This window comes from Engystomops pustulosus, chromosome 8 (assembly GCF_040894005.1).
Source record: "Engystomops pustulosus chromosome 8, aEngPut4.maternal, whole genome shotgun sequence".
NCBI lineage: Eukaryota > Metazoa > Chordata > Amphibia > Anura > Leptodactylidae > Engystomops > Engystomops pustulosus.
Genome location: NC_092418.1, coordinates 16,693,226 through 16,765,314, shown reverse-complemented (window position 1 = coordinate 16,765,314; position 72,089 = coordinate 16,693,226). Strand labels below are relative to the sequence as shown.

Below are 72,089 nucleotides of genomic sequence, written 5' to 3'. Positions count from 1 at the left end.
ATATGCAAATTAGCTTCTTGGTGCACAAGGGGTGGGGTCATGTCTGCTGCTGCAGAGAATTTCGATCATCCTTCCGCAAACCTCTATTTCTTTTCTGTGAAAAGGAAGTGCTGTAAAGCGATGGATGCTGTAAAAAGAAAGTAGCAGTGTCCCAGCAGACGTGGCTCCGCCCTGTTGACGCCACAGACAACGTATAAGCAACGACTTCTCTCCTTTGTATCTTTGCAGTTACCAGGGTCCGATCACAAGGATCCCTCACCCTCTCCTTCAGTGTCGTGACCAAGGACCTCAAGAAACTCGGCTACGCCACCAGTTCCAACGAGACTCCAAACTCTGCGGTAACATCGAACCCATAATGCACCACTGCGCCAAGTCCGACCCCCAACCTGATGACCGCCACGTGCTCGGCGCAGACCGATATGGGTGTAGGGTGTTAGTATTCGGATGTGAGGTGTTACAGGATTAGCCAAGTTGCCGAATTTTTGACACCTTGACTTCCCAGTATAGCGCAGAAATCCCGCCCCTTTAAGAGGTGCTTTTTATAAGATTTGCAAGTTGAGTTTATTAGTTACTTTTATATTCACTGTATTAATTTTTGGGTAATAACATGCACAACCCTTCTCTTTATAACTCAAAATTCTTGAATTTCATGTTACATTATTTCTTATACTACCGTCCTAGTTAAAGTTATCTGGAAGATCACATGACCAGGATGCTATTAGGTCATGTGACTGACCTCTGAGTGTAGTGAAACCTCATTGGCTCTTATAGTAACCATTAGGGTTTATGATACGGATAGAAATATGGGATAGGACTGTAAATCGGTGTAAGATGATAGATTCTCCCCGATCCGATGCTGGGAATACGGCCCTGAAGGCATCAATCACAACCCCTGTGACTCGATTGTGGTCAGCGGATTTGGCAGTGATGCAGGAGCTGCTGTGCCACTTTTACCTGCGCTGGGTACATCTGGGGGCCAACGCTGACATGTAATTGGTATCTTCCTCCCACACGTTGAGTGGCCGCAGGACATGAATTAATTGGCGGCTAATTAGCCGCAATCATCAGATTGTTTTTTTGCCTTGTAATCCCCCCTATGGCTCCCGGCCACTTTGCTCCGCTATTCCCAGCTCTCAGCATGAACATCAAGTCATTGGCAGCATTGGTGTCTTTATTGATTTACTACAACACCAAGTCCTCTAGATATCCCGGCTGGCTGGCAAACGGACACTCACGTTGGGCTTTTACGAGAAAATCCAGGTGGGTCGGATCAGATGGGCCGTGGATAATGTCTATTCATTTCCAGCTTCAAGGAATTGTCCAAACCCTCCATTATTATGTAGTAAAAAGTTCGACAATATTTTAATTTCCAAAACCACTTGCTGTCAATGAATGAAGGTCTCCATGTTACGCAGACGTTTCATAGATTGTCCTCCAGAATACGGAATGGCAGTCTATTATTTCCATGTATGGTATTTAATTTTATGACATTATTGTGCATTTTGTGATTTTTATTACATTTTGATTGTACATTTTATACATATTTTTATTCTATTGTCTTAAGAATATTTTGTAATTCGAAAATAAATGTTTTTTCTTTTAACGAGTCTTGTCTTGTTCTTTGCATTTCCAACTTATAACTTTCATACTAATCAATTGTTACTTAAGCTAATGACTATAAAACCTCCCGCCTGCTGGTAAAGATCACTGATCACCTGACTTGTTACCAGTGACGGCCATCTTCCTTTCCGTGATTGTCGAAATAATCATAAAACCCCATCTGTGGCTCATGAAATCAAGGTCATCGGCTTAAGAATCCCAGCGCATATAAACAGCGGCCAGTCCAGACATGGCGGCGGAGAATTACATTTTAATGGTTGTTCAATTGTTTGAAAAATGTGCCCCTGGGCGGTGCTCTCCCCCTGGGCGCGGGCCAGGCGGTGCTTCCCTGCTGGCCGGGGGCCGAACCTCGCTCTTCCTGCCCCCCCATTCCCCATGAGTGCGGGTCGGACATCACTCGCCCAACCCCCCACAGCCTAACCTTCGAGCGTGGGCTGGACATCGCTCGCCCAACCCCCCACACCCTAACCTTCTATCGAGAGGATGGACATCTATCTCTCTCCCACTGGTCGCGGGTCGGACCTTGCTCTCCCCCTGGTAGCGGGTCGGACCTTGCTCTCCCCCTGGTCGCGGGTCGGACCTTGATCTTCCCGTGGTCGCGGGTCGGACCTTGATCTTCCCGTGGTCGCGGGTCAGACCTTGCTCACCCCGTGGTCGCGGGTCGGACGTTGCTCTCCCCGTGGTCGCGGGTCGGACGTTGCTCTCCCCGTGGTCGCGGGTCGGACGTTGCTCTCCCCGTGGTCGCGGGTCGGACGTTGCTCTCCCCGTGGTCGCGGGTCGGACGTTGCTCTCCCCGTGGTCGCGGGTCGGACGTTGCTCTCCCCGTGGTCGCGGGTCGGACCTTGCTCTCCCCGTGGTCGCGGGTCGGACCTTGCTCTCCCCGTGGTCGCGGGTCGGACCTTGCTCTCCCCGTGGTCGCGGGTCGGACCTTGCTCTCCCCGTGGTCGCGGGTCGGACCTTGCTCTCCCCGTGGTCGCGGGTCGGACCTTGCTCTCCCCGTGGTCGCGGGTCGGACCTTGCTCTCCCCGTGGTCGCGGGTCGGACCTTGCTCTCCCCGTGGTCGCGGGTCGGACCTTGCTCTCCCCGTGGTCGCGGGTCGGACCTTGCTCTCCCCGTGGTCGCGGGTCGGACCTTGCTCTCCCCCTGGTCGCGGGTCGGACCTTGCTCTCCCCCTGGTCGCGGGTCGGACCTTGCTCTCCCCGTGGTCGCGGGTCGGACCTTGCTCTCCCCGTGGTCGCGGGTCGGACCTTGTTCTCCCCCTGGTAGCGGGTCGGACCTTGCTCTCCCCGTGGTCACGGGTCGGACCTTGCTCTCCCCCTGGTCGCGGGTCGGACCTTGCTCTCCCCCTGGTCACGGGCCGGATATTTTTTTTTACGCCTGTTTGATTAAAAAAAAAAAAATAGAAGCGCTCATACCCGATTATCCACCCCATAAAATTTCAAACTCCCGGCCACAGCTCGATCCCTCTCACTGCGCCAGTTTGAACCCCTACAAGCCCCTCTGCTTCTCCCTGCACCATCTGCACATCCACTTGCACTAATAGTCGCCAATCATATCTCTCTCCTCTCAGCCGCCAAGTATTACATTTTTTCCTTTTCATTACTGGAAAAAAATCATCTAATTTTCCTCATGTTTGTTCAAAAAGAAAGACCGACCCTGATTATCCTCCCCATAAAATCAAAGAAAAAAAATAGCGGATGGCTAAAATACAAATGTCCCTATTATTCTGTAGTACAGGATGTTTCGGGACATCGCCAGCCGCGCTCTTTGTGATTGCCGCTCCTTTATTCTGCCACTTTCTTAAAAGATCCGTGTTCCAGCCGCATCTCATTACACGCTTTTATATAAAGAGAACTTTTCTTAGACTATTATATCGATATAATGTCCCAACAAAGCTCATCCAGCGGCCACCAATGCGTCCACTTACTCCTGCCCAATGTGGCATTTAGGGGACTTCTGTACCACGTCTGTGACCTTTCATGTTTTACTTTTTAAAGGGATTTTCTGGTTTGGTTCCTATCCAAATTGTATCTCTAGGTGTTGTAAAGGTTGCGTTGTGACTTATCGGGAGCTCCATTTTGTAAGGTGTCCTGCTCTGCGCTGATGAGTGTCAACAACCACCCAAAAAATAGGTCACTGCAGATCAGAATCTGGTATTTTCGGGAGGAACTTTGCATGTGTCACAAGGTTATCAGTGACTTCTAGGGAGCTATCTTACTAAATATGGCTGGTCTACACAGATGAAGGTTTAAAACCCCCGATATGGCTTTCGGAAAATTCAGAGTCTCTTATGTTTGGAAGGAACTGTGCAATTTAACTGTATTGCAAGGTTTCTAATAGGTTGGACATAGATTTATAAGGCGCTAACTATCAATATATTGCCTGGTCTGCACTGATGAGGGTCAAGGGCCACAGTCTACTCATAGAGGTCTGTTCCATTATTTTTATAGGGAGCTGCCTTCCTAAGATGAATGGTTCTCCTCTTCCTACTGAGTAAAATTAGCATATTATTCCCTGAAATGTATGCACGGGTCTCCATAGAAGTCCAACTTCCGTATCTTCATCTGATAAAGTTATGAGTATATCACTTGTAGGGTCTCTGGGACCATCAATGATCCTTAGAATGAAGAGGCTGTAGCAATTAAAGGGGTTTTGCCACTAATTACAATATCCCTTATTGTAACCTCACCAACTTAGTGGTTGAGAATCGGGGGGCTGGGGGGTCCATATGTGTCCTGTGGGAAGAGACCGATGACCCGAAGCGTCATGGCATAGTCAACTATACACTACAGATGGGGAGTGTCATTCATCATTGAAAAGTGTGAAGGTACGGATAGCATATCCTAGGCTTATACCATAACACTATGAGATTGGGAGACCCCAAATCATGTCAGCCCCACCTCCATGACCCTTTAGAAACAAAGGGGCACCTTTACTTACTCGTCCCATCGCAATCCCGCGGTGCGTTGTCCGACGAAGATTCGGGTCTTCCTTGATTCACTAAGATCGTGTGTCCGATATCCTGCATGTGTCACTTCCCCGCTCAGGTCCCCGGAGTTCACCTTCTTCTTCCTGGTGCATGTAAGTGCATTGTCCGTGTATAAAGCGCTGTGCAGGAGTCACTAAGATCGTATGTCCGATATCCTGCATGTGTCGCTTCCCCGCTCAGGTCCCCGGAGTTCACCTTCTTCTTCCTGGTGCATGTAAGTGCATTGTCCGTGTATAATGCGCTGTGCGGGGAGTCACTAAGATCGTGCGCCCGATATCCTGCGTGTGTGGCTTCCCCGCTCAGGTCCCCGGAGTTCACCTTCTTCTTCCCAGTGCAATTTACTTTGTTTACCTTGTCGGGGTTGTCTGGGTTGTCACTGTTTCTACAGGGTTAAAACTTGATTCCCTTTATTCCTCTAATTTGTATAGACCATTTAATGGATGTCATTGTTCCCACTCATATTTTACATTAAAATTTGTAAACAAAGAACATAATAAAACCCATTAATCCGGAGAAAAGTCATTGAGTGCAGAGAACAAAGCAGGCAGATGGAGACCTTCAAGACGACAGCCAAGTAGTGACACGTCGGCCCTGAAATAAGGCAGAGGCGGGTGTCAACGGTGCTGCCGGAGAAGACCTAAAACCTAAGAACCCAAAACTATTTCAGGGGTGAAGTCACCTAAAATGGATGGGGGGGGGGGGGGGGGGGGTAGTTGTCTGGGACAAAGGGGTCTATAGGAAATCGAGAAGATACCAGCTAGGAGTGATGTTTTTGAGTTGGTGGGCTTACGCCATTGTGACCCAACACGGGCATTTTTGTGACGTTTTCTAGCTGTTCCTGAGTGTATTGAGCCCAAAAATGCCCAACAAGTTATCAGGAGGATAATGAAACAGGATTTCGGGTCTGAGCGTGAGACGTAGCAATGACCCTGGACTGGCAAGAAGACGATAAAACAAACATCCAAAGTGGCAGGACCTTCCCATTGTACTGTGTGTAATAGGACTGGGTCTGACACAGGATTTATGCATCTGTAGACAAGGTAACAGATTTATGATTTCGGGAGCCCACCAATGAAGACAATGCAGCATCAGTAGACCTTCAATTGGGTTTCGGAAAGGTCCCCATAGACCTTAGATCCACCTGATATCAGCAAGTTCAGCAACAATCTAACGTGTCTGTTCCCGTAAGCAGCTGCCCAATTCTTTTGTTTTTGTGAGATAACCTACAGTGGGTACGGAAAGTATTCAGACCCCTTCAAATCTTTGTTTCATTTCCAATTGGCAAGATCAAAAAAGTTCTTTTTTTTTGCTCATTAACCTGCACAGTATTCATCCTCTGCCTCCTCCTTGCAGATCCTCTCCAGTTCCCTCAGGTTGGATGGTGAATGTTGGTGGAGGCCATTTTCCAGTCTCTCCAGAGATGCTCCATTGGGTTTAGGTCCGGGCTCTGGCTGGAATGTTCTGAGTCTCTGCTGTGGTATTTTAGCTTGTGCTTCGGGTCATTGTCTTGTTGGAAGGTTCGGCCCAGTCTGAGGTCCAGAACATCTGGAAGAGGTTCTCATCCAGGATATCTCTGTACTTAGCGGATTCATCTTTCCTTCCATTACCCCCAGTGGTCCTGTCCCCCCATAGCCTGATGCTGCCCCCACCATGTGTCACTGCTTGGATTGGATTTGGCAGGTGATGAGCGGCGCCTGGTTTTCTCCACCGCTTAGAATTAACACCAAAAAGTTGAATCTTTGTCTCATCAGAGCAGAGAATCTTATTCCTCATAGTCCGGGTCCTTCATGTGTTCTGCACACTGTGTGCGGCTTTCATATGTCTTGTACTGAGGAGAAGCTTCCAGACTCTGCCATAAAGCGCCAACTGCTGGAGGTGCAGTGATACGGACTCCCATCTCCCTCCTGCATCTCTGGAGCTCAGTCACTGGGATCTTGGGGTTCTTTACCTCTCTCACAAAGGCTCTTCTCCCACAAATACTTAGTTTGGCTGCACGGCAGGTTGTGGGAGAGTTGTGGTCATCTCAAACTTCTTCCTGTCATAAATTATGGGTTATGAGTTCCCTTCTTATGATAGGAGAGTCACCTTTGCCCTATAAGATAACGTAATTAAGGACATGTACCATAGGGCAACAGATCCCACCCCCCTCTGTGATTCTCTTTGTTCTCTCCCCCACCCTTATCAAAAGAATTGGTAACTGGTTTCCTCTGTCCCTTAGAGGTGCTAATTGGTTTCCTGTGAAATGGTAGACTGGGTGTCTCCAAGGGCCTCATGGTTTTTCATGTGTCTTAAAATGACTCCTTAAGAACATGAAAAATTATACATCAAAGAAAACTTAGTCATAAAGCAAATATTTTTATTTCTGGTCAACGGATCTGGACCAGTATCCCCTTATAGTCCTGGGGTGTCAAGCCCAAAGGATTTGAGAGGAAGGAAGCCAAGAAAACGCCTATTAGACAATTGGGCCAACATTTAATAATGGTGTTTGGTACTGTTAGATTTGTTAATTCATGCTGGTGACTGTGGTGGGCATGTCTTCTTATCAGGGGACTCTTGGGAAAAGATATAACATATTTTGGAAAAAATGTCCCTGATTTTCCATCTTGATTAAGGTGTAGCCACACCCCTCTCACATGACCGAGGGGGCGGATCGATTATGTAGTTAAAAGTAACATGCCAGCATTGAATCCTTGTTGTCCATGGGGAATGCCTTCAAGCTGGCAGGGCTTCCAAAATTTTCATCGGTTTTCCCCACCGCGGATCTTTATGCCAATCCAATTAGTAAGAGGTCTGTCTTTTCTTTTATTTTATCCCTTTTTATTTTACTGTTTGCTGTTATGTATGTCTGTTATTTTAACCTTTTTGTAACCATTAAGCATTGTGCCTATTTTGCATATTAAATAGTCCTTTAATAAGTTTTTCCTTGTGCTCTATACGTTCCCATACCTCTGGAGAGGGGAATTACCGCTAAGCCGTGTTACCGTGTGAATGTCTGTACTAGCAGTAGCTAAAGGCAGAGCGTGTCTGTAGACGAGTAGTAGCTATAGACCGTGTGGGTCCAGGTACTCTGTACTGCATCTAGAAGAGTGTGTATCTGGGTGTATGTGTGCGGACCTGGTGTGGGCTTCTCGTAAGCCATAATTACGAGTGGTGGCAGCCGTTGTATGGAACGGGTGACTTTCGGGGTGCAGCGTGGCCCTGTGCAGTAGCGTTCCATAGGCACGTAAGTGGTAGGGGGGTACATAGTGTGGTTGTGCGCCCCCTGGGCTGTGCGTGTGTAGTGTCTGGGATCCGGATGCGTTTGGTTTCCCTGACATGAGAATTCAGACTGAGTGGGTTTGCCGTGTGCTAGGGGAGTAAGAATTAGCGTAAGGACGCCATTTTGTGTGAGTGGGCGGAGCTTAGGGCTAATTTGCGTGGTCCCCTGGCGTACGCGAACACCGTGTTTAGAACCCGGCGACTCGGGTTCGTGACAAATTGGTTAGCAGCGGTGGGATACATTTTTTTTTTGTAATAGAGCGTTAAGTGCTTGGTTTAAGTAATTAACCCTTGCACTTAAGGACTGGTGGAATCCTTGCGAGGAGTACCCCAGTCTACAAGGAAAAACTCAGTGCTTATTGTAGTAAGACATACTTGCAAAACAGTCCCCTCCCCTCTTGTTTTTCTTTTCTATCTTTTATTTGGCAAGTAACTGCTAAGATGGCGGCTACTTATAAGAAGGCGAATGGAAGAGACGCCAGCTGGGCACTGCTTCTCCAACTGCTGGGAGAGTGTGACCCAGAAACGCATTTACGGTGTATTTTACAAGAATGTCAAGCTGAGCAAAAGTTTGAGGAGTGGAAAGCGCAGATGGATCAAAAGTCGGCTGAGCTTGAAATACGAAGGGAGCAAGAGGAAGCAAGGCTACGAGGCCAGAGTGAGCAGGAGATTGCAAAGCGTCAAGCCCAGATGGAACGAGAGTCTGCAGAGCTTCAAGCCCAGAGGGAGAAAGAGTTTGCGGATCGTAAAGCCGAGTTGGAGTTTCGAATGGAGTTAGCACGTCTCCGGTTGTGCAATTCTTCAGCCCAGAGCAATGGGCAGCAAGTTGTAATGGCCCGAGAGCCTAAGGATGACAACAAGGCCGCATGGATAGCGGATACTAATTTTTCCAAGCCAGTAGCAGCCCTGCAGAGGCCTACTAAGGATGACTGGACGGAGGGTAAGCCTACCACCTGTGCCCCCTCTACTCCCACCCAGTCTGTGTTTAATATTGGTAGGTGTGGTGTATGTGACCAAATGGGACACCACAGCCCTAAATGTTTTGGGGGATTGAGGGACACCCCCACAACTAAGCTCCCTGTTTCTTCTGTCTTTGGAAGAGTCAACCCTGATGGAAATATGGCATCTGGATGTCGATTGAAGAAAGTCCAGGAGTCTGAGATGATTCCTACTAATGTTTTACTGGGGACTAATCCAGGGCAGTTAGTCTCCCAGTCTGTGGTGGATGTTTTTCCCACCACAGTTGAAATGCCTAATAATGTGAATGTCACATGTACTACACTGGGTGGTACGGAGCCTAGCCTGTGTGATGATGAGGACATTGTGCTATGTCCAAAGAGTCTTGATGTGGAACCGGATCTGGGGCGAATAGTATCCAAGGATGTTGCAGATATTCCCCCAAGTGCAGCAGAAATGTTTTATCACGTCCAAGTCTTGGGTTCTATGGATTATACTGTTTCTAACACAGGACTGGACAGTGATTATGTGATAGGTTCAAACGAGCTTGAGGTGAAGCCTGACCTGGGGCAATTAGCATCCAAGGATTCTGCAGATATTTCCCCAAGTGCAGAGGAGATATCAAACCCTGCCCCATGTACTCTGAATTATAATGTTTCTTCCACCCATTCAGGAATGGACAGTGATAATGTGATAGGTTCAAATGAGCCTGAGGTGATGCCTGACCTGGGGCCAATTGCGTCCAAGGATTCTGCAAATGTTTCCCCAAGTACAGTTGAACTGTCCTATAATGTCAACGTGATATGTGCTCATATTGATTGTACTGTACCTTGCATTGACCAAACAATGTGTGATGACAATAATGTGTTATGTCCTAACAAGGATGAGGTAGTGTGCAGTGAGGGTGAGCCAGGACTCTTTGCCGACCTGCTGACACCTGTTGTATCTGAGGTCACTAACAGTCCGAGTGTCCATGATTCAGACATCAGTCTGAGTTCTGAACATTTAGTAACCCCTGCAGAGGGGATGGGGCTATCTTACAGCCCAGAGATTGTTACAGGAAAGTCCAGTGAGACGGTCTCTGTAACATGTGTATGGGCCACAAAGGACCAGAGGTGTGAGGCTGCTTCACATGTGGATAGCAGCTTGGCAGAGCCACGGAAACCGTTACTGCAGGTCTCACAGGATATTCCATTAGCTGGATTTTTGGGTATTCCTGAGACTAAAGTCCAGCTAATTTTGAACCTCTATTTGTTTAAAATGGGAATAGGTGTCGTGGAAACGGCTGTATATTTGTATTGTCTTACCAGTGGGGAGCCATGGAGATGGGCTTGTGAGATGATCTGTGGATCGATCTCCCATGCCATCTCTAAAAAGGGGAGGTGTCATAAATTATGGGTTATGAGTTCCCTTCTTATGATAGGAGAGTCACCTTTGCCCTATAAGATAACGTAATTAAGGACATGTACCATAGGGCAACAGATCCCACCCCCCTCTGTGATTCCCTTTGTTCTCTCCCCCACCCTTATCAAAAGAATTGGTAACTGTTTCCTCTGTCCCTTAGAGGTGCTAATTGGTTTCCTGTGAAATGGTAGACTGGGTGTCTCCAAGGGCCTCATGGTTTTTCATGTGTCTTAAAATGACTCCTTAAGAACATGAAAAATTATACATCAAAGAAAACTTAGTCATAAAGCAAATATTTTTATTTCTGGTCAACGGATCTGGACCAGTATCCCCTTATAGTCCTGGGGTGTCAAGCCCAAAGGATTTGAGAGGAAGGAAGCCAAGAAAACGCCTATTAGACAATTGGGCCAACATTTAATAATGGTGTTTGGTACTGTTAGATTTGTTAATTCATGCTGGTGACTGTGGTGGGCATGTCTTCTTATCAGGGGACTCTTGGGAAAAGATATAACATATTTTGGAAAAAATGTCCCTGATTTTCCATCTTGATTAAGGTGTAGCCACACCCCTCTCACATGACCGAGGGGGCGGATCGATTATGTAGTTAAAAGTAACATGCCAGCATTGAATCCTTGTTGTCCATGGGGAATGCCTTCAAGCTGGCAGGGCTTCCAAAATTTTCATCGGTTTTCCCCACCGCGGATCTTTATGCCAATCCAATTAGTAAGAGGTCTGTCTTTTCTTTTATTTTATCCCTTTTTATTTTACTGTTTGCTGTTATGTATGTCTGTTATTTTAACCTTTTTGTAACCATTAAGCATTGTGCCTATTTTGCATATTAAATAGTCCTTTAATAAGTTTTTCCTTGTGCTCTATACGTTCCCATACCTCTGGAGAGGGGAATTACCGCTAAGCCGTGTTACCGTGTGAATGTCTGTACTAGCAGTAGCTAAAGGCAGAGCGTGTCTGTAGACGAGTAGTAGCTATAGACCGTGTGGGTCCAGGTACTCTGTACTGCATCTAGAAGAGTGTGTATCTGGGTGTATGTGTGCGGACCTGGTGTGGGCTTCTCGTAAGCCATAATTACGAGTGGTGGCAGCCGTTGTATGGAACGGGTGACTTTCGGGGTGCAGCGTGGCCCTGTGCAGTAGCGTTCCATAGGCACGTAAGTGGTAGGGGGGTACATAGTGTGGTTGTGCGCCCCCTGGGCTGTGCGTGTGTAGTGTCTGGGATCCGGATGCGTTTGGTTTCCCTGACATGAGAATTCAGACTGAGTGGGTTTGCCGTGTGCTAGGGGAGTAAGAATTAGCGTAAGGACGCCATTTTGTGTGAGTGGGCGGAGCTTAGGGCTAATTTGCGTGGTCCCCTGGCGTACGCGAACACCGTGTTTAGAACCCGGCGACTCGGGTTCGTGACACTTCCATTTAAGGATTATGAGGCCACTGTGCTCTTAGGAACCTTGAGTGCTGCAGAAATTCTTTTGTAACCTTGGCCAGATCTGTGCCTTGCCACAATTCTGTCTCTGAGCTCCTTGGGCAGTTTCTTAGACCTCATGATTCTTATGTCTTCTGACCTACACTGTGAGCTGTGAGGTCTTATATAGACAGGTGTGGCCTTTCATAATCAAGTCCAATCAGTTTATTTAAATGCTGGTGGACTCCAATGAAGGATTAGAACCATCACAAGGAGGATCAGAAGGAAAGTTCAATATGTGAGTTCAATATGAGTGTCACAGCAAAGGGTATGACTACTACGTACCATGAGTACCATGTGAAATTTCAGTTTTTATTTGTAGATATTTTTGCTAATTTATTACACAAGAACAACAAGAACATACAGCATTCTCTTATTGCCCAACTGAGAGTGTCATAGAGGCCACGGGTGCCGCAGCATCATCATCTGATTGCTCCATGGACGAGGTCCTTCCCATTGACCGCCCGATGATAACCTAAATCATGACCGTCACCAGTTTTATTTGAGATCCCATCTCTTCATTCTGACCTAGATTCCTTTATAATTTTTGGCTTAACGTTTCTTTCTTTGTTGTCACGTTTTTGAAGCTCGTAGTCGGTCTCGCTCGGCACGTTGCCTTTTTTCTCAATGTAAATTTTTTTGTTTGTTGTGTGAAATTTTATTGTTTCTGATTGTTCTTTAAAAAAAAAAGCCTGGTTTATACACCGCAGAAAAACCAATATAGGGAGGATTATGTCGGATTATCTCTGTCTGACGACGGTCTATATATCGGATTATCCAGTGTTCAGAGGATTGGGCCTGTGCTCCGAGTAATCTGAATTGTGACAGGGAATTTAGAGAAGATGCGTTATGGAAGCAGCGCCACCCCCTATGTACTGGATATGTCTGGTATTACAGCTCAATTCTGTCCAATAAAAGACCATGGAGACTGCAGCCAGTGTTGGGTATTGTACCTTGTTGTATTTTGTTCATAGCAACAGGACTGTGAGATACGGATTAATATTCCAGGATTTTACTAGGGACATGTCCTCACACTGCTGTGCTCTGTGCTCTCTGCCGCCAGTGTTATGTATTGTCCCTGGAGAGATGTGTAATCAGACCTCTCCCTGCTGTGCTCTGTGCTCTCTGCAGCCAGTGTTATGTATTGTCCCTGGAGAGATGTGTAATCAGACCTCACACTGCTGTGCTCTGTGCTCTCTGCCGCCAGTGTTATGTATTGTCCCTGGAGAGATGTGTAATCAGACCTCACACTGCTGTGCTCTGTGCTCTCTGCAGCCAGTGTTATGTATTGTCCCTGGAGAGATGTGTAATCAGACCTCACACTGCTGTGCTCTGTGCTCTCTGCCGCCAATGTTATGTATTGTCCCTGGAGAGATGTGTAATCAGACCTCTCCCTGCTGTGCTCTGTGCTCTCTGCCGCCAGTGTTATGTATTGTCCCTGGAGAGATGTGTAATCAGACCTCACACTGCTGTGCTCTGTGCTCTCTGCAGCCAGTGTTATGTATTGTCCCTAGAGAGATGTGTAATCAGACCTCACACTGCTGTGCTCTCTGCAGCCATTGTTATGTACTGTCCCTGGAGAGATGTGTAATCAGACCTCTCACTGCTGTGTTCTGTGCTCTCTGCAGCCAGTGTAAGGTATTTTCCCTGGATAGATGTGTAATCATACCTCACACTGCTGTGCTCTGTGCTCTCTGCAGCCAGTGTTATGTATTGTCCCTGGAGAGATGTGTAATCAGACCTCACACTGCTGTGCTCTGTGCTCTCTGCAGCCAGTGTAAGGTATTTTCCCTGGATAGATGTGTAATCAGACCTCACACTGCTGTGCTCTGTGCTCTCTGAAGCCAGTGTAAGGTATTTTCCCTGGATAGATGTGTAATCAGACCTTATGTGTACAGTGTTAGTAGTAGCAGAATGGTGAAATGTTTACTTATGTTCCAAGATCGGACTGGGGGCTTGTCCTCACACTGCTGCGCTCTGTGCTCTCTGCAGCCAGTGTTATGCATTGTCCCTGGAGAAATGTGTAATCAGACCTTTGTGTATGTTGTTAGTAGCAGCAGGACTGTGATATATGGATTTATATTCCAGTATTGTACTGGTGGCATGTCTTTGCACTGCTGTTCTCTTAGCTCACTGCACCCAGTGTTACATATTATCCCTGGAGAAATGTGTAATAATACCTTTGTGTATTTTGTTAGTAGCAGCAGGACTGTGGAATATGGATTTATAATCCAGGGTTATAGATTCTCCAAGTGAACAGGGGACGGGGTCCTCACACTGCTGTTCTCTCTGCTTTGAACTTCCTCAAACCTCTTTTCTGTCTTACAGCTGAAGTATTTAGCTAGTGTGCATAAAACATGTAATCCTGGAATATAAATCCATATTTCACAGTCCTGCTGCTACTAACAGCATACACATAGGTCTGATTACACATCTCTCCATGGAGAATACTGTACATTGGCTTACATTACATTGGCCGTACATTACAGTGCAACGATCCTGGAGTACAAATCCATATATCACAGTCCTGCTGCTACTAACAACACACATAAAGGTTCTGATTACACAGGAACTGAAGAGCTTTATAGGATCGGACATGATGGGATCGTCCGCCGGTCACATGATGGGACTATTCGGCCTAAGCAGAAATGTTTTTAGCTCTTTTTGTCTTGTTTTCTACATTTATGACTCTCTGCTGTCCCATCACTTTACACAATCACCATTGTATAATGATCTGTCTGGCTGACGCTCCTCTGCTGCGGCGCTCTATGGTTTTATCGCAGCAGGAGATCGCTTACGTCATGTAAACCCGATGCTATACATATCTCACCAGGCAGATTAGAGGGTCCGTGGGGGGGGGGCTCTCGCTCTAATAAAATCTCATCGGCTTCTATTTCTGACTTTAATGAACATCCTAGACCCTCCTCGCTGGAGTCTAATATTCTGTGACTAGAGGAGTGGGGAAATCCTCTTTTCTTATACTCTAGTCACATCTAGAGCTGCATTCACAACTTTTGCTGTAAGCCAGAACCGGGCAGAAGTGAACAGCTCACTGACACCCCCTGCTGGTTCATTGTCTTTACAACATGCGCTATGCTGTAATGTATCATAAAAGATGTGGGACATCCTACAAAATTCCACATTACAGGCAGTCCCTGGGTTACGTACAAGATAGGGTCCAGAGGTTTGTTCTTAAGTTGAATTTGTATGTAAGTCGAAACTGTATATTTTATAATTGTAGATCCAGACAAAAAAAAATTTCTGCCCCAGTGACAATTGGGAGTTTAAACATTTTTTGCAGTAATGGGACCAAGGATTATCAATAAAGCTTCATTACAGACACCTTACAGCTGATCATTGCAGCCAGGGACTATAGTAATGTATCCAGAGAGGTCACCAGAGGTCACAGTGGTCTGTCTGTAAGTCGGGTGTCCTTTTTTTTTTTTTTTTTCTTTTATCGGTAAATATTTTTTATTAGTAGAAAAAATTTAAAAACCTTACATCAGATAAGAGAATAAACAGCACAACGTGCATTCAATACATTTGTATATCTTACAACGAGATTGCATACCCGCTCTTATCATTTGTATCTTAACCAAACATTATACGGATAATCCCCCTTCCCCCCCTCCCTACCCCGACCGGATGGGAAAAAACACAAAACAAAAAAAAAAAAAAAAAAAGGAAAGAAAACCTGAGATTGCGGCCATTCTTATTTGATGCGCCATTAATTCCATTTTCCCCATATGTTTTCCCATTTCCTCTTACCCTCCCCACCCTGTTTCATGAACCATATCTTTTCGTACACCTTAATCTTATTCACCATGTTTCTCCAGCCGGATATGGGAACAACCTCTGAGTTCCCCCAATTTCTTGCAACACACACCCGTCCCGCTTGCATGACTCTGTTCAACAATTTTTGGGTGCCCTGCTCTACCCCCAATCCCTCAGTATCCCCCAAAATCACTACCTGTATCGTAGGGAGGATTTCCATGTCAAGCATATTTGACAGGTGTGTGCAGATTTCCTGCCAAAATTTTCTTATTATTGAACAATACCAGATGACGTGACAGAAATCAGCTTCCTCCGTTCCACATCTTACACACTTATTGTCCTCTTTTACTTTCATTTTATATAAATGGAGTGGGGAGTAATATATCATGTGTATTATACTATATTGGATTAACCTATGATTCCATCCCAGAGAACTTTGTTTGATATTCCTATATATTCTATTCCATGCGATGGGGTTATTCCCTTCTGCCCCTGCTACCTGCTCCCATTTATCTTGTGACTTGTGCCTAATATTTAGTGCCAAACCCCTCACTAAGTGCTTATAAATCTTAGAAATGTGTCCCTTTTTAGCGATGCCATTGCACACTTCGTCGAGACACTCGTGTGAAACCACATTTAATCCGTACCCCATTCTTTTCTTAAATACCCCTAGCGCGTGTATCACCTGTCCATTATGTCTGGCACCTCTAATAATTCTCGAATCTGAAAATTATCCCATAACGGTGTCATCTCCAAAAAACCGTGTACCCCCAATAATTTTTTACAACTCCCCCATACTTTCCCCAAAAGTTTGGGAGTTACCCAATGTGTCCTACTACCCATTCCAAATGCACCGCTTTCAAGCGCCTCAAAAATTGAGCTTCTGCATCTTTTCGTGAAGTTAACCAATTTACAAAATCCTGCACTCTCCTTCCATCTGACTAATCTAACCATCTGTGCCGCTATAAAGTATCCAAAAAAAAATGGTATACCTAAACCTCCCTCTTCCGTTGTGCGATATAGGTAGCTAAGCTTCATACGGACTTTTTTCCGTCCCCATATTAGGTCGTTCAACATAGCTTCAATCAGCTTAAAGTGCGCTTCTTCAATCCATACCGGACTTGCGGATATTACGAACAAAATTTGGGGTAATAAGATCATTTTTATAAGCCCTATCCTGTCTGCCCTTGATAGGGGTAATCTGTCCCAACAATGGATCTTATCCCTGATCGCTTTTAATAGGGGTATCAGGTTAAGTTCTACGAACTTATCCAGCTCCTTTGTCACTCGGATTCCAAGATATCTAAATCCCTCGTTACAGATAAGGACTTTTTGGTCTGCCATTCCTTCCCTTACTACTTCATCTAGTGGCATTAGCTGTGACTTCTCCAAATTTATTTGTAATCCTGATCGTTTTCCGAACTCCTTGATTACCCTAATAACTCTTGGGACCGTATCCATAGTCTCCTGAAGATAAAGAATCAGGTCATCAGCATATAAACACATTTTATCTGAGATTCCCCCAATCCCCCCTCCAAGTATCCTTTTATCTTGTCTCAAAAGGGCAGCCAGGGGTTCGATATAAATAGCGTACAGCAATGGTGACAGGGGGCACCCCTGTCTTGTTCCTCTTGACAAGGAGAACTGGTCGGATTGAATCCCGTTAATTACTACTCTTGCCATTGGAGCTTTATATAAGGCCTTGATCGATCCAATAAAGGCCGGACCAAAGCCGAAAGATTCAAGTGTCGCCCATAGAAAATTCCACTCCACCCTGTCAAACGCTTTAGTTGCGTCTAGTGACAGGATGGAGCGGCGCTCTCCTTCCCCCATCTCAATCGCTGAATACAGCCTATGAATACAGTCATCCATCTTTCGTCCTGAGATAAATCCCTTTTGATCTGGGTGAATTATGGTATTTACCACCTCCTTGAGTCTATTTGCTAAAGTTTTGGCTATAATTTTTAGATCCGTGTTTAGCAGAGAAATAGGTCTATATGATCCTATCTCCAAGCTATCTTTCTCTTTTTTGGGAATTACAATAATATTTGCCTCTAACATAGAGTTTGAGACTTTCTTTACACCCCCTTCTTCAATAGTCTCTAGTAATAAAGGTAACAGGGCATCTCCATATTTCCTATAGATCGCAAAGGGGAGACCATCCGTGCCTGGTGAGGAATCTTTCGTACAACCTTTGACTGTGTCTTGTATTTCTGCTAGGGTAATAGGGGCCTCTAATCTTTCCCTTTGGCTTTCCGAGAGTTTAGGGAGTTTTATTTTTCCCAGATACTCCTCAATTTGTTCTTTTGAACAGGTTCCCTGCGAGGTATATAAATCTTCATAGAATTTTTTGAATTGTTCTAGCACCCTCCCTTGGTCTTTTGTTACTCTACCTAGATGATCCCGTACTGCGGAGATATAACTATTTGTGCCTGGGTGTTGTATCATATGGGCCAATACTTTTCCAGCTTTCCCTCCTTCTGAAAAATATTTTTGACCTTTAAAGAGAAGTCTATGTTGTGCTTTCCCCTCCAAAAAATCCTCGTACTTTGTTTTTGCATCTAGCATAGCTGTCCCATTTTCTCTAGTATATTGACACTTCAGATTTTTTTCCGCTTCTAAATATCTATCTTTCAGTAGTTGCTCTTTACGACTAAAGTTCTTTTTCGCTTCTCCTATGCCTTTTTTATACACACCCCTTAAATAAGCTTTAAGGGCGTCCCAGGTGCAACCTTTTCTTTCCACGTTTTTATTTGCCTCCCAGAATTCCATTATCAATCGTTTAATATCCAGCGAGTCGCCTAGTATTGTGAGCCAATATGGGTTCAGCCTAAAATTTTGAGTTCTTTTTTCCCCCGAGCCTATTACAACTACTACTGGTCCATGATCCGAAATAACTATTGGCTCGTATTGCATCTTTCCAATACTAGGCAATAAACAGGGACTGGCCAAGCAGTGGTCAATCCGTGTTAACACTTTATGTGTCTTACTCATATACGAAAAGGCTTTCCTTGTGCCAAATTTTGTACGCCATACATCTAGTAAGCCCAGTTCTTCACACAGAATCGAGAGTTTAGATTCCCTGCTGCCAGTCTGCTCTCCCCCCCGCCCCCCCTCCATGGACATTCGATCGAGATTTGCGTTAAATAAGGTGTTCAGGTCCCCCATTATTAATACCGGATAACTTTCTTTGCCTTCCCTGAACTTCACCAACTCACAGAAGACACCCAGAGAGAAGGGTGGGGGAACATATACAAATGCCAACACTATCTGCTGGCCCCCTAATACTCCGTGCAGAAAAATAAATCGGCCTTCTTTGTCGATTTGTTTGCCTAGTAACTTAAAGTCAATTTTTGAATGTATTAGTACAGAAACACCCCGTGAATATATAGTCCCAAATGAATGGAATTCCTTTCCAACCCATTTTTTTCTTACCCTATTATGATGCGGGTAGATGTTTATGGATTCTGTCAAAAATTGCGCATCTCCTTGTTCTATCACTCAGGCCCCTAACATTCCAGGCAAAGATCCTTATCCCCGGCCCCATTCACAGTCTGAACACCAGAAAAAAAAAAACAGAAAAAAAAACCCCTGTGCTTTCCCCCTCTCTGGTCGGAGTCCCCACCCCCCCACCCTCCCCATGATCTACTGTAACCATGTCCCGTAGATCTCTTGTTTCCTCCTGCGCCATTCCTCTACCCTTCCGGCCCCCCCCCCCCCCTCCGCCCTTAACAAAAAGTACATCTAGCAAACTCTATGACCCTTACAGTAGAGCCCCTTTTGTATTACGGCACCTTTTAAACGGTGCCCCTGACTGTACTTTAAGAGCCTTCCCTTTCGAGCCACTCTGAAGCCTCTTCTGGGCAATCAAAAAACCAGGTTTTATTCTGGTGAATCACCCTCAATCTTGCAGGAAAGAGAAGTGAATATTGCATTTTAGCTTCTAGTAATCTCCTTTTCACCCCTATGAAGCTCATTCTCGCTTTCTGGGTTTCACTCGAATAGTCTGCGAAAATGAAAACTTTTTGCCCATTTACCAGGATAGGGTCCCTACCTCTGCCTTTCCGCAGGATAGAGTCCCTATCCCAGGAACTGAGCAATTTCACCAGAATGGCTCTTGGTCTGGCTCCCTGTGGTGGTTTTTTAGATGGAACCCTGTGCGCCCGTTCAACCCCAAAATTGGTCGATAGGCCCTCTGGTCCGAAATTCTCCAACAACCAGTTTTGGATTTCTTCCGACATATCCTTACTCTCCCCTCCTTCGGGGTACCCTACCACCCTGATATTGGACCTTCTGGATCTATTCTCCAGGTCGTTTAGCTTTTCTTTCAATACTTTATTACATGACCTTAATTCCGACAACTCCTGTCTAACTCGGGTGTCCTTAAGTAGGGGACCACCTGTATTAGCATATTTTTATAGAGGTTATGTCCATTACACAGCATTAAACTCCAGAGGATGATAAATTTGTAGCCGTCTGAAGCCACCACTAGTGGGAGCTCAGGAGCTTACTGCATACAGTGTTTTCATAGAGTTCAATGTATAGACCATTGACCTTGACTCCCTCTAGTGGTGGATTCTTGCAGCAAAAATGTATAATTTTTTTTTTCCATACTGTGCAGAGGATTTGGAGCAATGAATAGGAAAAAAATTGAGCTGTTCTTACTATTAAATAATCCGTTTTGTTAAGAATTTTTAAGGATAAGGCATCATGTGTTGTTTTGCCGCCTTTTATAGCAGAAACCGTCATTGCTATTAAGGATTTCAACAATAAAAGCCAATTTACCGAGAGGGACAGGCGACTGCGCGCAGATAGAAAAAGCCATTTGTCTCAATGATCGTCATATTTCATGGAAGAGAATATTATCACAATTATCCCAACCATTACCCATAGATTACACCACAGCTCACTGATGGAGAAACCAATGAAATTAAAATGAGTGCAGCTCTGGAGTATAATCCAGGATGTAACTCAGAATCAGTACAGGATAAGTAATGTCATGTATGTACACAGTGACTGCACCAGCAGCAGAATAGTGAGTGCAGCTCTGGGATATAATACAGGATGTAACTCAGGATCAGTACAGGATAAGTAATGTCATGTATGTACACAGTGACTGCACCAGCAGCAGAATAGTGAGTGCAGCTCTGGGATATAATACAGGATGTAACTCAGGATCAGTACAGGATAAGTAATGTCATGTATGTACACAGTGACTGCACCAGCAGCAGAATAGTGAGTGCAGCTCTGGAGTATAATACAGGATGTAACTCAGGATCAGTACAGGATAAGTAATGTTATGTATGTACACAGTGACTGCACCAGCAGCAGAATAGTGAGTACAGCTCTGGAGTATAATACAGGATGTAACTCAGGATCAGTACAGGATAAGTAATGTCATGTATGTACACAGTGACTGCACCAGCAGCAGAATAGTGAGTGCAGCTCTGGAGTATAATACAGGATGTAACTCAGGATCAGTACAGGATAAGTAATGTCATGTATGTACACAGTGACTGCACCAGCAGCAGAATAGTGAGTGCAGCTCTGGAGTATAATACAGGATGTAACTCAGGATCAGTACAGGATAAGTAATGTCATGTATGTACACAGTGACTGCACCAGCAGCAGAATAGTGAGTGCAGCTCTGGGGTATAATACAGGATGTAACTCAGGATCAGTACAGGATAAGTAATGTCATGTATGTACACAGTGACTGCACCAGCAGCAGAATAGTGAGTGCAGCTCTGGAGTATAATAAAGGATGTAACTCAGGATCAGTACAGGATAAGTAATGTCATGTATGTACACAGTGACTGCACCAGCAGCAGAATAGTGAGTGCAGCTCTGGAGTATAATACAGGATGTAACTCAGGATCAGTACAGGATAAGTAATGTCATGTATGTACACAGTGACTGCACCAGCAGCAGAATAGTGACTGCAGCTCTGAAGTATAATACAGGATGTAACTCAGGATCAGTACAGGATAAGTAATGTGATGTATGTACACAGTGACTGCACCACCAGCAGAATAGTGAGTGCAGCTCTGGAGTATAATACAGGATGTAACTCAGGCTCAGTACAGGATAAGTAATGTCATGTATGTACACAGTGACTGCACCAGCAGCAGAATAGTGAGTGCAGCTCTGGAGTATAATACAGGATGTAACCCAGGATCAGTACAGGATAAGTAATGTCATGTATGTACACAGTGACTGCACCAGCAGCAGAATAGTGAGTGCAGCTCTGGAGTATAATACAGGATGTAACCCAGGATCAGTACAGGATAAGTAATGTCATGTATGTACACAGTGACTGCACCAGCAGCAGAATAGTGAGTGCAGCTCTGGAGTATAATACAGGATGTAACTCAGGATCAGTACAGGATAAGTAATGGCATGTATGTACACAGTGACTGCACCAGCAGCAGAATAGTGAGTGCAGCTCTGGAGTATAATACAGGATGTAACCTAGGATCAGTACAGGATAAGTAATGCCATGTATGTACACAGTGACTGCACCAGCAGCAGAATAGTGAGTGCAGCTCTGGAGTATAATACAGGATGTAACTCAGGATCAGTACAGGATAAGTAATGTCATGTATGTACACAGTGCCTGCACCAGCAGCAGAATAGTGAGTGCAGCTCTGGGGTATAATACAGGATGTAACTCAGGATCAGTACAGGATAAGTAATGTCATGTATGTACACAGTGACTGCACCAGCAGCAGAATAGTGAGTGCAGCTCTGGGATATAATACAGGATGTAACTCAGGATCAGTACAGGATAAGTAATGTCATGTATGTACACAGTGACTGCACCAGCAGCAGAATAGTGAGTGCAGCTCTGGAGTATAATACAGGATGTAACTCAGGATCAGTACAGAATAAGTAATGTCATGTATGTACACAGTGACTGCACCAGCAGCAGAATAGTGAGTGCAGCTCTGAGTATAATACTGGATGTAACTCAGGATCAGTACAGGATAAGTAATGTCATGTATGTACACAGTGACTGCACCAGCAGCAGAATAGAGAGTACAGCTCTGGGGTATAATACAGGATGTAACTCAGGATCAGTACAGGATAAGTAATGTCATGTATGTACACAGTGACTGCACCAGCAGCAGAATAGTGAGTGCAGCTCTGGGGTATAATACAGGATGTAACTCAGGATCAGTACAGGATAAGTAATGTCATGTATGTACACAGTGACTGCACCAGCAGCAGAATAGTGGGTGCAGCTCTGGAGTATAATACAGGATGTAACCCAGGATCAGTACAGGATAAGTAATGTCATGTATGTACACAGTGACTGCACCAGCAGCAGAATAGTGAGTGCAGCTCTGGAGTATAATACAGGATGTAACCCAGGATCAGTACAGGATAAGTAATGTCATGTATGTACACAGTGACTGCACCAGCAGCAGAATAGTGAGTGCAGCTCTGGAGTATAATACAGGATGTAACTCAGGATCAGTACAGGATAAGTAATGGCATGTATGTACACAGTGACTGCACCAGCAGCAGAATAGTGAGTGCAGCTCTGGAGTATAATACAGGATGTAACCTAGGATCAGTACAGGATAAGTAATGCCATGTATGTACACAGTGACTGCACCAGCAGCAGAATAGTGAGTGCAGCTCTGGAGTATAATACAGGATGTAACTCAGGATCAGTACAGGATAAGTAATGTCATGTATGTACACAGTGCCTGCACCAGCAGCAGAATAGTGAGTGCAGCTCTGGGGTATAATACAGGATGTAACTCAGGATCAGTACAGGATAAGTAATGTCATGTATGTACACAGTGACTGCACCAGCAGCAGAATAGTGAGTGCAGCTCTGGAGTATAATACAGGATGTAACTCAGGATCAGTACAGGATAAGTAATGTCATGTATGTACACAGTGACTGCACCAGCAGCAGAATAGTGAGTGCAGCTCTGGGGTATAATACAGGATGTAACTCAGGATCAGTACAGGATAAGTAATGTCATGTATGTACACAGTGACTGCACCAGCAGCAGAATAGTGAGTGCAGCTCTGGAGTATAATACAGGATGTAACTCAGGATCAGTACAGGATAAGTAATGTCATGTATGTACACAGTGACTGCACCAGCAGCAGAATAGTGAGTGCAGCTCTGGGGTATAATACAGCATGTAACTCAGGATCAGTACAGGATAAGTAATGTCATGTATGTACACAGTGACTGCACCAGCAGCAGAATAGTGAGTACAGCTCTGAGTATAATACAGGATGTAACTCAGGATCAGTACAGGATAAGTAATGTCATGAATGTACACAGTGACTGCACCAACCGCAGAATAGTGAGTGCAGCTCTGGAGTATAATACAGGATGTAACTCAGGATCAGTACAGGATAAGTAATGCCATGTATGTACACAGTGACTGCACCAGCAGCAGAATAGTGAGTGCAGCTCTGGGGTATAATACAGGATGTAACTCAGGATCAGTACAGGATAAGTAATGTCATGTATGTACACAGTGACTGCACCAGCAGCAGAATAGTGAGTGCAGCTCTGCAGTATAATCCAGGATGTAACTCAGGATCAGTTTAGGATAAGTAATGTCATGTATGTACACAGTGACTGCACCAGCAGCAGATTGTGAGTGCAGCTCTGGGGTATAATACAGGATGTAACTCAGGATCAGTACAGGATAAGTAATGTCATGTATGTACACAGTGACTGCACCAGCAGCAGAATAGTGAGTGCAGCTCTGGAGTATAATACAGGATGTAACTCAGGATCAGTACAGGATAAGTAATGTCATGTATGTACACAGTGACTGCACCAGCAGCAGAATAGTGAGTGCAGCTCTGGGGTATAATACAGCATGTAACTCAGGATCAGTACAGGATAAGTAATGTCATGTATGTACACAGTGACTCCACCAGCAGCAGATAGTGAGTGCAGCTCTGGGGTATAATACAGGATGTAACTCAGGATCAGTACAGGATAAGTAATGTCATGTATGTACACAGTGACTGCACCAGCAGCAGAATAGTGAGTGCAGCTCTGGGGTATAATACAGGATCAGTACAGGATAAGTAATGTCATGTATGTACACAGTGACTGCACCAGCAGCAGAATAGTGACTGCAGCTCTGGAGTATAATACAGGATGTAACTCAGGATCAGTACAGGATAAGTAATGTCATGTATGTACACAGTGACTCCACCAGCAGCAGATAGTGAGTGCAGCTCTGGGGTATAATACAGGATGTAACTCAGGATCAGTACAGGATAAGTAATGTCATGTATGTACACAGTGACTGCACCAGCAGCAGAATAGTGAGTGCAGCTCTGGAGTATAATACAGGATGTAACCCAGGATCAGTACAGGATAAGTAATGTCATGTATGTACACAGTGACTGCACCAGCAGCAGAATAGTGAGTGCAGCTCTGGAGTATAATACAGGATGTAACCCAGGATCAGTACAGGATAAGTAATGTCATGTATGTACACAGTGACTCCACCAGCAGCAGATAGTGAGTGCAGCTCTGGGGTATAATACAGGATGTAACTCAGGATCAGTACAGGATAAGTAATGTCATGTATGTACACAGTGACTGCACCAGCAGCAGAATAGTGAGTGCAGCTCTGGAGTATAATACAGGATGTAACCCAGGATCAGTACAGGATAAGTAATGTCATGTATGTACACAGTGACTGCACCAGCAGCAGAATAGTGAGTGCAGCTCTGGAGTATAATACAGGATGTAACCCAGGATCAGTACAGGATAAGTAATGTCATGTATGTACACAGTGACTGCACCAGCAGCAGAATAGTGCGTGCAATCTCATTCTGCTGTGTGTTACTGAAGGGTGTGGTTGTGTGCTGCTGAGCTCCTGCACCACCTGGAGGAAGATCGATCCACCCAGGCCTGCTCTCTCCTCCCCAGGGAGGGAGTGGGTTCTGTGGGATGAGTGAGCCAGGAAAATCCCAGGCTTCTGCCTCCCGGACCAGGCCGGCGGGAGGCAGGAAAAACAAGTTACCGGCCAAAGCAGAAGGGGTGAGAAGATCTGCCCGGAGCCAAGGACGCAGTGATGTGACCTCGGCTGCCACCCCCAAGACCCAGGGAAGCCGCAAGGTCTCCAGATCACAGAAGATGAAGGCAAGTAACATCAGCCTGAGTGCTCCTCCTGGAAAGCTGAGTGACTGTGCGGGAAAGCTGGGTGGTTCAGCTGAAAAGCTGGGTGCTCACGGAGGTGTGCAAAAGGCATGGGGTGATCTTAAGGCCCGGGAGTCTGCTACCATCTATGGCTCCCGGATTGCTGAGCACCTCCGTGAGTACGAGGAAGCCGGAAAAGCGCTGAGGAGGCTCCAGGAGGAGATAAGGGAGACCTTGGCCCTAGCGGGGGTGGCTACGCAGAGAAAGAAAAAGTCTGATCTTCTTACCACCATAGACAGACTAAAAGCCGAGGTCACCGCTCTGCAGGAGAAGCGACATCTAATCCGCGAGCACAGCGGTCCGTTCCGCGAAAAGTTGGAAAACGACGCCCGGTTTGAGGAAATGCGCCAGGAGCAGTTAAGAAAGCAAAAGGGGCTTGAGATCCAGGCGGATGATGGCGATGATGAGGAGGATGAGGAAGACCTGCCGTGTCCGTCTGGTGGCCTGCACCAACACCAGCAGGCCTCGCACGACAGGCTGCCTGCAGAGCAAGCGCCATTACCATCAGGCTGCGGCTCTGCCAACCTGGAGGAGGAAAGTGATGACAGCGGCCAGGGGGGGGCGCTAATGGCTCAGATCCGTCAGCTTGAGTCCCCAGTTCACCTCCAGAACTTTTCCTTCGGCGATGATATGCCAGATGACGACCTAAAGAGAAAGAAGAGAGCCAGGAAGACCAAGGCGTCTCAGGAGGTGAATCTGGTGTTTCGTCCCCTCCCTGTTCCCTCCGGGCGGGCAGCAGTGCCAGCCTGTCGTGTAGGCCCCGTTACCCAGCCCAGCACGAATCCTGCAGTGGACTCGGTGCCAGGGTGCGGGGAGATTGCAAAGCCACGTTCTATCATGGCGCAGAGCACCAGCCTTGTTTGTAGTAGCAAGGATGGTGCAGGGAAGGCATCGGCCGAAAGGCCGGACAGTGAGGGCGATCCAGCAGGTCCTGGTACTGTGCGCTGCCCCCCAGTGGGAGGGGGGGGTGGCCCAGTGCCAGGGGCAGTGGCGGTGGCTCCTGTAGTCCCTAGCACTGTGGCTGCTGCTAGGTCCGGTGAGCAGCGGCAGTGTGATGGGGCTGCTGGGGCTTGTGGTGCGGCGCCTCCCAAGCGTCCTGTGCAGCCTGCGGGAAAGGGCGCAGGAAAGGTTTTATTTTGTATTGGCTCATCTGACCCTGGAGATGGCACAAAGAGACTGTCCGGAGTAAATAAAGACAGGAGGCCTCTTTCATCCAGCGAGCAGCGATGCTCCAACCTTAGAAAAACTGCGGGACAACAAGGGGTTAATGCCAATGAGGCAGAGGGCACAAGTAAGATCGGGGTTGGAGCTGCCTCTTCTCAGGCTGAATCAGCTATGGAGGTGGCTCTACCCCCAGTGCCCAGTGACGCTGAGGCAACCCCAGGTCCTCCTGGCCCAGCTGGTGTGAGTGATGCAAGGAAGCGAGGGAAGCGAGACAGTAATGTACATAGTGTGGTGAGTGTGGGAGTGGTGGATGGTGGTGAGGGGGTTAATCATGTGGTTTGTGCTGATCCATCTGCACCCCCAGTGGTGGCCGCTCCCATAAGGAGCTATGCGAGTGTCACCGCTGGGGCAAGTGGGGTTAACTCCTTGTCTCCTGGCTCTGGGAACAGCGTTTTGCAAAGGCGTCTTCTGGAGGCTCTCAGGAGAGGGGAAAAGTCAATCAATGTAGAGGGGAGAGAGGTTGATCTGTCCTTCTGGACAGACAGGCATGGCCTGGCAGCCTTCCAAGAGAAAAGGGGGGGAGAGACTGTATGGTCTTTACCCACTACCGGGCCCGGAGCTTCCCGTAGGAATGTGGTTCGTCTTCGCTGGAGGGGCAGTGACGCATGCCCACCCAGGTCAAGGGTGGTGGAGCTCCTCCTGAAGATGAACTTCAGGGCTAGTGACATCTTTGCCCTGATACATCCTTATGGTACTCCGGAGTTTGATGTCAGCTTTGTCCGGCCGGAGGGCTTAGAGCTCTTCTGGTCGAATTATGAGCTGGCAAAGAACGAGCCCGCATGGCGAGACTTTGCTGTGCAAGCAGTGTCTCGCCAAAACACAGTCAAGAAGGTGACCGTTTTGACCCGTAACGAGTCACTTTCTTGCATGGACATCATGACTTGGCTAAGTCGTTATGGTGAGGTTGTACAGGTACCTCAGAAAAACCGCGATGAATTTGGCATTTGGTCTGGGGCCTGGACCTTCATGATGAAGTTGAAGTGTTCAGGCGGCACAGTCGCCCACATTCCCTCTTCAGCCTTTCTTGGGCGGGACAGAATCCTGATTTTCTACCAGGGGCAGCCGAAGGTCTGTCACAGGTGCGGTGACCCCACACACTTTAGCGCCAGCTGCCAAGTGCAGAAGTGCGCTTTGTGTGGTGGGCTAGGTCATCTCGCTGCATCCTGTAAGGACATTAGGTGTAACCTGTGTGGTGAGCTCGGTCACCCTTTCAGCCGTTGTCCTCGCTCCTTTGCCAATGCGGTTGTGACCCCAGTGGAGGAGAGCCATGAGGTTGCTTCTGCTGGGGAAGGTACCAGCAGAGGTGGAGGAGCTGAGGGGCCTGTGAAGAAAAGCAAGAATAAGTCACCTTCTCAGTTGAGGCGGCTTGAAGCCAGACAAAAAGGGAGAGAACTGGGGAAGCCTCAGGTTGCTGGGGTGACCCTTGGTCCTTCCTCAGAGGCTGGTCATGCTACTGAGGCCCTGAGGGATGATGAGTTGGATGAGGAGGTCAGGAGGATGGAGCGCGAGAAAGGTGCCATGTCCTCCACGTCCTCCCATTATGAGAGTATGGATGAGGATAACAGGATTTGGCTAGAAAATAAGCGCAAGCAGAAAAAGAAAAAACGCGGCCTATCTAAGGTACCTAAGGAAGGGAAAACTTCCTCCCCTCTGGTTGAGCTTTCCAACCGGTTCCTCACCCTCGATGAGATCGCCTCCTCGGAAGGAGAGGCTGAGGGTGGGGTTCTGGAGGTGGCGGCGGAGCAGCCTGCAGGGGGCGCCGAGTCTCTATCCTCTGGGGAAGTCGGGTCCTCAGAGTGGGAGACTGAGTCAGGAGACAAGGACGAAGGAGAGGGTGGTCCGGGTGGGTCCTTGGGGGCCAGTAATAACATGGACACCTCAATTTCGTTAAAAAGAAGTTGCTCCAATTCTGAAGGGAAAAGGGAAAAGGCATCATCTTCAGAGGAGAGTCGGGGGAAGGGAAATAGTAAGAAAAAAGCCGTCTAACTCAATCACTCATGATGGCGGCACCCACTCCGTTGACGCTGGCATCCATTAATGTCGCCAGCATTAAGTCTGATGCGGCTAGATTTGCGGCCTTTGATTTTCTCGGCCGTGTTGAAGCCGACATTTTATTTTTGCAGGAGACCAGGCTGCCAGATTTGGCGGCCGTGTTTAAAGCTAAGAGGGAATGGAGACACGGGCCTTCCTATTGGTCTCTTGCGGCCGAGCCGTATAGCGGAGTGGCGGTACTTTTTACCGCACCGGTAGAATGCCGACGAGTTATTGAGTTAGAAATGGGGAGGTGCCTGATCCTGGATGTCCTCATGAAGGGACAAGAACTGCGCCTAATTAACATCTATGGTCCCCAGTCCAAGTGGGACAGGAAGTGTCTCTTTATGAGGATCAAGCCCTACCTTTTTACAAGTCGGCAGGTGGTCTTTGGAGGGGACTTCAATGCTGTCACAAGGTCCCAGGATAGGGGAGGTTCCAGAGACAAGCTGACTTATGATAGCGTCGCTCTTAATAGCATAGCTAGTGAGGCTCGCCTGGTGGATGTCCACATCCGGCACACCCCAGGCCACGCGGGGTTCACCTATTATAAGGGTAGCTGCAGGTCTAGAATAGACAGGTTTTATTTAAAGGAGGAAGCCATTTCTTCAGCAGTGTCCGTTGTTGAGGTGGAGTTCTCCGACCACTGTCTAATTTTGTTTTCTCTGAATGTTACAGAGACCCCCCGGATGGGAAGAGGCTACTGGAAGCTCAATTCGTCTCTCCTGGAAGAAGCGGAGATCAGACAATCCTTTGAGGACTTTCTTCAGAGCCAGGTACCATTGCTGGGCCTTAGTAGCAGTAAGTCAGAGTGGTGGGAGATGCTCAAGAAAAGGGTGGCGAGATTCTTCCGCCAGCTCTCGAGCCTCAGGAGCCTGGACAGGTACCGCCTGTATCAGGGCCTGAGGAGGAAACTCGAGCATCTCGTCTCGACTGGAGGTAGTCGTGAGGACATCTCCAGAGTGAAATCCTTGCTGAAGAGGTGTCAGTACGATAGACACGCATCTTTGGTTTTTGAGAGGGATTACGGGAAGTACCGCTCGCCCGACCCTTACAGGAACTGCAAGATGTCAGTGAGTAGTAAAGTTGTCACAGGACTGGTTGACAGTACGGGATCCCTGAAAAGGTCCAGATCAGGGATTCTGGAGGTCGTCAGATCCTTCTACTCACACCTCTTGGGCAGGAAGGATCTAGATCGGGATGTGATGTCGGCTTTCCTGGCTGAAACTGTCCCTGAGCCAGGAGTAGACTCCTCTCTTGATGTTTTGACAGAGATGATCAGTGAAGAGGAAGTCAGCCGGGCGATTGAAGGGCTCGCCCTCAAGAAATCGCCAGGTCCAGATGGCTTAACATCCGAGTTTTATAAGACCTTTAAGGACTCCTTGGTTCCCCTCTTGACTGAGGTATTCAATGAGTGTCTTTCCTCGGGCGCTCTGCCGAAGTCAATGAGGAGGTCTGCCCTGATCATTCTGTCAAAGGGTAAGGACCGATCTCGTGTTGAGAACTGGCGTCCCATAGCGCTTCTCAATACGGACAGAAAGGTTTTGGCAAAGGTGCTGTTTAATCGGCTGGTGCAGTTTGCACCCCGGCTCCTTTCGGGGACCCAGCACTGCTCTGTTCCAGGCCGCAGTACATTTAGTGCTGTGCTTTGTGTTCGGGAGGCAGTGGAGCAGGGCTGGTAACTGGAAGGGGTACTTGCTGTCCTTGGATCAGGCAAAAGCGTTTGATCGGGTTGACCACGAGTACCTCTGGTCTGTCCTTCTGAGGTATGGCCTGCCGGGGGAGTTTGTCAATTGGCTGAAAGTTTTGTATGCAGGGGCAGAGAGTTTCCCGCTTGTGAACGGTTGGATTGGCCGCTCTTTTGAGGTTGGGTCTGGTGTTCGCCAGGGTTGTCCTCTGAGCCCACTTTTATACGTGTTCGCGATTGACCCATTCCTTAGGAGGGTTGATCGTGGGCCGTTGGTGGGAGTCGGGATGGACCAGGCGGCACCGGAAGCCACTCTAAGGGTGGTAGCTTATGCCGATGATGTCACCGTTTTTGTGTCCTCGAGAGGGGAGGCGCAATGGGTGATGTCAGAGGTTGACCGCTACTCAGAGGCTTCTGGGTCCAAGATCAACCGGGATAAGTGTGAGAGTCTCTGGCTGGGAGAGGGGGATCCAGGCTTTGATCTCCCGGACACTCTTCCAGGGCCCCAAGACTCTGCCAAAGTTCTCGGCATCGAATTTGGCCAGGGGGATTACCCCATGCAAAACTGGGATGGCAGGCTTAAGATTGCCGCTCAGAGGGTGGACCAGTGGAAGGGTTGGTCTTTGACCCTCAGGGAAAGGGTGAACTTGATTAAAACTTACCTGCTCCCATTGCTGATATATCTGGGCAGTGTGTGCATGTTGCCAGAACCCCTCTGGACTCGGGTCTACAGTCTGTTCTTCCAGCTGTTATGGGGGAATAGGCTGAACCTAATCAAGAGGGAGGTTACTTACCGAACGAGGAGACAAGGAGGGTTGTGTATGGTCAACCCTGTGGTGTTCCTAGTGAATACCTTTCTTAAGATCAATGTAACAAACCTCTGGAAAGAGAGGGCTCCTCCGTGGGTATACTCCTGCAGGGGATGGTTTCGGCCTTTCTTCCAGGAATGGGAGACAGGAGGGCAAGTGAAGGATCTCCGCACACCGCATGGGCATCTTCCGGCTTATGCTACCCCGGTTCTGAAGGTGATTCGCCGGTGGGGTCTGGGAATGTGGGAGATCAGGACCATCTCGAGGAAACTCCTTGACAAAAGGGTTCTGTTGACCCATTTCCAGAAGCCTCTGGCCCTCAGGGATTGCCCAAGTCGGGATCTGGGGGTGGGTTTAGGTCTTTTGAATTCCATCAGGATCCCCTTGAAGTTTTGGGACGTGACTTGGCGCTGCTTCCATGGAAAGCTGTGTGTGAGGGACAATCTGAAGTGTAGGAGCTCTGAGGAAAGGGGTTGTCCCCGGGAGGAGTGCGGTGGTCTGCTGGAGAGCATGGACCACTTCCTGCTTCAGTGCCCCTTTAACACAGAGGTGTACAACCGGGTGGGCGCTTCCATCCATTGGCCCGGGTTGGCCGGTCTCTCCTATGCGGAGTGGGCCTATGGAGCATTCAGAGGCCTGGGTGGCCGGGACCGCTGCACGTTATTCCTAGTTAGCCTAGTGGTCAGGTACCACACGTGGAACGCACGGTGCTTAGTATCGACGCAGCGTAAAATCCTCCCGGTGGATGAGGTGGTTAGGAACATTCTGGGTGACCTGGTGAAGGTGCGCTCTCTGGAGTATGAGAGGCTGGGCACGGGGAGGGCCTCTCTCCTTTGGAGGGGGTTCTCCTTTAGTGTCCCTTAGTCTGTCATCTCCGCTCCTGGTGTTGGGCTGAAGCTGACACTGTAGATTTTTGTTTTGTATCTGAGGTTATAGAGATGTTGGGCTTGCAGGCGCCGAACCTGGGCTTTGTGTGGTTGGTTTGTTATATGTTGATATGTTTAATGTGTTTGTATTTTGTGTACAGTGTGTATTTATGTAGTTATAGTTAATGTGTATATAGCTTGGTTGGTTTTGGGGTGTTGGTGTTAGGGTGTTAGGTTGGGAGGGGGGTGGACGGGACTTGGACTTTATGATCCTGGGCACTGGTCTGGACTATATAGCGCGAACTTTGGACGTTAGACCAGTGTCTGGGTGGGAGGGTGATGGGCGTGGGATTTAGTTAGTTATATTTAATATTTAATGTTTTTTATTTCCTGTTTGTCTTTTTTTTGCTGTGCATTCTTTAGTTATTTATGGGGAAAAGAAAAAAAAAAAAAAAAAATATTAGGTGGTGGGATTGGGTGAAGGTTTTGTTTTATAATGCTGATTGTGTGGTGTGTGTGTGGCTGGGCCAGGAGATTTTCGTAAGACTCTTTTAGTTTGTATTATTGTTTTGTTATTATTATTGTTTTGTTTTGCCAGAAGTTATGGCTTGATTTATGTTTATTGTTGTAATGTTTTTCATTTTTATATATAAAATAAAAGATTTACAGGATGTAACTCAGGATCAGTACAGGATAAGTAATGTCATGTATGTACACAGTGACTGCACCAGCAGCAGAATAGTGAGTGCAGCTCTGGGGTATAATACAGGATGTAACTCAGGATCAGTACAGGATAAGTAATGTCATGTATGTACACAGTGACTGCACCAGCAGCAGAATAGTGAGTGCAGCTCTGGAGTATAATACAGGATGTAACTCAGGATCAGTACAGGATAAGTAATGTCATGTATGTACACAGTGACTGCACCAGCAGCAGAATAGTGAGTGCAGCTCTGGGGTATAATACAGGATGTAACTCAGGATCAGTACAGGATAAGTAATGTCATGTATGTACAGTGACTGCACCCTGTGTCACACTTACAGCCCCCCTTAGATATTATGGGTGTGTGTAGAGGGTCACTATTGGGTAAGTGCTCTTTGGTGTCTGTGTATGTGATGCATGTAGTGATGGTACTTACCTCTGTGTTATGAATGTGATTGTGTTCTCTCTCTGCTTCTTACGTTCTCCGGCTGCTTCCTGACGCGTGTTGAGTACTTCTCCTCCATTCAGATTTCATCTTTTGTGTTACATTATTTTTCTTTGTGGCGTTGTTCCATTTTTCATATTGTAAATATATTATATATTCAGCCCTTGTGTGTTGCAGGTTTTGCTTTTAAGATCACATGTTACATTTTCTTTGCAGAACCACACAATTATAGCGAAAAGAAATCTTTTTTTTCTTTAGTAATTTTTTTAAATGGAAAATGTAAAAAATATGGATCACCAACAATTTTGTTACGTTTTTGTCTGCCAAAGCTGGCGCTGTGAATCAAAGATAACAGGAAATCTCCTATCAGCCTCCATCCTGATAAACCAGGGACACTTACCCATAGCTCCAGGCACTGGGACTGTGGTATCTTCTTCTATGTGTTATCCATGGCCTCCTTCCTTCTAAAAGCAACTTTTAGTATTATGCTAATGAGCCAGGTGGACTTCTGGGGTGGGGGTGCTTTACCAGAGCCCCCTTTGTGTTGTAGCTTCCCAGGCTGTTACACTGCCTCTCAGTTTCCATCTTTCCAATGAAATCTCACATGATGGGAGGGGAGAAGTGCTTCTGCACAGTGTAACAGTCTATGAAGCTAGAACATGGATGGGCTCTGGATAACAGATGTAATAAAAGACCACAGGCACAGTGGCTGGATCTATAAGTAAGCACCCCTGGGGAATTTTGATGGTTTCCTGTAAGGATTAGGACCTCCCTCTAGACACTTGCCCCCATTTTTACAACGTATGGATTTTTGTCGCTGGGAATAGCGTTGCCGTTAGGTTCGCAGCCATGGACCAGGCGCTGTATGATGGTCATCACTTAGCGCTCATGTACTTGGGTGGTGCCATCACTTTTAGGGATATTTGGCTCTGACGGCTGCAACTCTACAGACTCCAGAACCCTGTTTGGATCAGCAGATATGGCCACGGACCCTGTGGTCATTGCCCACTGGACCCCTATACTGGACAGCACCAGGATATTTCAGCACTGAGACACTTCATCACTGGGCGGCACCCAGAGATTTCAGCACTGGACCGGTCCTAGAGATTTCAGCACTGGACAGATCCTGGAGAGGTCAGCACCGGACAGCTCCCATAGAGGTCAGCACCAGACAGCTCCCATAGAGGTCAGCACCGGACAGCTCCCATAGAGGTCAGCACCGGACAGCTCCCAGAGAGGTCAGCACCGGACAGCTCCCAGAGAGGTCAGCACCGGACAGCTCCCAGAGAGGTCAGCACCGGACAGCTCCCAGAGAGGTCAGCACCGGACAGCTCCCAGAGAGGTCAGCACCGGACAGCTCCCAGAGAGGTCAGCACCGGACAGCTCCTAGAGAGGTCAGCACCGGACAGCTCCTAGAGAGGTCAGCACTGGACATGTCCTAGAGATTCCGGCACTGGACATGTCCTAGAGATTCCGGCACTGGACATGTCCTAGAGATTCCGGCACTGGACAGGTCCAAGAGATTTCAGCACCGGACAGGTCCTAGAGAGGTCAGCACTGGACATGTCCTAGAAATTCCGGCACCAGACAGCTCCTAGAGATTCCGGCACCGGACAGCTCCTAGAGATTCCGGCACCGGACAGCTCCTAGAGATTCCGGCACCGGACAGCTCCTAGAGATTCCGGCACCGGACAGCTCCTAGAGATTCCGGCACTGGACAGCTCCTAGAGATTTCGGCACCGGACAGCTCCTAGAGATTCCGGCACTGGACAGCTCCTAGAAGTTACGTTGTTGGTCAATTCCAAGAGATTTTATTGAGATTTACTGAGAAGTTCCTAGAAGTCTTGTAATTTGGCAGTAGACAGCTCCTATACACTAGACAGTTCATAGAAATCTGGGCAATGGACAATTCCAGCACTAGGCAGTTCCAACATATATTGGCACTAGATTGCTCCTGGTGATTTGGATACCAGACAGTAATCTGTATTGTAACGGGGAATTTAGAGAAATGAGCTTGTGCTTGTCCAGATGGAACCCGGGTGGAAACTGCACCACCCCTTTCAAGTGGATATGTCTGGTATTGCAACACAGTTCTGTGACCATACAGACGGCAGCTGGTGATTTGGGTAACAGAAAGCTCCGAGAAGTTTCAGCACTAGATATTTCCTAGAATTTTCTGGAGTTTTCTTAGCAAAGTTTCAAGTACTGGTAAAAGTAATCAGATTTCCACTTGAAGGTTTTGTGTTGGTAAAAGGGTTAATATCCGGAGTACGAGATGGCGGCACTTGAACCTGTCGCATAAGATGACTACCACCCCCCTCATCCTCTCCTCAGCTGCAGACGGGGAAGTGACGCTCCGGTGTTAATTCCCGCCATTGTGCTGCCGCTCTCTGTAATTATTCCAATTCATACAGAAAATCACAGACAAGGAACAAAGGCGCTAAATAATCGGAGGACTCAGCCGCAGGACGGAATATTAAGTGGCCGCTTTTTGCAAGATCGGAAGTTTTGTTTTGCAAACTTTGTTTTTGGCTTGAAAACTTCAGGGCGATCAGGACCTGGGGTGGGGTGTCAGGGTGTGCGGAGGATTGTGACGGTATATGATACATGGTGGCTCTCTGGGCTCATGTGGCGGCATGATGTTTCTGTGAGAACACATGTCAGCATTGGGGTGCTATATAGCGGCATTATGGCACTACATGATGGCTCTGTGGTATCATATGGCAGCATTGTGATGCTATATGGCAGTATAATGGCACTACATGATGGCTCTGTGGTATCATATGGCAGCATTGCGGTGCTATATGGCCGTATAATGGCACTACATGATGGCTCTGTGGTATCATATGGCAGCATTGGGGTGCTATATGGCGGCATTATGGTACTACATGATGGCTCTGTGGTATCATATGGCAGCATTGCGGTGCTATATGGCCGTATAATGGCACTACATGATGGCTCTGTGGTATTATATGGCAGCATTGTGATGCTATATGGTGGCATTATGGCACTACTTGATGGCTCTGTGGTATCATATGGCAGCATTGGGATGCTATATGGCGGCATTATGGCACTACATGATGGCTCTGTGGTATTATATGGCAGCATTGGGATGCTATATGGCGGCATTATGGCACTACATGATGGCTCTGTGGTATCATATGGCAGCATTGGGGTGCTATATGGCGGCATTATGGCACTACATGATGGCTCTGTGGTATCATATGGCAGCATTGTGATGCTATATGGCGGCATTACGGCACTACATGATGACTCTGTGGTATCATATGGCAGCTTTGGGGTGCCATATGGCGGCATTATGGCACTACATGATGGCTCTGTGGTATCATATGGCAGCTATGGGGTGCTATATGGCAGCATTATGGCACTACATGATGGCTCTGTGGTATCATATGGCAGCATTGTGATGCTATATGGCGGCATTACGGCACTACATGATGGCTCTGTGGTATCATATGGCAGCATTGTGATGCTATATGGCGTCATTATGGCACTACAAGATGGCTCTGTGGTATCATATGGCAGCATTGTGATGCTATATGGCGGCATTATGGCACTACAAGATGGCTCTGGTAACATGACAATATTGCAGCATTATGTGATTGCTTTGTGATGGTATATGGCGGCATCGTGGAGCCATATGGCGGTATTATGGCACTACAGAGCTTCAAGAAGGGTCTAGAAGTCTTTTTACACCTAAATAACATTGATGGTTATGTTATATAGAATTGTTTCACCTAAATCTTCCTCATCCAATCCCTTCCCTTCATATGGTAGCATGGCAGCACAATGATTGCTGTGTAAAGATATATGGCTGCTCTGTGGTATCATATGGCAGCATTGCGATTCTATATGGCTGCATTATAGCACCATATGATGGCGTCATTGTGAGGCTATAGGCATTCAGGGCTTTATCATGTGGCCATATAGGTCTGTATGACATGTAATGTAATAGGTCTGTATGACATGTAATGTAATAGGTCTGTATGACATGTAATGTAATAGGTCTGTATGACATGTAATGTAATAGGTCTGTATGGCATGTAATGTAATAGGTCTGTATGACATGTAACGTAATAGGTCTGTATGGCATGTAATGTAATAGGTCTGTATGACATGTAACGTAATAGGTCTGTATGGCATGTAATGTAATAGGTCTGTATGACATGTAACGTAATAGGTCTGTATGGCATGTAATGTAATAGGTCTGTATGACATGTAATGTAATAGGTCTGTATGACATGTAATGTAATAGGTCTGTATGACATGTAATGTAATAGGTCTGTATGACATGTAATGTAATAGGTCTGTATGACATGTAATGTAATAGGTCTGTATGACATGTAATGTAATAGGTCTGTATGACATGTAATGTAATAGGTCTGTATGGCATGTAATGTAATAGGTCTGTATGGCATGTAATGTAATAGGTCTGTATGGCATGTAATGTTATAGGTCTGTATGGCATGTAATGTAATAGGTCTGTATGACATGTAACGTAATAGGTCTGTATGGCATGTAATGTAATAGGTCTGTATGACATGTAATGTAATAGGTCTGTATGGCATGTAATGTAATAGGTCTGTATGGCATGTAATGTAATAGGTCTGTATGACATGTAACGTAATAGGTCTGTATGGCATGTAATGTAATAGGTCTGTATGGCATGTAATGTAATAGGTCTGTATGACATGTAATGTAATAGGTCTGTATGACATGTAATGTAATAGGTCTGTATGACATGTAATGTAATAGGTCTGTATGACATGTAACGTAATAGGTCTGTATGGCATGTAATGTAATAGGTCTGTATGACATGTAATGTAATAGGTCTGTATGGCATGTAATGTAATAGGTCTGTATGACATGTAATGTAATAGGTCTGTATGGCATGTAATGTAATAGGTCTGTATGGCATGTAATGTAATAGGTCTGTATGACATGTAATGTAATAGGTCTGTATGGCATGTAATGTAATAGGTCTGTATGACATGTAATGTAATAGGTCTGTATGGCATGTAATGTAATAGGTCTGTATGACATGTAATGTAATAGGTCTGTATGACATGTAATGTAATAGGTCTGTATGACATGTAATGTAATAGGTCTGTATGACATGTAATGTAATAGGTCTGTATGACATGTAATGTAATAGGTCTGTATGGCATGTAATGTAATAGGTCTGTATGGCATGTAATGTAATAGGTCTGTATGGCATGTAATGTAATAGGTCTGTATGGCATGTAATGTAATAGGTCTGTATGGCATGTAATGTAATAGGTCTGTATGGCATGTAATGTAATAGGTCTGTATGACATGTAATGTAATAGGTCTGTATGGCATGTAATGTAATAGGTCTGTATGACATGTACTGTAATAGGTCTGTATGACATGTAATGTAATAGGTCTGTATGACATGTAATGTAATAGGTCTGTATGACATGTACTCTGTGCTTAGTCTGACTGGCAGGAGAGGAAATGATTGTGGGATAGTAGATGGCAGTAATTTCCATGCCCGGGTGCTGCGCCATGGACAGTCTCCCAGTAACCCTTGCAGGATCAGATAAGCCTCTATCTCTATATTACACGTCACTCACACTCCTGACAGAAATGCTAATAATGTCCGATTTTCAGATTTCAGTCCTTGGCAGTGAAGGAAAGGTCACCCAGAGCCGGGAGGGTGGCACGATGCCATGACAAAGATGGATAGATCTGGCAGAGAGAAAAGTAGAACTCTCAACAATACAACTTTATTAACTTACCTCGTATAGCTGTAGGTATAGACGATCAGGACGCCAGGGCACCAAGGGCTTCTTAAATGGCATCCATGTCCCAGGAGCTGGGAGTCTAGACGCCCCTTCTGTGAGCAGCATAAATCTCACTCCTCTGGTTGTGTTACAAAGTTTCGTTATGTAGAATTCTGTTATCAAGAGTTTGATCAACCCTCTAATACTTTGCTGTGTCTCCTGGATCTGCTCTTTACATGACCCTTTTATAGATCCCAATCCACTGATTCCGGCGCAGTTGGAATTTTTTCTCTAGCACACTCCGTTCCCGAGCAATCAACTACTTAGCGGGGGCAGAAAGTCTGGCTCCGCCCACCTGAGAGTAGTCACCCAAGTTAGCGCATTGGGGGGTGCAAAATTATAGGTAGTGATTTCTCGTGGATAGTGGGGGCTAGAGAAATAATTCTAACTGCGCTGAAATCAGTGGAGTGTCCTCTATTAAAGGAGGCAAAGAATTGTTGTTGGTAAAGATAGAGGAAGGTCCCCTTTAAGCAACTTGATTCTCTTAGTGCTTTGTACTTGCACCTGGCACTTAGTATATGTGATTTTCATGTGTACGTCCCTCTCGTTATACACTTGTATCCTGTAGAGATGCATCAGATATTGGTGAATCAGCTTGACCGTCTCTTCCCGTTGTCTAGAGGCTTTTGTGTATCACAAAACCAAGAATACATGCATGTAAGGGGAGGGTAATTACACAGACGGGTGCCACTTTATGCCACGTCGCCTCTTCAGGGCTATAATTACCTTTACCATCGACATAAACAAGTTGTAACCCTTTCTTTGCTGGATAACAAAAGGAATGAAATGTAAATGATCTCATCTTATTAGAAATTACTGCTTTGCTCATCCTGAGCCTCCTGGTTCATGAATAGAATTCCACAAATGACTGAGACTGTGAAAGACTGGGATGGCAGTGGCCTTGGTGCTTGTCATGGACTGACGTGACCCCAGGAACCCATTACTAAAGGCGAGCGGGGCGTTGTGATGCGCCCCCCCCCCCCAAACCATTATTCTGGCTATGTAGATCACAGAATGGATATCAAATACGATTTCTCGCGTCGTCCAATTCATCATATTTCTTTTATTTCCATATAAAATGAGAAGCGGATCGATCAATCATCACCCCGTAAGACAAAAGGCGCACAGTCCTGCCTGCCGCCCACGCTTCACCCGTCCATTGTTACGCTATGTTATAATGTGGCATAGAGAATAATACAGAGATGGCGGCGTTACCGTGCGACACCTGCGGTGCCCGTGTGCGGATGTCACAGGTCCTGTAAGAACTGCAATATAATTGCAAAATAAGGTCCTTCATATTGACACAATATATAAATGGCGCTCCGCCTACATTCATAGACCGCAGGGGGTAACATGTACATTGTGTAACCTGCTCTGCAGAGAGGACAAGCACGGATTCTGTCCCAGGGAGAGGGGAACCAACATTTGGACACATCTACTGTATACATATTGACTGCAGACAGTGTGATGTATTGTCCCTGGAGAAATGTGTAATCAGACCTTTGTTTGTGCTGTTAGTAGCAGCAGGACTGTGATATATGGATGTATATTCTAGGATTGTAGCACTGGGGGTGTGTCCTCACACTGCTGTGCTCTGTGCCCTCTGCAGCCAGTTTTTGGTATTGTCCCTGGAGAGATGTGTAATCATAGCTTTCTGTATGTTGTTTTAGCAGCAGCACTGTGATATTTGGATTTATATGCCAGGATTGTACTGAGGGCATGTCCTCACACTGCTGTGCTCTGGGCTCTCTATAGACAGTAGACAATGTTACTTATTGCCCAGGCTGTACAGTTCAGGATTGTGTAACCGCCCACACAACCCTTCCTCTTTGCCCTGTCTCCTGGTTGATTACTACAGTAATACACTAAGAGCAAGGGGGGACTATAGAGCAGCACAGTGCAGAAAGTTCATTGCACAGCAGTGTGAGGACATGACCCCAGTGCACTTGCAGAAGCTACAATCCTGGAATATAAATCCATTTTCACAGTCCTGCTGCTACTAACAACATACACAAAGGTCTGATTACACATCTCTCCAGGTACCATGCATAACACTGGCTGTAGAGAGCACAGCTGTGTGATCCTAGGCAATAAATCAATTCTTAACAGTCCTGCTGCTACTAACAACATAAACAAATGTCCATATTGTATTAGAGCTGATTAAAGAGGTGCCTAGTGCCGATCTTCTCAACAATAATCTACGAAGGGTCTATCCTGTGGATAGTTGATTGGTCGTATCCATCCATCTGACTCCCTTAGGGCACATAAAGGGGTATGTTCATCCCATAAAGTGGGATCAATTCAGCCATTGTGTAGGTCATGTGACCTTGTAACCCCAAGACTAAAGTATTGGTGTATTCTTCCCATAGCAGCTGGCATCCCAAATTTGCAGGAAACTGGAGCTGGCCCTGATTTGGCCCCACAAACATCAGACCCCATCTTAGTTGCTGACCTCATCGGGGACAGGATACAGCAGAAGTCAACAGTAGCAGCATGATTTTGGCTCTGGAGAACCAGGATATAACATGTTCCCCTCATTGGAGTTGTAGTCCTCGAAAACTGGTGGGGTGGGGTGTGTTGTCTCCGAGCAGCTTAGTACATTCACGGGACGGAAACCGACAGCGAGATGTAGTTGTCTATGTTGTTGGAGTACATCATGCTTAAGGAGGTCTCTTGAGTTGGAACGGAGCATATCCTGACGGAGGGGCTGACCTCGCTGGTGGCGTGCCGCTCACCCCTCCTCTGCTGCTGCCCCGGACACACCGCCTTGATCAGATGCCTCTTGAAGGTATCACTTAGGACAATGTAGATGAAGGGGTTTATACAACTGTTGGCGTAGCCAAGACTGATGGCCACATTGTAGGCGTAGAGGAATATGGTGGTGGGATGTTCAACCTTGAGGTGCACCAGCTGGAGGATGTAATATGGAGCCCAACATATGAAGAAGGCGGAGCAGATAGTCACCGATGTTCTCGTGATCTTCTTGGACCTGGCTCTGAAGTTCCTTTGGGGTAGAGGGACCACCACACACGAGATGTGCTTCTGGATCTTGACGTAGACCACACAGATGACGAGTAGAGGGATGACGAAGGCCAAGAAGAACTGGTAGAGCGTGTACCAATAAATATCTATGGACAGGTTGGGCAGGATGATGCCACAACCAGCGTTGCCGTCCGGGAGCTCGATGAGTTGAGTGTACATGAAGACCGGGATGATGGTGATCAGAGAGCAGAGACACAACAGGAGGATGACCATGGCTGCCGCACAGGTTGTCCTCACGTAAGAAGAGCGGATGGGGTGGACAGTGGCGAGGTACCGGTCCACAGACATGGCCGTGAGGATGTAGGTGCTGGCAAACTGGCTGTTGGCATCCAAAGCGGTGATGATGGTGCACATGGTGGCCCCAAAGTGCCAGACACCATTGCCCAATAACTGGTGGATCAGAAAAGGCATTCCCAGTAAGAAGAGGAGGTCGGTCACCGAGAGGCTCACGATGAAGATGTCCGCTATGTTGTGGTTTCCCTTCGGTTTCTTGGTCAGGGTGTAGATGACAATGCAGTTACCGATGGTGCCCACCAGACATATGATTCCAAAAATCACAGGAAGGACAATGCTGTCATGGTCCTGTCTTCTACTGAACACTGCAGAGAGAGAGAGAGAGACGGCAAATCAGAATCAGCCTCATAACTAAACGTTACAGGGTTTACAGAGCTGAATCGCAGGATGTGGGTGTGGCTACAGTATGATGTCACAATACAAAGATAATACACACAGTGATGTCACAGTACAGGAATAATACACACGGTGATGTCACAGTACAGGGAATACTACACACAGTGATGTCACTGTACAGGGAATACTACACACAGTGATGTCACAGTACAGGGAATACTACACACAGTGATGTCACAGTACAGGGATAATACACACAGTGATGTCACAGTACAGGGATAATACACACAGTGATGTCACAGTACAGGGATAATACACACAGCGATGTCACAGTACAGGGATAATACACACAGTGATGTCACAGTACAGGAATAATACAAACGGTGATGTCACAGTACAGGGATAATACACAGAGCGATGTCACAGTACAGGGATAATACACACAGCGATGTCACAGTACAGGGATAATACACACAGTGATGTCACAGTACAGGGATAATACACAGTGATGTCACAGTACAGAGATAATACACACAGTGATGTCACAGTACAGGGATAATACACAGTGATGTCACAGTACAGAGATAATACACACAGTGATGTCACAGTACAGGGATAATACGCACAGTGATGTCACAGTACAGGGATAATACGCACAGAGACGTCACAGTACAGGGATAATACACACAGACGTCACAGTACAGGGATAATACACACAGAGACGTCACAGTACAGGGATAATACACAGAGCGACGTCACAGTACAGGGATAATACACAGAGCGACGTCACAGTACAGGGATAATACACAGAGCGACGTCACAGTACAGGGATAATACACAGAGCGACGTCACAGTACAGGGATAATACACAGAGCGACGTCACAGTACAGGGATAATACACAGAGCGACGTCACAGTACAGGGATAATACACAGTGATGTCACAGTACAGAGATACAGAGATAATACACACAGTGATGTCACAGTACAGAGATAATACGCACAGTGATGTCACAGTACAGAGATAATACACAGTGATGTCACAGTACAGGGATAATACGCACAGTGATGTCACAGTACAGGGATAATACGCACAGTGATGTCACAGTACAGGGATAATACGCACAGTGATGTCACAGTACAGGGATAATACGCACAGTGATGTCACAGTACAGGGATAATACACACAGTGATGTCACAGTACAGGGATAATACGCACAGAGACGTCACAGTACAGGGATAATACACACAGACGTCACAGTACAGGGAGAATACACACAGCGATGTCACAGTACAGGGATAATACACACAGAGACGTCACAGTACAGGGATAATACACAGAGCGACGTCACAGTACAGGGATAATACACAGAGCGACGTCACAGTACAGGGATAATACACACAGTGATGTCACAGTACAGGGCATAATACACACAGTGATGTCACAGTACAGGGATAATACACACAGTGATGTCACAGTACAGGAATAATACAATACACACAGTGATGTCACAGTACAGGGCATAATACACACAGTGATGTCACAGTACAGGGATATTAAACTCCTTATTAGCTTTTGAACCAGGAAGCCAGTTAGATACCAGTGACCCCACTCAACTCCCACCCATAATTACTGCTGTATCTCCTTCTCTCCCATCACTTCTCACACTGCAGGGAGACAGATAATATTCCCTGTTATGTCCTCTAATTACCTCCTTAATGATATTACACACAGACATGTGAATAGACACCGGCTCGGAGTCTACCAGGAGCCTGTATACAATGACTACTATAATAAGGTCACACGTCACAGAGAGACAGCGACATCTGTGCCCTGCTGTACACAACAGAACATAGGACCTGCAGACATTAGTACAGGGTTATGCTACAGTCTGATGTACATGAGTCTGGTTACACTGATGTAACTTAGGATAAGTAATGTCATCATACCTCCCAACATTTGTGAAAGGGAAAGAGGGACAAAATGGCGGCGTGCCGCGGCGATCCCCCTAAGCCACACCCCCAATCACTCCCTGGCCACGCCCCAAATGTTAACCATATTATAATAATAAAAATGATCTCAATAAAAAAAAAAAAATATTATCCTCATTGAGATTAGAACCCAGAACCTGCAGTGTCCATGTACAATAATGACACAGTGCCCCAACCCACTGAGCTATAATCTCAGCAATTAACAAGGTGTAGAATTTTGGTAACTAAGAACTATGACTACTGTTACACTGTGACACAGATTTACTGCCTTGGTATATAGAGAGGGATCTTCTCAGAGATTATTGTAATTATTGAGACTATTATTATTATAATTATGGAGATTATTATTATTATTTTTACCATTATTAATAATCATCTCCATAATAATAAAAATAAAATTTATAATAATAATAATAGTCTCAATAATAACCTCTGAGAAGATCCCTCTCTATATATCAGTGCATTAGTCTGTGTCACAGTGTAACACTGGCAGATAACACTTCTTAGTTACCAGAAATCCTCAGCTCTGTATCACTGGGCTTATAGCTCAGTTAGTTAAGCTCCTGTCTATGGTGCAGAGGGTCCCAGGTTCGAATCTCAGCCTGGGCAAAACTTTATTTAATTTAATTATATAAAGAGCTTGTGTCTGGGGAAGCCCTGGAGACCATATATGGACAGATACTGATCAGACCTGATAACGTGGTCCCTGCTCTCCGCTAAGCCCGACACTTCTCTGAAAAGGATTCCCTGCCCGATGTCTGTAGAAGCCATTCTGTACTGTGAGTTCAGGCTTTCAAACTATTTACTATGCGGACACAGCGCCGGGACACAGCGGGACCTGGGGGGAGAATCCGTGACAATCTCATTGCTGCCCGTGACGCGGGGCAGAGGTAAAAAAAAACGGGAAAGTCCCGTCAAAATCGGGACGGTTGGGAGCTTTGATGTCATGTATGTACACAGTGACTGCACCAGCAGCAGAATAGTGAGTGCAGCTCTGGAGGCGGTTACCTCGGTTACCTCGTTAGAGGAGGGTGTGGCTGTGTGTGAAGCTGCTCTGTGCTTGTGCTCCTGAGCTCCTGGAGGATCCATCTACCTACCCAGGGCCTGCTCTCTCCTCTCCCAGGGAGGGAGTTGGGTTCCTGGGGATGAGCGAGGGAGCCGACTCCCAGGCTCCTGCTTCCCGGTCTAGGCCGGCGGGAGGCAGGAGAGGACAGCAACCGGCCAGCGCGATGGAGGACTCAGGGGTGAGACGGTCCACCAGGAGTCGCAGCAGTGTGACTCCCACCCCCCCTGAGTCTAATGTGAAGCAACACCCTAAGAACCTGGATGTGGGTGCGGGTGAGAGCGGTCCTTCCGGGGCTGGAGCCATGAAGCGGAGTGCTCACAGAGGTAAGGCTGACCATGCGGGGGGAGGCTGGGCGGTGCAGGGGCCCCGGGAGTCTTTGTCCACCTATGCCTCCCGGGTCCAGAGCCACCTCTGTGAGTATGAAGAGGCGACTAAGACCATCAGGAGGCTCCGGGAGGAGCTGCGATGTGCCCGCGCCAGGGCGAACACAGCGCAAAAAAAACGGAAAACAGAAATTTATTGTGAAATTAACAAACTTAAAGCTGACATTGATAAGCTGATGAAGAGAAAGAACTTTATTTGTAATAACAGCGGTCCATTTAAAGAAAAACTTTTAAATGATGAGAGATTTTCAGAAATGGCTGATACCAGAGAGCAAAGGCTGAAGGGGTTGCAGCCTGCAAGCCAGGTGGAGGAGGAGGATGATGATGATGATAACGAGCAGCAGTTCCCACCTGGCGGCCTGCAGGAAGATCAGCAGGCCTCGTGCAGTGCGCCCCCTGCAGGACAGCCAGCAGTAACACCTCGCTCGGGGGAGGACAGTGACACCGGCAGCCAGGGAGGGGCGCTCATGGCGGAGATCCGGCTGCTTGAGTCCCCAGTGCGCATGGAGAACTTTTCTTTTGGTGACGAACTCCCAGAGGAAGCCACTGGGGGGAGCAGCCGGAGGAAGAGTAAGAAGACCAGGCCAAAGCAGCAAGAAGAGGTACGTTTCATCTTTACCCCCCTCCCTGTAAACCCCCCCGGGCAAAGCGCAGGGTCAGCTCACTGTGCAAGCCCTGCTACCCAAACCCCCCCGAGTTCTGCAGTGGACCCGGTGCAAAGGTGCAGGGAGATTACAGGTGTGACATCTGATGTGGCGATGGGCTCCGTCTCTGTTTGTGGTAACAGTGGGGGAGCAGAGGAGGCATCGGCCGCAAGGCCGGACAGTCAGGGCGGCTCGGCAGTGGCGATAACATCAAAATCCAGTGCTGCGGTGCGTCCCCCGCTGGGAGGGGGGGATAGCCCGGCACTGGTGGCAGCTTCCGGTGCCTCGGCGCCTCTTCATGCTGTTGCCGCTGATCACTTGGTTATGGGGCGGCGGCAGTGTGGAGGGGTCGCTGAGGCTGAGGGCTCCGGACCTCCCAGACAAAAAGTGTTATTCTGTGTTGGTGTTGGGGATAATGTGAATTCTACGGAAATTGGAGATCAGCGGCGCCTCACACCGGCTAAAGAACAGCGGCGAATGTTACCAAGCCCTAGGAGAAGTAAAATAACATCTGCTACCGATGATGCGGAGGGCACAGGTGTGACAAGAGTTGTGGTCCCCTCTGGGCGATGCTCTGCGGGGGGATCCCCGTCCCTTGTGCCTGAAGATGCGGAGGTGGTCATGTCCCCTGATGTTGTTGCTGGTCCAGCCAGTGTGAGTGGAGTCAGTAATGTTGTGGTGGATAATGTGAATGGTGTGAGTGGTGGAGAACCGTTACCAGTTATGGGGGTGAGTGATGGAGTGACTGGGGGTGTGAATGGTGGAGAATCTTTTCCAGCTTTGGGGGTGGGTGATGGAGTGACTGGGGGTGTGAGTGGCGCGGCTGAGTGTAACATGCAGGTGGGTAGTGTTAATGTGATGGGTGCAGGGGTTGGTCCGGTTGCTCCCCCAGTGGCGGCCCCCGTTAAGAGCTATGCCAGTGTCGCTGCTGGGGGAAGTAGGGGTCCATCATCCTCGTCTCTGGGCTCTGGGGACGGCTTTTTGCAACGGCGCCTCCTGCAGGCCTTACAGAAGGGAGAAAGGACGATCAATGTAGCGGGGCAGGAGGTTGATTTGTCGTTTTGGATAGAGAGGCACGGCCTGTCTGCCTTCCGAGAGCAAAGAGGCAGGGAGACACCATGGTCGCTCCCGACAACCGGGCCGGGTGCTAACCGTAGGAATGTGGTCCGTCTTCGGTGGCATGGCAGTGATGTGTGTCCCCCTCGGGCACGGGTAGTTGAGCTGCTGCTGAAGATGGACTTCAAGGCGGCTGACATCTTTGCCTTGATCCATCCCTATGGTACATCTGAGTTTGATGTCAGCTTTGTTCGGCCGGAGGGGCTTGAGCTCTTCTGGTCCAACTATGAGCTGAGATACAACGAGCCCGAGTGGCGGGACTTTGCTGTGCAAGCAGTGTCCCGCCAGAGCGAACTCAAGAAAGTGACTGTTCTTACCCGTAACGAATCACTATCTTGCTTTGACATCATGACCTGGATGAATCGTTATGGAGAGGTACTGGGAGTACCCGAGAAAAATCGAGACGAGTTTGGTATCTGGTCAGGGGCCTGGACCTTCATGGTAAAGTTGAGGCGTTCAGGTAACTCAGTCGCCCACATCCCTTCATCAGCCTTCCTGGGGAGGGATCGGATCCTGATCTTCTACCGGGGGCAGCCTAAGCTGTGTCACAGGTGCGGTGACCCCACACATTTCAGCGCAAACTGCACCGTGCAGAAGTGTGCGTTGTGTGGGGGTGTCGGCCATCTCGCTGCATCCTGTACAGGGCAGATTAGGTGTAACCTGTGTGGTGATCTCGGTCACCCGTACAGTCGTTGTCCTCTTTCCTTCGCTAATGCGGGCTCAGCCTCAGCGGATGAAAGCCATGAGGCTGAATCTGCTGGGGAGGGGACTAGCAGAGGCGGAGGAATGGAGGGGCCAGGGAAGAAAGACAGGAAAAAGACGCCTGCCCAGCTAAGGCGTCTAGAGAAGCGTCAACAGGAGAGAGAGCGGGGGGAGTCTCGGGCTGCTGGGACAACCTCTGGCGCTGTCCTGGAGACCACACCTGTCGCTGAGGCCCCAGGGGATGATGTACTGGATGAGGAGGTCAGGAGGATCGAGAGAGAGGAAGGTGCCACGTCCTCAGACTCCTCCCATTATGAGAGTATGGACGAGGATAATAGGGCGTGGCTAGAGGAAAAGCGTAAGCGTGGCGCCAAAAAGAAGAAAAAGGGTAAAAAGAAGGGAGGTGTAAGATCTTCTCCCTCCCTGACTAAGGTACCCAAGGAAGGTGCAACCGACCCCCCGCTGGTCGAACTTTCAAATCGATTCCTGGCCCTGGATGGAGCCTCTCCTGCCGATGGAGGGGCTGAGGGTGAAGGGCCAGAGGTGGCGGAGCCTGCAGGGGGTGCCGAGTCTCTCCCTGGGGAGTCAGGGTCCTCAGGAGGGGAGACTGGCCCAGAGTCTGGAGACGAGGATGAGGGGGCAGGTCCTGGATCTGCCCCTGAAGCATCAGAGGTGCGGGAGATGGACACCACAATATGTCTAAAAAGGGGGTGTTCATTTCCCGAGGGTGGTGGTAAGATGGGTAAAAAGAAAGCCGTCTAACTCAATCACTCATGATGGCGGCACCCACTCCGTTGACGCTGGCGTCCATTAATGTCGCCAGCATTAAGTCTGATGCGGCTAGATTTGCGGCCTTTGATTTTCTTGGCCGTGTTGAAGCCGACATTTTATTTTTGCAGGAGACCAGGCTGCCAGATTTGGCGGCCGTGTTTAAAGCTAAGAGGGAATGGAGACACGGGCCTTCCTATTGGTCTCTTGCGGCCGAGCCGTATAGCGGAGTGGCGGTCCTTTTTACCGCACCGGTAGAATGCAGACGAGTTATTGAGTTAGAAATGGGGAGGTGCCTGATCCTGGATGTCCTCATGAAGGGACAAGAACTTCGCCTAATTAACATCTATGGTCCCCAGTCCAAGTGGGACAGGAAGTGTCTCTTTATGAGGATCAAGCCCTACCTTTTTACAAGTCGGCAGGTGGTCTTTGGAGGGGACTTCAATGCTGTCACGAGGTCCCAGGATAGGGGAGGTTCCAGAGACAAGCTGACTTATGATAGCGTCGCTCTTAATAGCATAGCTAGTGAGGCTCGCCTGGTGGATGTCCACATCCGGCACACCCCAGGCCACGCGGGGTTCACCTATTATAGGGGTAGCTGCAGGTCTAGAATAGACAGGTTTTATTTAAAGGAGGAAGCCATTTCTTCAGCAGTGTCCGTTGTTGAGGTGGAGTTCTCCGACCACTGTTTAATTTTGTTTTCTCTGAATGTTACAGAGACCCCCCGGATGGGAAGAGGCTACTGGAAGCTCAATTCGTCTCTCCTGGAGGAAGCGGAGATCAGACAATCCTTTGAGGACTTTCTTCAGAGCCAGGTACCATTGCTGGGCCTTTGTAGCAGTAAGTCAGAGTGGTGGGAGATGCTCAAGAAAAGGGTGGCGAGATTCTTCCGCCAGCTCTCGAGCCTCAGGAGCCTGGACAGGTACCGCCTGTATCAGGGCCTGAGGAGGAAACTCGAGCATCTCGTCTCGACTGGGGGTAGTCGTGAGGACATCTCCAGAGTGAAATCCTTGCTGAAGAGGTGTCAGTACGATAGACACGCATCTTTGGTTTTTGAGAGGGATTACGGGAAATACCGCTCGCCCGACCCTTACAGAAACTGCAAGATGTCAGTGAATGGTAAAGTTGTCACGGGACTGGTTGACAGTACGGGATCCCTGAAAAGGTCCAGATCAGGGATTCTGGAGATCGTCAGATCCTTCTACTCGCACCTCTTGGGCAGGAAGGATCTAGATCGGGATGTGATGTTGGATTTCCTGGCTGAAACTGTCCCTGAGCCAGGAGTAGACCCCTCTCTTGATGTTTTGACAGAGATGATCAGTGAAGAGGAAGTCAGCCGGGGGATTGAAGGGCTCGCCCTCAAGAAATCGCCAGGTCCGGATGGCTTAACATCTGAGTTTTATAAGACCTTTAAGGACGCCTTGGTTCCCCTCTTGACTGAGGTATTCAATGAGTGTCTTTCCTCGGGCGCTCTGCCGAAGTCAATGAGGAGGTCTGCCCTGATCATCCTGTCAAAAGGTAAGGACCGATCTCGTATTGAGAACTGGCGTCCCATAGCGCTTCTCAATACGGACAGAAAGGTTTTGGCAAAGGTGCTGTTTAATCGGCTGGTGCAGTTTGCGCCCCGGCTCCTTTCGGGGACCCAGCACTGCTCTGTTCCAGGCCGCAGTACATTTAGTGCTGTGCTTTGTGTCCGGGAGGCAGTGGAGCAGGGCCGGGCTGGTAACTGGAAGGGGTACTTGCTGTCCTTGGATCAGGCAACAGCGTTTGATCGGGTTAACCACGAGTACCTCTGGTCTGTCCTTCTGAGGTATGGCCTGCCTGGGGAGTTTGTCAATTGGCTGAAAGTTTTGTACGCAGGGGCAGAGAGTTTCCCGCTTGTGAACGGTTGGATTGGCCGCTCTTTTGAGGTCGGGTCTGGTGTTCGCCAGGGTTGTCCTCTGAGCCCACTTTTATACGTGTTCGCGATTGACCCATTCCTTAGGAGGGTTGATCGTGGGCCGTTGGTGGGAATCGGGATGGATCGGGCAGCACCGGAAGCCACTCTAAGGGTGGTAGCGTATGCCGATGATGTCACCGTTTTCGTGTCCTCGGGAGGGGAGGCGCAATGGGTGATGTCAGAGGTTGACCGCTACTCAGAGGTTTCTGGGTCCAAGATCAACCGGGATAAGTGTGAGAGTCTCTGGCTGGGAGAGGGGGATCCAGGCTTTGATCTCCCGGACACTCTTCCAGGGCCCCAGGACTCTGCCAAAGTTCTCGGCATCGAATTCGGCCAGGGGGATTACCCCATGCAAAACTGGGACGGCAGGCTTAAGATCGCCGCTCAGAAGGTGGACCAGTGGAAGGGTTGGTCTTTGACCCTCAGAGAAAGGGTTAATCTGATCAAAACTTACCTGCTCCCGTTACTGATTTATCTGGGCAGTGTGTGCATGTTGCCAGAACCCCTCTGGACTCGGGTGTACAGTCTGTTCTTCCAGCTGTTATGGGGGAATAGGCTGAACCTTATCAAGAGGGAGGTTACTTACCGCACGAGGAGACAAGGAGGGTTGTGTATGGTCAACCCTGTGGTGTTCCTAGTGAATACCTTTCTTAAGATCAATGTAGCAAACCTCTGGAAAGAGAGGGCTCCTCCGTGGGTATACTCCTGCAGGGGATGGTTTCGGCCTTTCTTCCAGGAATGGGAGACAGGAGGGCAAGTGAAGGATCTTCGCACACCGCATGGGCATCTTCCGGCTTACGCTACCCCGGTTCTGAAGGTGATTCGCCGGTGGGGTCTGGGAATGTGGGAGATCAGGACCATGTCGAGGAAAATCCTTGACAAAAGGGTTCTGTTGACCCATTTCCAGAAGCCCCTGGCCCTCAGGGATTGCCCAAGTCGGGATCTGGGGGTGGGTTTGAGTTTATTGAATTCCATCAGGATCCCCTTGAAGTTTTGGGACTTGACTTGGCGCTGCTTCCATGGAAAGCTGTGTGTGAGGGACAATCTGAAGTGTAGGAGCTCTGAGGAAAGGGGTTGTCCCCGGGAGGAGTGCGGTGGCCTGCTGGAGAGCATGGACCACTTCCTGCTTCAGTGCCCCTTTAACACAGAGGTGTACAACCGGGTGGGCGCTTCCATCCATTGGCCCGGGTTGGCCGGTCTCTCCTATGCGGAGTGGGCCTATGGAGCACTCAGAGGCCTGGGTGGCCGGGACCGATGCACGTTATTCCTAGTCAGTCTAGTGGTCAGGTACCACACGTGGAACGCACGGTGCTTAGTTTCGACGCAGCGTAAAATCCTCCCGGTGGATGAGGTGGTTAGGAACATTCTGGGTGACCTGGTGAAGGTGCGCTCTCTGGAGTATGAGAGGCTGGGCACGGGGAGGGCCTCTCTCCTTTGGAGGGGGTTCTCCTTTAGTGTCCCTTAGTCTGTCATCTCCTCTCCTGGTGTTGGGCTGATGCTGCACAGTAGATTTTTGTTTTGTATCTGGGCATGTAGTGATGTTGGGCTTGCAGGGGCCGAACCTGGGCTTTATGTGGTTTGGATTGATGTTGTTTAGACTTTATTTGTATTCTGTTTTCTTTATGTTATGTTGTAATTACTGTATATATTGTATATATTGTATATAGTGGGGTTTGGGGCATAGCGTTAGGTTGGGAGGGGGGTGATGGTGGTGGGACTTATGAACTGACCTGGGCACTGGTCTGGACTACTTAACGCAAACTTTGGACGTTAGACCAGTGTCTGGGGGGAAGGGGAGGGTGCGGGTGAGGGATTTAGTTTAGTGTAGTGTTATGTGTATTCTGTGTTTGTTATTATATATATTTAAAAAAAAAAAAAAAAAAAAAAAAATAATAATAAATGGGTGTGGGGTGGTTTGTTATTAGAGAGTGCGGGGTGGGTTTATGTATATTTATGGTCATTTATGTTTATTTGTGGGTGTGGCTTGTGTTTTGTTATTGGTTTGGTTTAGGATGTAATAATCGGTTGGGTGGGGGTTGTGGTATTTGGTGTTTATTCATTTTGGTGTATTGTAAGTTATTATTTTTGCTAGGTATGAATGGGGCTGGACCAGCAGGTAAGATATTGTATATATTTTGTATATATTGTATATTATGTTTGGTTTGTGTTATGTTTTTTACTTTTATATAAAATAAAAGATTTACAGGACGTAACTCAGAATCAGTACAGGATAAGTAATGTCATGTATGTACACAGTGACTGCACCAGCAGCAGAATAGTGAGTGCAGCTCTGGAGTATGATACAGGACGTAACCCAGGATCAGTACAGGATAAGTAATGTCATGTATGTACACAGTGACTGCACCAGCAGCAGAATAGTGAGTGCAGCTCTGGGATATAATACAGGACGTAACTCAGGATCAGTACAGGATAAGTAATGTCATGTATGTACACAGTGACTGCACCAGCAGCAGAATAGTGAGTGCAGCTCTGGAGTATAATACAGGATGTAACTCAGGATCAGTACAGGATAAGTAATGTCATGTATGTACACAGTCAACCAACATGGGGAGAGAAAAAGAACTGGACCGCACATCCACACATCACACAATGATCTAATGCCGCTAGGCTACATTATATAACGAACTCGAGGTTCTTAGTTACATTTTGATCAAATTGTATAAGCCCACCAACCACTTCACGGTGACCTCTTTATGGTGGGTCCCTACGCTATTTTGTGCAGCATCACATGGCGTCCACCCCCGCTGCAGCACAGCGCCGGCAGGGACCAAGACCCAGTTGCCCCCCAGTACCCATACTGGCGGGCATAGCCCCCATGGCTCCGGGCCCAGGCCCCCACCAGCACCGCACCACAGAAGCGGCGGACGCCATGCAACACCGCACCATGTGAACAGGAAAAAAGGGTCTTGGTCCCTGCCGGCGCTGTGCTGCAGCGGGGGTGGACGCCATGTGATGCTGCACAAAATAGCGTAGGGACCCACCATAAAGAGGTCACCGTGAAGTGGTTGGTGGGCTTATACAATTTGATCAAAATGTAACTAAGAACCTCGAGTTCGTTATATAATGTAGCCTAGCGGCATTAGATCATTGTGTGATGTGTGGATGTGCGGTCCAGTTCTTTTTCTCTCCCCATGTTGATGTATGTACACAGTGACTGCACCAGCAGCAGAATAGTGAGTGCAGCTCTGGGGTATAATACAGGATGTAACTCAGGATCAGTACAGGATAAGTAATGTCATGTATGTACACAGTGACTGCACCAGCAGCAGAATAGTGAGTGCAGCTCTGGGTATAATACGGGATGTAACTCTGGATCAGTACAGGATAAGTAATGTATGTCCATGTATTTGACGTGTAATTTTCATTCCTGATTAATAGAGTTGACCCTTTCTCCCTGTATGTCTATTGTAATGACACAATGAAAACATAATTGTGTAATATATTTGTGTCTGGCAGAAGATGTGACCTTAATCCATCTTCATTTACACAGAGAATTACCAGAGAATGGGACACATTGATCCCTGTCCTCGGAGAGATCGATAATAATCTATTATTTTCTGTCTTATGGTCTATAGACTCTTGTGGACGAGCAGGAATTCACAATGAGGAAATTTACAGGAAATCTCCCACTTTACCAAAGTAACAAACACCTACAGATACCTACCTGTCCACTGCTTGGAGGTGACATCACACAGGGGGTGTGCATAATTAGCAGCCCGGAGCACCGGACATCTCGTCCCCTGCTCCGGGCTGCTAATTATGCACACCCCCTGTGTGATGTCACCTCCAAGCAGTGGACATTTCGTCCCCAAACCACGACCCGTTTTATAGGTGATCCAGGCGTGTCAAGACTAGTGAAGTCAAACGTCGGGATCAACATCAAGAGGAGGACAGGTAGGTATCTGTAGGGGTCTGTTACTTTGCTAAAGTGGTCGATTGCCTTCAATATCATCAGATTCTGAACTAAAATTTCAGATCTTAGTCGCGTCCTGTACAGAACAACCAGGTTGTCACAGATACAGCGGATGATATGAATGAGGATTTGAGAAGTTTGTGATATTTACTTCAATTTGTACTTTTTGACTTCATGAGGCCAAATACCCCCCCCCCCCCCCTGAACTTAATATAACAAAACCAACATGGTACAAGAGATTGAAAACTTGTCTTTGTAGATAAAATTTTGTGAGATGAGATATTGAGGTGATAAACTCTCAGGAGATCTGAACCCGTATCACAGAGTATCTACAGTTACCAGGGATACATCACATCCAGAAGGGAACACAAAAACATCCAAGGCCAATATTATATGGGGATTAACCATTTTATGTCCAGTAATGCACCTGTATTTTACTAAAATGTTTGGTATTAAAGAGAACTTTTTACACTGCACCATCATTACTTTGATGATGACATATATATGAATTTAAACTTTGTCATTGCAAGAAGCATATTAGAATCTATGGGTTACAATACTGCCCCCTATGTACAGGAATATAACTACTATAATACTGTCCCCTATGTACAAGAATATAACTACTATAATACTGCCCCCTATGTACAGGAATATAACTACTATAATACTGCCCCTATGTACAAGAGTATAACTACTATAATACTGCCCCCTATGTACAAGAATATAACTACTATAATACTGCCCCCTATGTACAAGAATATAACTACTATAATACTGCCCCCTATGTACAAGAATATAACTACTATAATACTGCCCCTATGTACAAGAATATAACTACTATAATACTGCCCCCTATGTACAGGAATATAACTACTATAATACTGCCCCCTATGTACAGGAATATAACTACTATAATACTGCCCCCTGTGTACAGGAATATAACTACTATAATACTGCCCCCTATGTACAAGAATATAACTACTATAATACTGCCCCCTATGTACAAGAATATAACTACTATAATACTGCCCCCTATGTACAGGAATATAACTACTATAATACTGCCCCCTGTGTACAGGAATATAACTACTATAATACTGCCCCCTGTGTACAGGAATATAACTACTATAATACTGCCCCCTGTGTACAGGAATATAACTACTATAATACTTCCCCCTATGTACAGGAATATAACTACTATAATACTGCCCCCTATGTACAGGAATATAACTACTATAATACTGCTCCCTATGTACATGAATATAACTACTATAATACTGCCCCCTATGTACAAGAATATAACTACTATAATACTGCCCCCTATGTACAGGAATATAACTACTATAATACTGCCCCCTATGTACAAGAATATAACTACTATAATACTGCCCCATATGTACAGGAATATAACTACTATAATACTGCCCCCTGTGTACAGGAATATAACTACTATAATACTGCCCCCTGTGTACAGGAATATAACTACTATAATACTGCCCCCTGTGTACAGGAATATAACTACTATAATACTGCCCCCTATTTACAGGAATATAACTACTATAATACTGCTCCCTATGTACATGAATATAACTACTATAATACTGCCCCCTATGTACAAGAATATAACTACTATAATACTGCCCCCTATGTACAGGAATATAACTACTATAATACTGCCCCCCATGTACAAGAATATAACTACTATAATACTGCCCCCTGTGTACAGGAATATAACTACTATAATACTGCTCCCTATGTACAGGAATATAACTACTATAATACTGCCCCCTATGTACAAGAATATAACTACTATAATACTGCTCCCTATGTACAGGAATATAACTACTATAATACTGCTCCCTATGTACAAGAATATAACTACTATAATACTGCTCCCTATGTACAAGAATATAACTACTATAATACTGCTCCTATGTACAGGAATATAACTACTATTATACTGCCCCCCTATGTACAGGAATATAACTACTATAATACTGCCCCCTATGTACAAGAATATAACTACTATAATACTGCCCCCTGTGTACAGGAATATAACTACTATAATACTGCTCCCTATGTACAGGAATATAACTACTATAATACTGCCCCCTATGTATAGGTATATAACTACTATAATACTGCCCCCTATGTACAAGAATATAACTACTATAATACTGCCCCCTATGTACAGGAATATAACTACTATAATACTGCCCCCTATGTACAAGAATATAACTACTGTAATACTGCCCCCTATGTACAAGAATATAACTACTATAATACTGCCCCCTATGTACAAGAATATAACTACTATAATACTGTCCCCTATGCACAGGAATATAACTACTATAATACTGCCCCCTATGTACAGGAATATAACTACTATAATACTGCCCCCTATGTACAAGAATATAACTACTATAATACTGCCCCCTATGTACAAGAATATAACTACTATAATACTGCCCCCTATGTACAAGAATATAACTACTATAATACTGCCCCCTATGTACAAGAATATAACTACTATAATACTGCCCCCTATGTACAGGAATATAACTACTATACTACTGTCCCCTATGTACAAGAATATAACTACTATAATACTGCCCCCTATGTACAGGAATATAACTACTATAATACTGCCCCCTATGTACAAGAATATAACTACTATAATACTGCCCCCTATGTACAAGAATATAACTACTATAATACTGCCCCCTATGTACAAGAATATAACTACTATAATACTGCCCCCTATGTACAAGAATATAACTACTATAATACTGCCCCTATGTACAGGAATATAACTACTATAATACTGCTCCCTATGTACAGGAATATAACTACTATAATACTGCCCCCTATGTACAGGAATATAACTACTATACTACTGTCCCCTATGTACAAGAATATAACTACTATACTACTGTCCCCTATGTACAAGAATATAACTACTATAATACTGCCCCCTGTAGGGCTTGTGTAGAGGTCACAGCAGTGGCTCTGGTATTGCCCCCTCTTGTTTCCTCTCTCTGATATAGTCACAGTAGTTTGTGGAGTGATATATATATATAAGTCTTAGTGGAGATGAGTTCCTGGAAATTGCTCTGTGGAGTCAGATATAAAATACGTTATTTTGGAGTATGTCCCAGCGGGGAGGTTATCTTGGGAATCTTTCTGTTTTCGGATGAGGTTATGTTTGTCGACCTCTTCAAGATAAAGGAAAGCTAAAATTCCTCCTGAATAACACCGGAGGATTTCCTAATCCTCACTACAAATAGAAGATAAGCGGCTGGTAAGCAGGCGGCGCCGTCTCATCACACATGGACACCTAGGGAATGGCGATTAACAGGAATTACTATTTTTTGTTGACATCTGAAATCCCCTCGAAAGTTGGTCGTTCAGGGACCGAGTTCAAAGTTAGGTTAATTAATAATGTGACTTAAAGGGACCCTGTCAGCAGATTTTACCCCATTAATCTACCAACCCCCAGGTAGGAGATGACATGTCCCTTCTAGAATTCCCTCTTTTATGTGAAATTTCACAATCTCCAAAGCCATGTGAGAATGAGCAGAGAAGAGTCATATTTTACCTAAGTTGAGTCAAGTTTAGAGACTGCAAGGGCAACGTTGCTTCAGATGCCCCAATCTTCTGCTCTATAGCACCAAACATTCTGGTGTCATGTTAAAGATAAGAATCTCATCAGATTTCATCAGGCTTGTGGTTCTGTGGTCTACAGAACCGGAGACACAGGCAGCTAAAGACAAAGTTGTAAATTAAATTTAATTAAAATTAAAAAATTTAAGTTTCTCTGCTTGTATTTCCAGTTCTGTAGATCACAGAACAAAAGTCCTGATGCAGTCCAAAAGATGAGATTTTTATCTTTGATATGACACAATGTTTGGTGCTACAGAACTGTACATAGGGGCGTTTTATTTGGCCCTCCCCCTGCAGCCAAAAACTTGACTCATCTCGAGCAAATCTTTGCTTTTTGTCATATGGCTTCGAAGGAGGTTTTTTTTTATTTTATAGATAAAGGGGTGAAATTTCAACTAAAAGAGGGAATTTTAGAAATGACATTTCATATCAGTCCTGAGGGGGATGCTAGTTTAATGGGATAAAATTTGATGTTCCCTAATTGAAGTTAAGATTGTGTTCACACCATGTTTGTAGATGATAGTAATAACCCCGTAGTTTCGGATACGTCTGGTGACAACCGTGCTGACCTGTGTTAGTGAAGGGGTTAACATAAATATTCTTATTGGTCTATGGCCATGAGTGGCGTCATTGCGACACTCAGCTTTGCTGGTAGTAGGGGAAATGGAAGCTGCATCGGTGGTCTAGTACAGATTCCTCACTGCTCCGGGGTAGTGAGTGCTAGTAAAAGATTTCTTGGTGGTCTAGAGAATTAAGGGGTAACAGGAGCTTTTTTTGGTGGTCTATAGTAATTAAAGGTAATTGAGGGAATGGGGTAATAGAATCTTGGAATTTTTGAGTAATTAGGGGTTAAATGAAGCTTCATTGATGTATTTTGATAGTAAGGGGGTAATTAAAGCTTTCTTTTGTTAGCTAGAGTAGCGAGGGGTAATAATAGCTTCCTTGCTGGTCTTGAGTAGGGAGTGGTTATGACGGCTTCCTTGGTGGTCTCGAGTAGGGAGTGGTAATAACGGCTTCCTTGGTGGTCTATAGTAGGGATGGGTAATATAAGCTTCCTTGGTATCTAGTAGGGAGGGGTAATATAAGCTTCCTTGGTGGTCGTGAGTACTGAGTGGTAATAACGGCTTCCTTGGTGGTCTATAGTAGGGATGGGTAATATAAGCTTCCTTGGTATCTAGTAGGGAGGGGTAATATAAGCTTCCTTGGTAGTCGTGAGTACTGAGTGGTAATAACGGCTTCCTTGGTGGTCTATAGTAGGGATGGGTAATATAAGCTTCCTTGGTATCTAGTAGGGAGGAGTAATAGAAGCTTCCTTGGTGGTCGTGAGTAGTGAGTGGTAATAACGGCTTCCTTGATGGTCTCGATTAGTGAAGGGTAATATAAGCTTCCTTGGTGGTCTAAAGTAGTGAGTGGTAATATCGGCTTCCTTGGTGGCCTTGAGTACTGAGTGGTAATATCGGCTTCCTTGGTGGCCTTGAGTACTGAGTGGTAATATCGGCTTCCTTGGTGGTCTAGACTAGATAGGGGTAATAGAAGCTTTCTTGGTAGTCAATTGATGATGTTAGTGATGGTTAATAAAAGCTGTCTTTGTAGTCTAGGGTAATAAGGAGTAGAAATACCCCCAATAGCCAAGTGTAGTGAAGCTTTGTTGGTAGTCTAGGGTAAAGATGGGGTAATACAAACGCCCATGGTGGTATAAACTGGTAAAAGGCTGTGATTTTATTTCACAGGTGGTAATACTCAATGTATCCTGCGGGGGCACTGCAGGGAAAACAAACACTTGTCAGCATTTCCTGTAACCAGTGATCTCAATAGGGCTACACCTTGTAATCTCCTTATGGGACACCGCTATATAGGTATATATAGGACCATATAGGGCTGTGTAGCAGAGAAGCCTAAACAAAAATCTCCCAAAAATTGACTTCACCTCCCATTGTTATGTTCATTCCTGCCAGACCTGCTCACTCACTGCCCATTGTTATGTGCCGTCATGTTCTCTGCTCTTTTATAATTTGGCTCTTTCTTCCATTGTGGCTGCGCATCAACCGGCAGAGAGGACACAATCTCCTCCGTCCACACTAAGAAAGTCTCTGCAGGCAGGAACCTTCCATGTGTTGTCATAGAAACTGAGTTAGTGTTAAAATACTAAACTTACCAGCTCCACACTGCTACATTATATAAATATGTCCTGCCGCTGTGTGACCGTATATATGGGGCCCATGTTATACCAGCATGCTCCATATCATTATATACAGGAGATCCCCAGGTTATACCGACTGTACATATATCATTATATACAGGAGATCCCCAGGTTATACCGGCTGTACATATATCATTATATACAGGAGATCCCCAGGTTATACCAGCTGTACATATATCATTATATACAGGAGATCCCCAGGTAATACCAGCTGTACATATATCACTATATACAGGAGATCCCCAGGTTATACCGGCTCTACATATATCATTATATACAGGAGATCCCCAGGTTATACCGGCTGTACATATATCATTATATACAGGAGATCCCCAGGTTATACCAGCTGTACATATATCATTATATACAGGGGATCCCCAGGTTATACCAGCTGTACATATATCATTATATACAGGAGATCCCCAGGTTATACCGGCTGTACATATATCATTATATACAGGAGATCCCCAGGTTATACCGGCTGTACATATATCATTATATACTGGAGATCCCCAGGTTATACTGGCTGTACATATATCATTATATACAGGAGATCCCCAGGTTATACCGGCTGTACATATATCATTATATACAGGAGATCCCCAGGTTATACCGGCTGTACATATATCATTATATACAGGAGATCCCCAGGTTATATCGGCTGTACATATATCATTATATACTGGAGATCCCCAGGTTATACCGGCTGTACATATATCATTATATACAGGAGATCCCCAGGTTATACCGGCTGTACATATATCATTATATACAGGAGATCCCCAGGTTATACCGGCTGTACATATATCATTATATACAGGAGATCCCCAGGTTATATCGGCTGTACATATATCATTATATACAGGAGATCCCCAGGTTATACCGGCTGTACATATATCATTATATACAGGAGATGCCCGGGTTATACCGGCTGTACATATATCATTATATACAGGAGATCCCCAGGTTATACCAGCTGTACATATATCATTATATACAGGAGATCCCCAGGTTATACCAGCTGTACATATATCATTATATACAGGAGATCCCCAGGTTATACCGGCTGTACATATAACATTATATACAGGAGATCCCCAGGTTATACCGGCTGTACATATATCATTATATACAGGAGATCCCCAGGTTATAGCGGCTGTACATATATCATTATATACAGGAGATCCCCAGGTTATACCAGCTGTACATATATCATTATATACAGGAGATCCCCAGGTTATACCGGCTGTACATATAACATTATATACAGGAGATCCCCAGGTTATACCGGCTGTACATATATCATTATATACAGGAGATCCCCAGGTTATACCGGCTGTACATATATCATTATATACAGGAGATCCCCAGGTTATACCGTGTGACCGATGTCCTTATATAGACACAGGTGGCCATTTAGTCGCTCATAAAATTTTCTTTTGTTTCATTATTATTTAGTGAACACTTACCATCCTGTTATATCTGTGGAGGGAATACTTGTAGCTGCGGCGGGTGCACATTGGCAGCTGGCGCTGTATACGGATGCGCTCGCCGCGTATAATGTGATAGGAAATGGGATTTATCAGGAATTGGCTGTGATGTTCGGAAGACTTTAATCTATTCCCTGGAGGAATTTACAGGGAAATCACTGAAATGTATAAGTTTAGAGAGTGGGAATATCACTGGCGGGGAATGGGTTACTTCTGATCTAGTGTTTTGGTTGCCAAATCCCTTTCCACATAATCCTCACTGCATGATCCAGGCATGCTGAGAGTTGTAGTGCCTCCGCTTGCCCCTACGGTTATGTCTGTAACATGTTCACATGACAACCACTATGGCCGCCATTTTTGTAACAGTTCTCGGCTCCCCTCCCCCTCTGTGTATAGGTACAGTAATAACTATTCTCATTAGGATAATTAGTCTTTTTACTAATTACAAGCCACAAGCCTTGATTTCTGATCCATCATCAGAGGAAACTTCATTAAAGATCTAAAAATACTGTAAATATGAAAATTCTGCTACCAGTGGGGGTTCAAAATAAAAGATTCTGACCCCCGGACCCCAATCCAATCTATATGCAAATGAGCTATGTATGGTCTAATGTGGAGGCTAAAATGGCCGACAGCTTCTTCCCCTGCAGCCATTTTATATGGGCCCAGGCTCTCTTATCTCCATGGCGACAATGTAGACAGAAATCATAGGGCCTCATAGCAAACTCAGGCCTAACAGACAGAAGCCGTGTGTGGATTTAGATGGCGAATTGGATCCACACCGTTTCCCTGGCAGCACCACAGGCCCATGTTGTCATCACAGTAATGCAGCCTCAGGCTTTGGGCCTGTAACATAAAGCTCTTATAATTTTGAGCAAAGAAAATCAGCAGAATTGTTGCAGAACCTTATGTATGGTGCAGATATTTAGGGAAAGATTTGGGATTTCTGTGGCCCCAAGTAAAGTTACATCTGGGGGCCCCTAATGTATAGCTCCATAATTGCAGAGTAAGGCTGCGGTCACACGTGGTGTTTTGAACCCATTTTTGGCCCGTTTTTAAGCAGTCCGTTAAAAAACGCATCAGTTTTTGACCACTTTTCCCAATTATCTTAATTAAAACTGATGAAAAACGCATGCGTTCAAAACGCCAAAAACGGGCTCCAAACGCCACGTGTGACCACAGCCTAAGGTGTCTTTTGCTCACTGCTTTGTACTGGAGTTCTGAGGAGATCGTTGTACGGCCCCTTCTTATCTCCTGGGCACCAAGCAGACATTATATGGGTAAACAGTCCCTTAAAGGGTCCAAAAAACGCTCCTCTCCTCACCATGGGTGGTGCTACATTCATGTCTATACCGTGCACTAGCCATGGTCAGGTGTTTGCTTATAGAACAGGGCAGCCATGTTTTTCAACCCTGTTTACGATATTAAAAGTATTTTTAATTCCCCAATAAGCTTCTCTTTTCTCACAAGGTAACTCATCTGCACAAGTCACTGCCCCCTACAAAATTAGATCACTCTGCTCCTGAAATACACTGTATTACTGCGTATACAGCAGAACAAATATATTAAAGGGAATTTCTATCCTGCATGTGTCGCTTCCCCCCTCAGGTCCAACAGGGTTCACCATCTTCTTCCTGGTGCATGTAATTTGAAAGTTAAATCCTGCGCTCAGTCTGATCCGATGGCATGCCCCCCCCCCCCCCCCTATTTCTGTCGCATGAAAGCAGCGCAGCTGTGCCACAATCCGATTGCCTGCGACACAATCCCCAGTTAAATACCTGTAACAGTGGGGCAAATCCATAAAACGGAGGAGAATCCGACAAAAGTGCGTCCGCGGACCCTTAGTAAATAAACCCCACTGTGTCAGTCTTCACTGTAAACGTCATTATATTCATCCTATCACCGTGCTATGAGATACTAAGATTACAGCCTCTTTCATTGCCCTTAGGCCCCTTTCCTTAATCTCAATCAAAAATGTTTCCCTCCCCTCCACCACCAGAGTTTTCTAATCAGGAGGAGATTTTAATAAAAAACGCATTAACTACTTCATTTATTGGGCTGTTTAATAAGGACACCTCGTGGCGGCGCGGTCTGCATTGTTATGTCTCAGCCAGACGTATAGCGAGCTGTCAGCGCGACGGATTAAGGGGCTGGTGACTCATCCTGCATCCAGCCGTACCGGGCATCGATTAAGTCACAGGATTACCCGAACCTTCACAACAAAAACACCAACAGGGCGAAAATGTCATTTTGTATACAGGAGAACTCATCTCTATGTATGAAGAGAGAAACCTCATAACTCAACAGTGGAGGATCCTGGGTAATCCCGTCCTTACAGGTCACTGCCCTCTGCAAAATCAACACACTCTTCACTGGGAGAACGCAGTGTTACTACTCATCACTATTCCTCATCACATTGTCCTTGTCTCAGGCAACCCCATCATTACAGGTCAACGTCCTATTTAACACTTCTTCTGAAATACTCTGTGCTGCTGATCAACTAAGCCACCCTTATCACAGGGTCACTGTCCCCAGCAAAATAAACAACCTCATCGCCTGGTGCACTCAGTGCTACTACACTACTATTTCTGATTATTTCTACTAATCTGTGGTGCCGATCAAATAAGCCTTTTCCCGACTCATTCCCATAGGTCACTTCCCACTGCAAAGTCACAACACTGATTCCTGCCTTCTATAAGATTAGCACACGCCATTTCTGAAACACTCTGTGCTGCTGATCAACTAAGCCTTTTTCAGAAGATTCCACCTTTATCACAGGTCACTGCCCCCTGCAAAATGAAAACTCATCAACTGAAATGCTCAATGTTATTTTACAACTATTTCTCATCAAATTGTCCCAGTCTCAGGCAACACCATCTTCATATGTTAGAAGCAAAAATCTCTGAAACATTGGGGGTCATTTACTAAGGGCCCGATTTGCTCTTTTTTTCGTCGGGTTTTCCGGAAAATTACCGATTTGACGCGAATTGCCCCGGGTTTTTGGCGCACGCGATTGGATTGTGGTGCAACGGCGCTGACATGCACGCAGCAGAAATTGGGGGCGTGGCCGTCGGAAAACCCAACGGATTCAGAAAAACCACGGAATTTTAAAAAAAATGTGTCGCTTGACGCGCGCTTACCAGCACCCAAGATAGGACGGTGAACTCCAGCGGACCTCAGCGCAGCAGCGACACCTGGTGGACATCGGGCGCACTACCTTAGAGAATCGCCGGAAGACCAGAATCCTCGACGGAGACCGCGCCACTGGATCACGAATGGACCGGGTAAGTAAATCTGCCCCATTCTGTGCTGCTGATCATATAACAATGGGGAAAATTTACTTACGCGGGGCAATTCGGCGCAAATCGGTAATTTTCGGAAAACCCGACGAAAAAGAGCGATTCGGGCCCTGAGTAAATGACCCCCATTGTTTCTTAAGGTACTGACCTCATCACAGACAACCCTCGCTGGTCACTATTCCCTGCAAAATCAGCACAGACTTCTGAAATCCTGAGCTTTGCTGCCTTCTATAAGATTAGCACATGCCTCTTCTGAAATACTTTGTGCTGCTGATCGACTAAGCCTTTTTCCCCTTACTACAAGTCACTTTCCCCTGCAAAATAAACACACTCATCACCTGAAATACTCAGATGCAACACTAATCACAATTTTCCCTGTCCCAGGTAAATTGAACAGATCACTAATTAGCACGCTCTTCACAGACACTCAATGGTCATTGCCACAAGCATCTGCATCTTCACAGGTCACTGCCCACTAAAAAATCAGCACACTCTTATCCAAAATGAATAAATGTGTTTGCCCCTTATAAGATTGGCAATCTCCTCTTCTGAAATTCTCTGTGCTGCTGATTATCCAAGATAATCCTTTGTCACAGATAAGAAATCTTCTGGGTGGGTCACTGCCCCCCTGCAAAATCAGCAAAATCACCAACATCACATATACATTAGGACTTACTATAGAGTTAACTGATCCACATAGAACTGCAAAAATGTTGCAATTTCTGAAACACTGGCAGTCTGTTAGATTCTAATGTAACAAATCTATACAAATGGGCGGGGTTGTGACTACTCCACTCTCAGCATAACTTTTCACCAGGATAGCTTTCCCCTTTACTCAGCTTTTTTAGATACAGCAGCAAAAGATGTCAGAAAAAAAATTTGCAAATCATCTGTGAAATTGTTCCATGGATCTGACTTTTGAAAGCAAGTTATACTATGGGTTTACTTTTGATTTATATAAGAAGATTATGTTAATTATTAATTTTATTTTTAATCTAATTGTGATTTTTTTTTTTTTTTTTTGTGATTTGTTGGAAAAGCAACTTCTGATTATAAAAAGGCAGAAATACTATGTAGAGGAATTTAAAGGGAACCTTAAACATATTTTTAGTAAGTGACAGCATACAACACTACAACTATCCCTATATTATTATTCCCCATGCCTGAAAAGCTCCACTGTCTGTCTGTTTATAAAGTTGACTCACCGTCTATGTAAATGAACCCATGTGAGTCCTATCATTGTTTTTCCTCTTGCTGAAGAGAATACTTGAGGGAGGGGTGAGCTGATTTCTCATCAGCACTTACATATCACTAGGGTCTCTCTCAATTTCCTCATTTACTCCTCCCTCAGGAATTTTCTTCGGTGGGTCACACAGCCAATAATGAATAAGGTTGCAGAGCTGGGTGAGCAGATGAAGAGAAAGCAGGACCATTGTCAATTAGAAAACTGGAGGCATAACTGAGCTAGAAAAATATGGATTGATGGTGAGTCAACTTTACAAATGGACTGTGGAACTGTACAGACATGGGGAATAACAATATAGGGATAGTTGTACTGCAGTATAATAGCAGATTTCAAAGATATGATTAGTGTAGGCAGGTTCCCTTTAAAGGGGTATCACTATTTTGTAGAGGTGACCAAGGGGGTCATCATTACTGTTTGCTGTCACCATTAAAGTAGCTGGTTGTGATTGGGTTTGTATGGATAGGGATTGGGCAGGAATATGGGGTGTGGTTTGATAAAAACTTTTTATGTTGCACATTATAAGTTCCCATTTAAGTTCTTTTAAAATTTGTCCTGTTACTCTCTGGTTGCCAGTTCTCTTCCATGTATCTCTGCCTGCTGAGAACACTAATAGGCATCTGTCTCCCTAACCCTTGTGTGGCTGGATAATATCTGGATGGTTTCCCACTCCGCGGCATTTGCAGCTAATTACAGATTTTGAAGCTGTAGCTCCGGAAGTCTTAACAAGAGAAGTATAGAGATCTGATCTTATCAGATCATCTTGTGGGGGCCTCACTACTGATCTGATCAAGGGTCTTTTATCTCTGCAATACCTCAAATACAGAACATAGATGGCAAAATCACATCGCCAGGAGGCACCAATCCTTATAGTGGTGCTATTATTTTGTTTTATTGTATCTTTTTTAGGTCTATATTTTTCTGCCGACTAGTGTTTATAGAGGATGAGGATTTTTCACACCATAAAGGATTATGTATCTATAGCCACCACTAGGGGGAGCCCAAGGTATTAAGGAAGACAGATAGTCTGCCTTAACTGTATGACTTGGAGAGGATATGGAGCTCTGTATCACCAAGAATATGGGGTTGAGATTTCCCTTGGTCCAGTGGTTTTTTGTTTTTTTTAAACTGTATTTATTGAGTTTTTACAATTTTATAGGAAAACAAGACCCCAACATAGGGTCAACTATACAAAAATTGGGTCTGGGACCCACAGGAGAAAGGTTCAGTAGTTCTTGTATATGAGACCGCTTTACAAAAATTACCAAAAATATTACTACTGCCTTTGCCATCAGAATATAGCTCCGGTGTCAATTTTGAGGAATTACCTGCAGATGGGGTTCCAGTGCCAGTCACATTGGAGTCATTGTAGATATACAGGCCCAAGTGGACCCAATTATCCGGCTCCGCCATCTTTCTGGAGACCTAGCAGATATAAATGTATAGGTAAGAATTTAGTGAGTGTGGAATACAGACAGTCCCCTACTTAAGGACACCCAACTCACGACTACTAGTTACAGACAGACCCCCTGCCCACTGTGACCCCTGGTGAAGTTCTGTAATGAAGCTTTATTGATAATCCTTAGTCTCATTTACAGCCAAAAAAAATTTAAAAAATTAAAAATTTAAATTTGTCTGGAGTTACAATTATAAAATATACAGTACCGACTTACATACAAATTCAACTTAAGTACAAACCTAAGGAACCTATCTTGTACATAACCCGGGGACTGCCTGTAATGTAGAATTCCGCCCCTTTGCTTACACCAAGCTTTCTGGGACTGTATATATACGTATTTATGTATTTATAAACTTAGCAAATTTTCGGTCACATCCGAAATTTCCAAAAATGTTTTCATTTGAAGGATCAACAGATTTTGTGTTCAATATTTGTGGAAGTTCTTTCAGTAGACATCGTACACTAATATCTGGGTATTATATAGTCTATAGTTCCCCCTAGTCTGGATATAAACCTCCCATAATTATCATTGTTGTGACTGTGAATTATTAAATATCAGCAGTGACCTCTACTGGTCATGTGCGGTGCTACACATTGTGCAACAGATATCATAGAGTTAAAAAAAAAAAAAGAAATTTGAGCATTAGAAAGATCTTTTATCATACAACTGGGGGATCCTATAGAGACTCCCTCAGGATCTTCTAAAGACATGCATCCTCCAAGGATGTATTGACTGAGCATGCACAACATGTCCAGTCTACATACATACAATATACAAACCACAGCCACCTGTATTAGGATTGACTCAGGGGTTAACTGATACACAGAGAACTGCAACAATGTTGCAACTTTCAAATCATTGGCGACCTGCCAGATACAAATGTAACAAAATCTAGAACGATGGGCGGGGCTGTGACTACTCTACTCACAGCACAACTAGCTCTAACCTTTACAGGCGGTCCCCTACTTAAGAACACCCAACTTACAGACGACCCCGAGTTACAGACAGACCTCTGGATTTTGGTAATTCACTGTACTTTAGCCGCAGGCTATAATAATCAGCTGTAGGTGTTATAAAAGGTCTCTGCAATGAAGCTTTATTGGTAATCCTGGTTCTTATGACAACCCAATATTTTTAAAATCCAATTGTCACAGAGACCAAAAAAAATTCTGGCTGGGATTACAATTATAAACTATACAGTTCTGACTTACATACAGATTCAACTTAAGAACAAACCTACAGAACCTATCTTGTATGTAACCAGTAACTTCCTGTACTTGGCTTTTTAAAGAGACAGAAGTAAAACATGTCCTAAAATTTCTCCCAGTGCTTCCAGCCAGCATGTGGACAATGTGACTCTTCCATAACATTTTGATATGGATGCAACTTTTAAGAAAGTTTTTTTATTGTTTACTATTGATTTAAAGGGGAAGATTAGGTCTATCACTCATATTATTATAGATCTAAGTTGCTGAATTCATCATTTCTTTTTGTGAGTCGCTTAAAATGCAAATTTTAATCCTAAACAGCAGAAGATCTGGAAAGAAGGATCTGTGTCTGTCTGGTGGTCAACAGCAGCAGCCAAAAATCTGGTCTTATCATTCCGTTCCCATTGATGCATTGTCCAGATACTACAACCCCCAATATCTCATTGTCTAAGGGGGGATCAACAGCCATCAAACTGCAGTAGCATATAGCAGGTTACATCACATATCAGTATAGCTCATTGTATACTGTGTATACATCAGAACTTTCCACTACTCCATGTAGCAGAGCTGAGTTTATTGATTGACCATTGGCCACAGTGTATTTACATAGGACTGCAGGTAACTTAGATAGTGATCCCACAGCACTGTATAGAGTTCAGTGATAAATTCAGCTCTGATACATCTCTGGGTCTACAAGAGATTGAGAGATTTGTAGGCAAAACCAATGTTCAAAGCCTTGGAGTACCCCCAGTAATAATAGGATTATAAGCCCCCCACCCCGTCAGTAAAGTCTAGCAGTGATTACCTGGGGAGGATGCTGCCGCCTCTGGTCCTGTGCGCCGTCTCTGTGAATGAATCTTGCAGTCTCTCCAATCCCTGCACTACTGAGCTACAATCAGGGTTTTGTGTGATCCTGGGCAGCGTGAAACGCAAGCAACCAATGGGGGGACTGGGACCCCCAGCCACCAGCAGACGGAAAGCAGAGCATCAGCGGACACATTCTCCATGCCAGGTGACGACTGAGCCTGATGGAGCAGAGGAAAGTGGCAACAGATGGATCACCCCACAGAGCAGCCTGGCACCATTTATGCCATCACTAAGGAGTATTTATGGATCATGAGCAGGAGAGAGCGGACTGTACTATAGGAAATAGATCCTTCATAATACTGTACATAGGGGTCAGTATTATAGTAGTAATATTCCTGTACATAGGGGGCAGTATTATAGTAGTTATATTCTTGTACATAGGGGGCAGTATTATAGTAGTAATATTCCTGTACATAGGGGGCAGTATTATAGTAGTTATATTCTTGTACATAGGAGGCAGTATTATAGTAGTTATATTCCTGTACATAGGAGGCAGTATTATAGTAGTTATATTCCTGTACATAGGGGGCAGTATTATAGTAGTTATATTCTTGTACATAGGGGGCAGTATTATAGTAGTTATATTCTTGTACATAGGGGGCAGTATTATAGTAGTTATATTCTTGTACATAGGGGGCAGTATTATAGTAGTTATATTCCTGTACATAGGGGGCAGTATTATAGTAGTTATATTCTTGTACATAGGGGGCAGTATTATAGTAGTTATATTCTTGTACATAGGGGGAAGTATTATAGTAGTTATATTCTTGTACATAGGGGGCAGTATTATAGTAGTTATATTCTTGTACATAGGAGGCAGTATTATAATAGTTATATTCTTGTACATAGGGGGCAGTATTATAGTAGTAATATTCCTGTACATAGGGGGCAGTATTATAGTAGTTATATTCCTGTACATAGGGGTCAGTATTATAGTAGTTATATTCCTGTACATAGGGGGCAGTATTATAGTAGTTATATTCCTGTACATAGGGGCAGTATTATAGTAGTTATATTCTTGTACATAGGGGCAGTATTATAGCAGTTATATTCTTGTACATAGGGGGCAGTATTATAGTAGTAATATTCTTGTACATAGGGGGCAGTTTTATAGTAGTTATATTCTTGTACATAGGAGGCAGTATTATAGTAGTTATATTCCTGTACATAGGGGGC

The 72,089-nt window shown here is 45.8% G+C and overlaps 2 protein-coding genes across 3 annotated transcripts in view; one reads left to right on the top strand and one right to left on the bottom strand.

Annotated features, from left to right (window-relative positions):
• The window catches only part of B9D1 (B9 domain containing 1), a 61,394-nt gene extending 59,788 nt beyond the window's left edge, over positions 1 to 1,606 (top strand). For both annotated transcript variants that reach the window (XM_072119931.1, XM_072119930.1), the window contains exon 7: positions 229 to 1,606. In XM_072119931.1, coding sequence (XP_071976032.1) covers positions 229 to 356 — 128 coding nt within the window. In that variant the 3' untranslated portion in view covers positions 357 to 1,606. The remainder of the gene's footprint in view (positions 1 to 228) is intronic.
• Positions 1,607 to 40,325: 38,719 nt separating this feature from the next.
• LOC140074764 (melanin-concentrating hormone receptor 1-like) lies at positions 40,326 to 71,116 on the bottom strand. Its single transcript, XM_072119924.1, has 3 exons — positions 70,852 to 71,116; positions 68,707 to 68,803; positions 40,326 to 42,910 (listed from the first exon to the last, which is right to left on the bottom strand). Exons 2-3 carry the CDS (start codon positions 68,789 to 68,791, stop codon positions 41,871 to 41,873), a joined length of 1,125 nt encoding a protein of 374 aa, XP_071976025.1. The 5' UTR covers positions 68,792 to 68,803; positions 70,852 to 71,116; the 3' UTR covers positions 40,326 to 41,870.
• Between the last annotated feature and the right edge of the window lie 973 nt (positions 71,117 to 72,089).

Excerpts from the sequence above, each read along its gene's own strand:
- LOC140074764 (XM_072119924.1), bottom strand. The coding sequence starts at position 68,791 with ATGGCGGAGCCGGATAATTGGGTCCACTTGGGCCTGTATATCTACAAT. Across the intron at positions 42,911-68,706 it reads CACTGGAACCCCATCTGCAG|TGTTCAGTAGAAGACAGGAC; the intron begins GTAATTCCTCAA and ends CTCTCTCTGCAG.